We start from the raw sequence: 63,064 nt of genomic DNA, 5'->3' as shown, positions 1-63,064 counted from the left end.
ATTCCATCGCAGTCGAAATCGATTTCGACGTTTTTCCCGCCAATTTTGCCCTAAATTCATCATCCACCTTAACTTCCTCTGAATCTTCTTCACTCAATTCCTCCTCTTCGTCATCGTCGTCGCTGATAACCGCAACCACATCGGAATCCGTCAATTTCTCCTGAAACCCTAGAATTTTGACTTGATCAGTGGGTGCTGAAACGGCGCCGTTTGAGGTTGCTTCAGAAGTAGATGGGATGGATTCAATGGAGTACATTGTTATGTGGGCGTTGTTGTCGTTGGGGATTTCGCCGGGGGAGGATAATTCCGGCCAAACAAAGTCGTCGTTTCCGGCGAAGAGGGAGGGGGAGCTGCCTTCTTCTCCGGTGAAGAAATCGCTGTTGCGTTTATGTTGTTGGGAGGCTGGAACTTTGTTGTTGTTTTCGTTGTCTGTTTTCAATTTTTCTATCTCATTTTTACCATCGTTGCTCATTTTTCATCAACTACTCAACTGAATATACAACTCTCGGTTTTTTTAGTGCATCTCCTTTTAATTAAGTTAGGGGCAAGCTATCAATTAACAGTGGGTAAAGGTTAGCCAATAAAGTAATGATTAATAGTTTGAGTGTTTCGCAAAAGTAATGGTTACAATACTGTTTGTAGAATACATTTTCATTTATTTTTAAAGAGATACTCGTAACCAAAATTTGACAAGCATTACTCGTTATTTTTGAAATGCTTCTATCTTTGACGTTAAAAAAAGCTACCTAAACGTTGTCACTACCACCGATCGCTACTCGAACATTACGTTGCCAAACACTTTGATTTTCTTGTTTTGACTTGACTAAAACGCTACCCATTAACCAATACCTAAAGGCTCAAACACAACCGTCAAACAGGTCCTAAGTGTCCCATTAGTCCATTACTATATACAGAGTAGCAAGTTGTGAAAATTGAGGGGTTTATTTAGAGGAAATCCTAGTTAATCTCTAGGATAAAAAATTTGTTTATCACATGATATTTTGGTAAATAAATTAATAACGTTATCTAGACATCATCACTGTGGGACTCGCTTTTATTGAAAAAGTTGTTGATTAATTAATTTATTTATAAAAATGACATGTAATAAATAAATGGGAAATTCTCATTGGTAGCGATGTAAAATTGCACATTCTCAATGGTAACAAAATTATTTGTAAATTCTCCTAAATAGCATTACTAATCTAATTGTTCTCTATGGTAGCATTATTTTACTAATTCTGACCTAATTAACCTATAATTACTAACCAGGGTTAATCTATTTCCTTCCAAAACAATAAACACGATTTCCCTCCCAAAGTAATTAGGTTTATAAACCCTTATTTCCCTAATTTTCATGAAATTTAATTCCTTCTTCCTCTGTTATTCTCATTCCCTCCCTTTCTCTGCAATATATCTTATAAATGTCTTCCACAATAACATCAGCATTACCACTTTCAAATTGAAACTTCAACACAATTTCATCACCCATTCTATATGTATATAACAATATTAATTCACATATCTCAATACAATTTGCAACATTCAATTAAAAAACAAAAAATCAATTACCTTAAAAAATCAAAACTGCAAAGTTGGTTTCAAACACTCACATTCATTAACACTGGCAAAAGTCAAAATTAATCACATTAAAACCCTAATTTTTCAACTACATTAATCCATTAATAAAAAGGACAACCATAAACAACAATGCATAAATTTCGAAAAAAAAGTAATTCAAATTTAGGCGTAAGAAAGGATGAAGTATTTGTCGATGCTTGAAAGTTATCACCTTTTGAGAGATTTGTCGAGAACACCGATGATGGATTTTCGATCAATTTAGCGCACAAACCAATTTAGCGCACAAACCAGTTCAATGAAGAAGGAACTCAAACAGCTTCAATGAATGAACAGTAGGGGTTGGGGGCCACGGGTTTGCATTAAATTAAATAGGGGTAGTTTAGTAACTTACTCATTATTTAACCCTAGTTAGAATTTTAGGCTAATTAAGTTAGAATTAGTAAAATAATGCTATGTTAGAGAACAGTTAGATTACTAATGCTATTTAAGAGAATTTGCAAAAAGTTTTGTTACCATTAAGAATGTGCAATTTTACATGTCTACCAATGAGAATTTCCCTAAATAAATTTTGTACATCTTGGAGATTGACTCGTATTTACCCGTTTATGTGGCCCCTGAATTGCCCTGCCTCTCTTTGAGTTCTCCATTGAAGCGCGCTCAACGTCGCACTTAACGTTCTCCATTTCAAACTATTGGTTGTATTTGTTCTCAGCAGCTTTTGTGGTAAGTTGTTGATTCCTTTTGTAATCATCATATCAATTTCACAATCTAGGGTTTAATTTAATTCAATTGTCAGTGCACTAATTTTAGGGTTCGAAAATGGTTCTAATTACTAATATTATGAAATATCATAACCAGCGATTATATTGCTAGAAAAGAAAATTATGAGCCTAATTTGACAATTGAATCACACATCCCTAAAATGATGTGATTTTTCGAGCTTTATTTGATAATAATTGAATCAAATTTGATTGCTAATGTATTGCACAACCCTTTAATGTTAGGATTGAACTATGAAATTGGCCGATGTAGCTTTAGTTTTGTTGTACTTTCTAGTGTAATGCTTACAAATTATATGACTTTAGAGAATGGTAATTCTCCTGTGTTGTGTTCTTGAAAATAGAATTTGACTTGATTAAACCATTTTAGGAATTGTGATGTGAAATATCTGCTGTTATCAACTTGGCTAATTTAGGTGTAAATTATGCCGAATTGCCGACTTGATTGTTTTGAAGTTTTCAGTTAGTGAATTTGTGTGTGGTTAGCAGGCCTGATTTAATTTTTAGGCTACCATGCATAATGTCCGGGGAAGTCTCTTCTTATTACGGAGATTCCGAAGCTTGCATACAATTTCCCATGATACACCAAGTGAAACCCTAAAGAGAAAGGTAGCTGATCTTGAGAAAAAGAGGAAGGCAAGAAATCCGAAGAAAAATGAGGTTTTTGTTGAAGTTCCAGAGTCCATGTCGTTTTACGATACAGCTACCATGCCAATGATGCTTACCGCTGTTGGGGTTGCACTTTTTGCTAAACTCCTTATGATGGTAATTCTTCGTTTTCTTTTTTTTGGCAAGGTTAATTATTTTCTACTAATTGCAATGCAAGCATTTGGCTTTGGCTTTGTTTTATGCTTTTATGAGAAGATTGGAGAATGTTTTTTAAAGTAGTATATATTCTATGCTCTTCCATTGGTATTGCTTGGTATGCTTCCAAATGCAAGGGTTTGGAATTTGGACTGTTACTATGAAGCAATAAGTCTTTGAATTCCTCTTTCACATGAACCAACTAAAGTTTGAACGTTAAAAATTTCCTTACACTTTTTATGGATTACAGATTTACAGTAAATGGAGAGAAAAGGATAGGGAGGGGAATAAATTCCCTTGTTTGGTTTAGGGGTATGGGGAAGGAAGGGAGAGATTCATTTTTCCTCTTTCTTTAATAAATGCCATCGATTTGGAGGGAAAATGGAGATCCTCCCCTCCCCTTCTTCAGTTATTCTCATAGGTCTTCTATCTATGACAATTTGGAGGGATAATGGAGATCCTCCCCTCCCCTTCTTCAGTTATTCTCATAGGTCTTCTATCTATGACAACTTGGAGGGATAATGGAGATCCTCCACTTCCCTTCTACATTGCTATCCAACAAATTGTTAGTGATGACAATTTTCTCATAGGTCTTCTACCTTAACGTATCTTCAACTCTGGTAACAGTGTATTAAATGCGAGGGTCTGGAGTCTCTGGGCTTTGGACTGCCACTATGAAGCACTAATTTTTTGAATTCATATCCCACTTTAATTACTTAAATTTTGAACCATGGGAGTTGCTTTAGTGATGACAATCTTCTCGTTTGATAATAGCGTCCAAATTTCTACCTTGTATATGTACTAAAAACTTTCTTTGTTTATTGGATAATTTTAAGTCTCAAATCACCTCTTTTGGATGAGTTGGAATTATGCTTGATGAGTGTTATGTGGAGGTGCCAAACCTTTATTCCCCTCACTAAGTTATCTATGTTTGTTAGCTGGTGACCACTAGCTTTTTCAATAGTTCTTTAACATATCATGTCCATATTGCTAACATAGTAACATGAGTGTCATAATAATTTATGCTGCTCATTCAACGTCTTATGTTATTTCTTCTTTTCCTTTTATTATGTCAGTGTGTGCAAAAGATTTGAGAATTGGGACTGTTTCTGTTGGCTGGCAGTATGATGAGTCAAGATCTCAAGAATTGATTGAGCGCAAGATAAGGAATGCTCCTCCTGAACAAGGGACGGTTAGGATGCTCACCCGTGAAGAGTGGGAGGAAATTCGAGAAGTGAGGCCCAGGACACCTTTTGAATCAAAGCTTGCTCGACCTAATGCACGAATAAGGACAGGAGGTGCTGTTAGAAAGGTAAAATCATGCTGTACTTATACTGCTCGACTTTTTTTAGAAAGGTGTATTTACAATTTACTGCTATTAACTTTTCTTTTTTGAAAGAAGGGGGTCGATTTCATAACACATTCTGCTAGATAACATGATTAGGGGAGAGTATTGTGCTGTTTTTGCCGACTGTTTCCTCTGTAGTATCTTCTTTTTAAAGGGTCTCTCAAAGTTAAGGATATTTTCAGCTAGCTTGCCTGGTTGGTACCTCTCAGTGTTTGTGATGCATGGTCAAATCGACATGAATTTTGGTTGTTGAAAGGTTCGAATTCAACCGCCAAGCAACCATAATTCATGGGGTTTTCAACCTATAGTAAGTTAAGGAATTTCATGGTGGACTGATGGATTGACTTGTATTGTGATTTTAGAAGAAAGGATGTTCTGATATGGGGTGGGGAGGGGCAATGCAGGGGCAGGTTATTTAGGGATGGGTGGAGTGCGTGTGCAAGTGGGAGTTGTAGAGAGAGTACTGGCAGTTTTGGGTGTTGCGGGGTGTAGGTAATGGTGTGCGGTGAGCCGGTGATAGCTGAATCCAAGCTTATATGAAAGTGTAGGTGCCTGACTGCCTGATAAGCAGCCTTTGGTTGATAAGAGACAACCAGCTCACCCCCACTCCATGATTGGTGTGATGGTGTCCAGGCACTAGCGGGGGGAGATCAGAGAGTCAGTGAGAAAGAGAGAAGCTGCACATGTGAGGTCTTGTGTACTTATATGATCTGGTAATCTGGTATGTATGAGGGAAAGGACCACTGTTATATTCTTGTAAAAATGGCAAACTAATCTTTGGATTTTTTGCTTGTGCAGGAGGATGTGAAGGACTGGGGAATCGATGTCCTTATGGACGCTGTTACACGAGTGGAAGAAAGTGTCAAACATAATTAGAGGTGATGTTTAGGCTAAATATCAATCTCAGTTAAAGAGCGTACTACTTTCACTCTCAGCTCATTAGATTATCAAGGATTACCTCAAAGGTTTTTAACTCGCGAACAGGCTATGTTAAGTTGGCTTATTATTGAAGGAAAGAATCCTGTGTTCGTCCAATTTGGATCGTTGACTATAGCTCTTCCCTCGATATGGGATTACTGGATGATTATACTGGTATGGACTACAGAGTATTTCTTATTAGTCCTTTTTCCACAAGACATGCATGGATCATACAGAAGAATGATGGAGGATGCTTTGTTTTTACTTTTGGGGTCCCATTTTAAGTTGTGACCACTATTTTTCTTCATTTTCTTGAAAAATAAATCCGCCTTCTGTCTTTGTATCTATACTCATTTCACTCCATTAATCAATTTTATTTCCTTTCTTTTCGATAAATTTATCTATGCTCATTTCACCACGCTAAAATGCAGTTTGAATTGCAATTTTAAGAAAACCTTTTAAAAGACGAGCTTAATGGTTTTTTTTTTTTTTGGTTGAAAGCTCAAACTAGCCCAAGTAAAATAACATAAATATGAATAGGGTGTTCAGTGTTCTCTATTTAAAAAAATAAATAGGGTATTCACGGCTTAATCTGACTCGTTTACATCCCTACATTGGCACTAGGATGGATCTAATTTAATTTGACTTGAATAATTACGGGTATAAAATGTCCAATAAAACAATTAAATTTGGATCGATTGATTTTACTTACCCAACCCAAGATCAAAAGTTGGGTAGCTAAAGCAGTAAAGCGTCCACAATGGAGCAGTTTAGGTCCTAGCTTGCAAATACTAGTACATACTACATAGATGGAACTACAAGCTTCACCAATGTAGAGCAACATCACTTGTAGCTCTACGACACAAGTATGTACTTCTATAAAGCTACGTAGTTTCACGTTTAATGATGATAATAATGCAAAGTAGTTTAATTGGGATTGCATTTATTTAATGTTTTTGCTATGATAATTGACATGTGGGACCTACTAGTACTTGTAGATTTTGGGAGAGGTTGTAGCTTGGACTAGCTTGTCCTAATGGAGTTTCATTATGCATAGAGAAATGCACACAAGGGGCAAGTGTGTAATTACACGTAAATGCATATTCTGAATTTAGAGTAGTACTATTGGGTGGTTTTTACTACCATTGGATGATCAAAGAGTACCGTTGAACATTCACTGATACAATGTATGCATGTAGTGGTACTATGTATACATTCAGTGGTACTAACTATGTGTAGAAATAGTATCACTAAATAGACAATGGTATTATATAAGCTTTCAGTAGCACATTTTAAAGTGGTCCCACTTACCAATATCTCCTCCTTTTTCTCCCTTTCATGTACTTTTTAATATTTTTATATTTGTTATGCATTTGCAAATACATAGCAGAACTCCATTAGTACTTCCTCAAATACGGAGTAGTTTGATACGGAGTAATAGTGATGTGACAAAGAAAGCTATAAGGCGTTTGGTTCGCGGATTATAGGTATGAGGTATGGGTTTAGAATGACCAAAACCCATACCATATGTTTGGTTGTCAAAAATATGATTTTTAAATCCATACCTCTAACCCATGAGGTATGGGGTTTAGAAACCTTGGGGGGGGGGGGGGGGGGGAGGTGGGTTTGACTCATTCCATTCACTTAGGTAACAAATACATGAAATTAAGGGGATGATACATTTCATTCCAGAATTGAACCAAACACATAGTATTAAGTATCAAGTTCCAACCCGATACCACCTTAACCCTATTCCTGATTCCAAACCTATACCACTCTACAAACCAAACACCCCTAAAGGTTGTAGCTTCTTAATTGAATCACAATTATTTACTTACCCCACAAAGGCCACATTTAATTCAGAATCACAAGCTAATTAATCTTGGTTTTGATTAATTTCATTATCATTAGTTTTATTTCCATATTGTTTGATTTTTTTTTTGAAAGGCTTCCTTATTGTTTGATTTAGTTCCATGTTAAGTTGTTATCTGATTTGTTTCCTTATTATTTGATTCCCTTTTGCATATTTCTTTTTGGCAAACTAGCTATTTAAACTGACTCATTTACCATCTTTTCAAAATAACTTCATTATCACTATTAAAATTCGATTTAATTCAATTCCCAAAATTTAGTCATGACCTCAAAAATGTCTATACTAGTATGTTATTCTATTGCTAGCATTTTAATGGGAATTTTGTGTGGAGTACATGGATCATCATTCCATAAACCGCAGCCTGTTCTTACCATCAAGGTGTGTTTTCCAATCAAATTATTTTTACTATTATAATTTCAATTAGCTCTATTGTAAAATACGAAAATCAAATCAATGATGTTTACGGAAGATTTTAATAAGATCTTAATTTGTATCCTATGTCAAATCGTTTTTTGTTTTCCAAGAAAATATTGTTACAAGTAATACCTAAAAAAATTAGGCTATTTAATACTGAATAATTATATTTTTCCCGTTCTACAAATATTGCATCATATTCATTTTGACACTACTGACAGTCTAACATGCTCTCTGGCCTTTGACTATCTATTGCAATTTATATGTATATATGTAATGAATAATACAGTCGTGTGGATATTGTTAAAACTGTTTCAATTTGTAATTTTAAGGTATCAATTTTAATTACTCATTATTATTTATTGAGAGTTAGACATAGTAATGATCTAAAGTTCGTTGTAAGTTGGCAACGTGAAAATCAAAATGGTTCAATATTTTTAGAATGGAGGAAGATAAATCTTTTCCAGAAAAAAAATGTATAATTGTTCACATATACTTGTATTAATTTTTATGATTTTTATTTTGCAGACTGAGAAAGGCCAAGAATTTGATTGCGTGGATTTTTATAAGCAGCCAACTTTTAATAATCCATTGATGAAAAATTATATGCATGAGGCAAGTCAATGAACAATTGAATGCATGTACTTTTTTTATATTATTATTTTGTAAGTAAAGGGAAGACTATAATGGGTTGGAACCTCTTATAAGTCAAATCGATTTCAACTATTGAGCAATACCTCTATATATATGTATTCAATGTTTTGACTCTTTTGAGTTCATTATCTTCTTATTTTGTTGTGTGTGATAATGAAAATTTATTAATGTTATTAGAAAATGATTGCATACAGGTAAACATAACTTCTTTGCAAAGTCAAGAAGGGGAACCCAAGAATTTAGGGCTCAAAAATGGCTGTCCATTAGGAACTGTCCCTATTTTACGATCATTTTATGATCTAAAATCTTCAACTGTCGAGCCTAACAAAGCAAAAAATTGTGTAAGTGCCCTATTATTTCTTGTGTAGATTTCTATCGTTAATGGAGCAAATAAAATGAAACGAATGGACTAATTAAATCTTTTGTACGTAGTGGTGTAAGTGATTGAGTGAGACAATCAATTTCCCTCTAATTAATTAAAACGAATGGACTAATTAAATCTTTTACACGTAGTGGTGTATGTAATCGAGTGAGACAATCAATTTCCCTCTAATTAATTATTCTATTTGGTGTAGATTGCTTCACTTCGAACTACAGGAATTGGAGGTAGAGTATTTGCTGGAGCTAGTGGTTCAGTGGGCCTATATAAACCTGTAGTAAGTGGAACGCAATGGTCTGCTACTCGAATAAAACTTCAAAGTGGAAAGGATAGTATTGAAGCTGGTTGGATGGTTAGTTTAATTCTAGCCCCTTTTTTTTTTTTTTTTTTTTTTTTTTTTTTTTTTGGTATTTCACCCGTTTCACCCTTTGGGCTAATCCGGATTCAAGGACCAATTATGGGTGGTTAGGTTTCAGTCCCCTCCCAATTGTTGTTGCGGGGGATCAAACACGAGTCCTTCTTATCAAGTGCAGTCCCAATCACCACTGCACCAACAACCAATTGATTAATTATAGCTTAATTAATTCACGACTTTGTAAGATTTTCACCTTGAATGGTATATACTTATACTTTACGAGTATTATCTTTAGGTAAATCCACCTCTATACAGCAGCTCTGATCCCCATCTTTATGCAAAATTCAATGTAAGTACTTTTTCGTATTTTATACACATACATAATATTTGTACTTATTCATTCAAGCATCTTTTTATTACTCGATCCATTCTTAATATTAATTTATCATAGGCTGGACCAAAAGGATGCTTAAATTTACAATGTCCGGGATTTGTTCAAGTGTCCAAAAACTTTCCTTTAGGCGCTAGGCCCGATCGCTATACTCACATAGGTGATCACACAATATATTATTGGAACATCACTATTAACAAGGTACGTACATAAATGTAAACTTGTGACGTTATTAAATATTACTCTATTTACAACAAGTTTAGTCATCCAAATCATGTTAAAATAAGTATCGTTCTCTTTCTGCATATTGATTTTATTTTAAATTTCCGTGTAGCATCCTGATGACGGAAATTGGTGGTTGTCAGTTTATATAACTTCGAGTAACATTCAGGTCGGGTATTGGCCGAAAAGCTTGTTTACATCATTGGCAGATTCTGCTGCTCAAGTTGAATGGGGAGGCGAAATCAACAACCCTGGTTATAAAACTCCAGATGATCCTGAAATGGGTAGTGGTGTAAAGGCAACAGATGACCTTAAAAAAAGTGCATCGATCTTCAATATTAGAGTTGATAAAGGTGTATTAATCCCTGAAGAAACAGAATTATATGGAGAATGTACAGATTATACAGTCTATGATGCTGGAACTCGAGATTATTGGGATCGTTTAATTTTTTACGGAGGTCCAAAATGAATAATAATTGTTGAGTAATTATTGCTCCAAATATGTGGAACTTTATCTATCTTCATGTAATTTGCAGCAAACTTTATACTGGCTTGCCTTAAAGCGCTTTAATATGTCTTTTTTTTTTTTTTTTTTTAATTTATATTTAAGCGTATTATAAGTAGGTTAGGTCGTGTTCAATTTATCTTAAAAATAAAAATAAATTGTTGTGTTTAATTACTCCGCAATTAAAAGTCCAGTCATGGAACAAAAAAAGCTTGATAAAATGATATGAGTAACAACTTTTGTGAATACAAATAGTGATATATTAACAAGGTACTTGTAATAATATATCACTACAAACTTATTTATTTTTAGTACGGAGTATAAAGAAGTCAAATAATCAAAAGTAATTGCAAGAACATACATGTATATTTGAACATGATTCACATGAACGTAAGTAGGATAATGCTCAAAGAGTGGGGGATAGCTCTACTGGTTAGAGTTTCCTTCTCGATTTCAAGAGGTCCTAGAATCGATTTCAGGAGGTCCTACAATTACGAAGTATAACTTATAACTATTTCAATTACATTTACAAGAAATCAACCGTCATGCATCAAAAAAGTTATTTTTAAAATTTTCAAATCAATCAAATTAAACCATGATGAGTCATATTTATATAGAGTTTATAGGCACGTTTATGCTAGTTTATAGTTACCTTTTTAGGTCTTTTAGTCGCTTTTTAGGTTGCAAATGCATAAATTTTCCATTTTGTGCTCTATTACGCTTCGTTTGTGTTTTCTTAATGTTTCAGGTAGTTTCTATAACTATTTGGACGCTTTCGGAGTGGTTTTGGAAGAATCGGACAATGAAAGGATGAAAAGTCGATGAATGGAGGTCATTTAAAGAAGGATATGCGTTTGTGGAAGCTTAGTATGAGATTAATATGTATGAGGAATGAAAATAGCATCCACAAGGGTCGTTATGCACTTTACGGAAATGAATTTGAGTTAGAAACGAAGAAAAACGATGTTTTACAAAGTGGCAAAACTGACCTTTGTCCACTCTTTTGATCATAACTTGAGTTCTACATATCGGATTGATGCGATTCAAATTGCGTTGGAAACTAGACTTAAAGAGCTTTCCAATGATAGGTCACACGCCCCAAGAAGCCTTCTAGAACAGAAGTTATAGGCGTTTTAATCCAAGTGATGCTGTCAGCCACCCGCGGGATAATTGCTGCGCCCCTGTCCCGCGACCACTCGACACCAGCAGGTGCTGCTGCCAGGCCGCGGCCACCAGCCTGCGCCCGCAGGTCTGGTCGAGCAGCCGTGAAGCCTCGAGTAGCTTTTTCATTCACATCGTCACAAGTCTTCGGGCCACGTCATCTTCTATCGTCCACTAATAATTCAACTTATGTAATTTATATTTTCTCATTTCTTTTCTTTAATTATTTTTAGATTAGTTTTAGGATAATATAAATACTCAAGGGATAATTATTTTCCCTTATGCCTTTTTATGCTTTTTATTATTTTACGTTCGTTTAAGTTTTCTCTCTTGAACCCTAGTTTCTCATGACATCTCCATGGATTCTTCCATGGATGATTCTTGGGTTTACTATTTTAATTCATTGAGGTATTTTATTTCTATTTTCTTGCTTTTTATTATGTTTTATTCCTTAGATCTAGTTTTATTTATTTATTTCATGCTAGAGTAGTTTTATTTCTAGGGTTTGGGAATCCATGTTTCTATTATGAATCTTGATTGATAATTTTAATATTTTGATTATTCATATCTCTAATTGATAGTGTTTTTATTGATAATCTTGCAACCTGATCAATTTTATGATTAATTTATGTTAATAAGAGTTTGAATCGAAAGATCTTACTTTTAGAGGCTTCCCTACAATTAACAATTCTGATTATGTTAGCGACCGAACTACATATGTTGAATTGAGAGCGTTAAGACCCGACTGTAGGCTTAGAAATTGCTCTAGATAATTGATTGATTGAATTGTTATTGATGCTTGATAGATTTAGAACTGTTTCGGGTGAAAACAATGGGACCTTGCCGAAGGTCCAGTGAATTGGTGAAGACTGGGCTCGGTCCAAATGATGTTGGGCCGAGGATTTCCTGCACAGCAAACACACGTAAACTAGCCTCGGGGGTGTTGCCGAGGAAGGCCCCTCCGATGCTAAAGTCAGTACAATGTGTAGAGAGAAAGCTATGCAAGAGAATTAATTGCTTGAGGCTTTGTCTGAATGTAAATCCCCGTACAAATGTAATATTGATGGCTTTTATACCTTGGCATGTATAGGAGAATTGGGCCTTGGCCCAATTGACTTGCCTTGTGGACTGATCTTGACTTTAGCATAATTGGAGAGTTGAACCTTGACCTTGGGCTTTTAATTAGATCATTTAATGACTAGGCCCAATTGGACTAAATTGGACCCAAACAACTTGCCCCCCAGACCCGATTTGGAAGGATGACGGGTTGGGTTTAATTAACCAGAAAAAGGAGGGAAGTAAATGATTTAATTAATCCAAAAATTTGAATTTAAACCGCAGTTAATGAAATAACGGCGGCTGGATGGATAATTTGTGGAAGTTGGACGGATAATGGGCGGTTAATCAAGAAGAAATGTGTTTAACGGTTACTTAGTGAGGTATTTAAGAGAAATTAAAGACGCGGACTCCCAGAATTCCAATTTCTAGAGATATAAGCAAGAGAACCGCTCTCTCTCTCCTCACTTCTTCACAAACACGAACTCCGACTTGCGCAAAACCCTTGAATCCGCATCAAAACTTCCTTGAATCCCCGAGAATTAAGCTTAGAAACCGAAATTCGTCATTCCGAACTCATAGATCGGCAAACTCCGCTTCACAATAAGGTAATTTCCTTTGATTTTTGTTTAATTTTCTTCGAATTCGAACTCTTTCCCCTTTTTTTGACTTTTTCTTCGAAACTTCAACAATGGTGAGAGGAGTTAGAGGTAGGGCCCGTGCTCCAAGAAGGGCAAGGCAATTCCCCGATCCCAGGAACAGGACTGGGATCTGGAATGGACAAAGAGTGGGGTCTGACCCTGCTGAAGGGATTAGGGCGACCCCAATTTCATCGGCGCCTCCTGAAGCAACGGAGGAGCCGAGCGCTTCTGGGCGGGACGAAGAAGTTCCCGCCTATCTTTGGGATGTTCTTCCTGGGTTTCAGGAGTGGGAGGATGCTGAAGTAGCCTCAGCCATGATAAAGAACTGCCCCTACTCTTGGTGGGTAAAGCATGCCGATGTGTATCGGTTTGCTGAACAAATAGAGCTGCACTACGGCATAATGGAAGCCGATGGATATTGGTGTAGAATGCCCTTTGCATCTGATAGAATCCATCGTCCACCCCCGGGGTATGTGGGGGTGTACACAAGACAGCTTCAGTATGGGCTGAGGTTTCCTCTGGACATATTTGTCCGAGACTTGCTGATCCACTACAGGGTCTCCCTGTGCCAGCTAACTCCTGTCAGCATCCGAAGGGTGATGACGTATTTGTGGGTCTGCAAGTTTTTTAGGTACGTGCCGAACCTCCATTGCTTCAAAAAGCTTCATCGGCTAGTGCCGAACATTCAAAGTGGGCACGGAGATCACGGTCCTGGGTGGTACCGAATTGAGTCTCGGCCCCAGTACTTAACAATGTGGCCGAATGACTCCTCAGACAAGGACTGGAGGGGTCAATGGATCTGGGTTAGGGCGCCCACAGATCCTAACCACCCTTACGTCTTCAGCGCTCCCAGGTATCTATCTGAGCCTGACCCTGAAATGGGAAGCCTGGGCCCTCCCGAAGATAGAGGCCCAGATCTGCACCTTAACCAGCAAAATATTTTCGGCTGAAAGCCGAACCCTGGGGGCGCTGGGGGCCGAATGAAGTTTATCCCGGAGACTTGGCTCCCGGATAACCACTATATTTTCCAAGAGCACATGCTAGCAGCTGTCGGCCTCAGCCGAAAGTTCAGGGATGGTAAGCTTCTTCGGCTGGGGTCGAGGCCTTTATTATTTATTCTTAGCAAGAATTTTTGTTTTGCACTTTCCTGCTGAGCCGATCCAGCATTTTTTATTTTGCTGAACTGATCTTTGCTCCTCTTTTCTTGTACTCAGAGCGAGACGAGACTAACGTTGGCATCGACTACAACCGTCTCGGCGTCACCCAAGAGAGAGTTATCATCGATCGGGCCCCCTCTATCACCGATTCGAAGCACAGGGAGGTCCATCTAGATTACTCCCATCTCCAAATCGAGGCTGCTGCCCTGTATCAGAGGCAAAAGCCTTGGTGGAAGAAGAGAGATCCTTGGCTTCAACTGCTAGCTGAGGAACTTGAAGCTGCCCGTACAGCCGAGGAGGTTGCACGGGCTATTGAAGCTTGTGAAGGAGGAGAAGGGTCCTCCAGGGCTGCTGAAGAAGAAGCAGCAGCAAGGGCAGCTGAAGAAGAAGACGAGGCTTTGTTGAAGACCTCGGTGAGTTATACTTAGCTTTTCAGCTTCAAAAGTTTTTTTTTTTACTCACTTTCTTCCTGCCCCCTGTCTTTTGTAGTCTGAAGAGACCAAAAGACGAAGAGAAGAAAAAGCTCCTGTTCGTCCCGAAGATCAAGTCCGGGAGGAATCCGAAGATTCAGAAATGGACGAACAGCCCCTTCGAAAAAGGAGAAGACGGATGGCCATCATCGGCCCTCACGACTTCCAGACGAGGCAGATGTCTGTCGGCATAAGCATAAGGGAGCCTGAGGAAGGCGGTGGATCGCCGAGGGCTCCTCAGCCACCACCCCAGTCTCCACCGAAGACCCCTCCACCACCTCCTGAGATGGAGGTGGATCAGAAAACTCCCGATCCCAAGGGAGGGGTTCCATCAGAAGAGGTTCAAGAAAGTGCCGGAGGGCACAATGCTGAGAGTGCTGAGAAGCCCGTTGCTGAGGGTTTCTCAGCCGATATTGCCCGGGAGGTTGAGGCTTTCGTCCTCAGCCCTGAAGAAGAAGCAGAGGTCATAATCATTGACTCTGCTGAGAAGGAAGAGAAGGCTCCTGAAGAAGAAGATGCTGAGCCCTCTAAGGCTCCAGAAGCTCCTGAGTCTTCCTTCCCTTCATTCCAGACGCTGCACTCTGGAGAGATGGGTTTCTCGGCCCCCCGAATTCCAATTCCAGATCATATCTGGGACCTCATTTGGGGCCAGAACCGAGAAGGTGCTGCAGCCTACTTCGGCAATTTCTCTGGCTTAACCGAAGTAGATAGGGCGAGGATCTGGTCGCTAAAGGCCACTGCTGGGATGGGCGAATCCAGCAGATCAGTTCCAGACCCTGCAAGGTCGAATCAACTGCTGATGATGCAGGTAAATCCTTATCCTTGCTTTTATTTTTCAATTCAGCTCTTCAGTTCAGTTTTTTTTTTTTTTACTGAGTTGTGCCTCTGTTCCCAGTTTGTGCACAATCAGACTCTCACTGTAGAGCTGATAGACTCCCTGCAAGACAGGGTCGACGCCGCCGAACATGCAAGAAAGGTGGCAGTCGAGGAGCTGAAGCTTGCTCAGCTGAAGCAAGCAGCAGCAGAGGAGAAGCAGAAGGAGGGGGAAGAGTATGAGAAAAAGGCTGCTGAAGCCCTCCAAACCTTCTGCGCTGCAATGGAGAAGGAGGTTTTTCCCCCATTGATAGAAGGGGAAAACTTCCTTCGGGATCATCTGGGAGTGGACATCTCCAAGTTCAAGGCTGCCATTGAGAGCCGAATTCGAGAAGGAGCTGCTGCACAGGCTGAGGTGCAACAAAAATTAGAAGCTTCGGAAGCCAGTAGAATGGCTGCTGAAGAAAAGCTCCAAGCTCAAAATGTCCAACTCTCAGAGGCTGCTACTGCTGCTGAAGCTGAGAAAGCCAAGCTTTAAGAGGCTGAGGATCAGTTAAGGGTCAAAGATGATGAGCTGACCCAAGTGAAGGCTGAAGCTTCAAAGGTTCAGCAAGAGCTGAACGAGCAGAAGGATGCCTCCTTCAAGCTCGTTGAAGAGCTGAACCAATCCAAGAATGACTTGGAGGAGGTACAGAAGAAGCTAGAAGACGCTGAAGCCCTGCTCAAGGTCCGTATCTATACTCAAGAGGAGTATGATATGGGTTTCAAGAATGGGTTCAGAGTGTGCCGAAGGCTCTGTCTTCATGCTGAGCCGAAGCTGGACTGGTCCCAGTGTGCTGAATGGGTCCAGGATCCAGAAGATCCCCATATGAAGTTCCCCACTCCTGTTGAAGCTGAAATCCTTGCGGCTGAAGAAGCCGAAGAAGAAGAAGAGATGAGGGAACTTGAAGCCGAACGGCGGGAAAGGGAGGCTCAGCAGGGTGCACAGCCTGCTTCATATGCTGCTGGAGCTGAAGCCACCATGGGACCCAGCACTGCTGATCAGTCTGATTCTCGGGCTGAAGCATAGGAACTCGGACAGTCGTCTTCAGAATCTTGCGGTTCATCATGCGCTCAACTTTAGACTTGCCGCTTCTGAAATTTTTTGCCTTGTTTTTTGCTTCAGCTTGCCTTGATGTACAAACTGCTTTATCTGTTTTTGCATGTACTTCGGCAGCTGTATTTTTCCGCTTGTGGGCGGCTGCCGATATTTCATTATGTCCTTTGAACAGTCTGTACTTTGTAGCTCGTTTTCTGAGCATTTGAGCTTTATCTGATGCATTTCTCTTTAATTACTTTGCCTTATTTTGAATGCTTTACTTTTTCTCCAAAAATTTGCTAAGTACAAAGCTTTCAGCTCGAAGAATTCTGCTGAAGATAAACTTGCACTGATAGTGCTTCTTGCCCCCCTCAGTAATCTGAAGACTCAAGTCTTTGGATTACTGAGTTGGGTTTCTGTCTCCTTTTTTTTAAAAATGGATATCTGAAACACAAGGCCAACTGAAGGCAATGTTTCAGATAATGGCTCTCTGGGATACGAGGCTCAGCTAAGGCAATATCCCAGACTTCTCCATGGATTCATGTCTTTGGAGAGCAAGTCTTACTGAAGTTTAACTTCAGCTGAAAGACCAGAGTTCTTTAAAAAGACAAGCTCGTCAGCAATCTGGAACCCAGTTATCCGAAGGCGAAGGTTTCAGACGAGGCTGAAAAATTTCTAATGGTTGTCGTTATCCTTGGTTTTCTGTCTATCTTTAAAAATGGATATCTGAAACACAAGGCCAACTGAAGGCAATGTTTCAGATAATGGCTCTCTGGGATACGAGGCTCAGCTAAGGCAATATCCCAGACTTGTCCATGGACTCATGTCTTTGGAGAACAAGTCTTACTGAAGTTTAACTTCAGCTGAAAGACCAGAGTTCTTTAAAAAGACGAGTTTGTCAGCAATCTGAAACCCAGTTACCCGAAGGCGAAGGTTTCAGACGAGGCTGAATGAAAACCCTTAAAGAGTAGATAGAATGAAGAAAACTTGAAAGAATAAAAAGTTGCAAAAATAATAGGAATGGTGGCTCTGAAGCCTTTCATTAATAACTCAGAATGTACTTACAAAGATTGTTGTGCCCCGAAGGGTTTACACATGATATTTCTTAAGTACATCAGCATTCCAGTGATTTTTCAGCTCAGTTCCATCTAACTGACGAAGTCTGTATGTCCCTGGCTGAAGCTCATCATAAATTTCATAAGGTCCCTCCCATGCAGCTGAGAGTTTCCCATGGATTCGACCTTTCTGAACTGCAGCAGCATTCCGAAGGACAAGGTCTCCAATTTTGAGAGGCCTTGCATGGACCCTTCGGTTGTAAAATTTGCTGATTCTCTGCTTGTAAGCAGCCATTCTGTCTCGGGCTGAGTCTCTCACTTCGTCAAGGAAATCAAGGGATTCCTTCATAAGTTGCTCATTCTTAGCCGAGAAGTGGTGCACTCTTAAACTTTCAGAACCGATTTCCACTGGAAGAACGGCTTCGGCACCATACACCAGCTCAAAGGGTGAATAGCCCGTTGCCTCTTTTTCAGTTGTCCGAAGTGACCAGAGGGTTCCTGGAAGCTCCTCTATCCACTTAGACTTTTGATCCTCAACCCTTTTCTTCAAAGCATTGAGGATCTGTTTATTTGCAGCTTCGGCTTGGCCATTACTTTGTGGATGACAAACTGCTGAATATGCCAATTTGATGCCGAATTGGTCTGTGTACCGCCTCGGCGGTAAATTATCAAATTGCCTCCCATGATCGAAGACAAAGACCTTCGAATACCGAAGCGAGTGATAATGTTCTGCCAGATAAACTTCCTGACAGTTTGCTCTGTGATGTTCGAAGCTGCTTCAGCCTCTATCCATTTGCTGAAATAGTCTATGCCGACTATTAACCATCTTTTTTGGTAAGGTGCATCTGGAAAGGGCCCCAAAATATCCAACCCCCATTGGGCAAATGGAAGCGGATTTAGGATCGGCTGAAGGTCTCTGGCCGGCTGATGGATGACTGGTGCGAATTTTTAGCATTTTTCGCATTTTCGGACCAGCTCCTTAGCGTCTGAGATCATGGTGGGCCAGTAGTATCCGGCCCTCAATGCCTTGTGGGCTAGGGTCCTTCCCCCAATGTGGTTTCCACAGATGTCGAGGTGAATTTCCCGAAGGATGTAATCTGCATCTGTTGGTCCCACGCATTTCAGCAATGGGGCTGAGAAAGACTTTTTCAGAAGCTCTCCTCTGAAGACGATGAACCTTGAGCTAGTTCTCTTCATCTTGGAGGCCAAAATTCTATCTTTGGGAATTTCTCCCCGAAGCTTGAAAGCTAGGATGGGGTCCATCCAGCTGGGCTCTGGGTCGGCGCAGCACACTTCAGGAGCTTCGTCGACACCTCTTTCTCGGCGCACTTCCACGTATACAGATCTGTTCAGCTCGGTGAGGGTTGAACTGGCAAGTTTGGAGAGCGCTTCGGCTTGAGCATTCTGACCCCTTGGGATCAGCTGCACCTCAAAGGTTCTCAGCTTTGCAATAACTGATTTGATCTTGGCAAGATAATTTATCATGGAGGACTCTTTGGCCTCGTAGCTGCCACCGATCTGATATGCAACTAGCTGAGAGTCTGTTTTCAAACAAACATGCTCGGCTTCCAGAGAGATGCACAGTTCAAAGCCCGCGATTACTGCCTCATATTCAGCTTCGTTATTCGAAGTCTTGAAAGAAAATTTGAGTGCATACTCGAAGGATTTGCCTTCGGGAGAGGTTATCACTACCCCTGCCCCCGAACCATTTACGGTGGAGGATCCATCCGTAAAAACGGTCCAGATTTTCTTTTCATCGTCTAACGTCTCTTGGTACGAGCATTCGGCCAAGAAGTCCGCTAGAGCTTGAGCCTTGATGGCTGTTCTCGGCTGGTAGCTGATGCTGAATTCAGTGAGCTCGAAAGCCCACTTGGCCAGCCTACCAGATTTTTCAACTTTGCCGAGAACTTTTCCCAGCGGCTGATCAGTTAAGACCACTATCTGATGGCAATCAAATTAGGGCCTCAACTTCCGAGCAGCTACCACTACTGCAAAGGCAACTTTTTCGAGTAGAGGGTAACGAGTCTCGGCGTCCGTCAGAGTGTGACTGACGAAGTGGATCGGTTGCTGGATTTTATTTTCTTCCCTCAGCAGCACTGCACTGATGGTAGCCGGGCTAACAGCTACGTACAGATACAAAGTTTCCCCCTCCACTGGACTAGCCAGAGTTGGGAGCTGAGCTAGATGCTCCCGAAGCTGCTTGAAGGCCTCTTTTTGCTCTTCTTCCCAAACGAGCTCTTTTACTTTTGGGAGTTTCAAGGCTTTGAAGAAAGGTAGTCCCTTGTCCGAAGCTCTAGAAATGAACCTCGAAAGGGCTGCCATTCTTTCGATGAGCCGCTGAACGTCCCTCTTTGTTTTCGGCTCAGGAAGATCAAGAGCTGCTTTGACTTTGGAGGGATTGGCGTCAATCCCCCTCTTGCTGACCATGAATCCAAGGAATTTCCCTGACTTCACGCCGAAGACACACTTCTTCGGATTCAGCTTCATTTGATGCTTTCTTAGAGTGGCGAAGGTTTCAGCCAGGTCCTTAACATGGTCTTCAGATTTTTTGCTTTTGACGATTGAATCGTCAACATAAACTTCCATGTTTCGGCCTTTTTGATCGGCGAAAACCTAATCCACCAGCCTTTGATAAGTCGCCCCCGCATTTTTCAATCCGAAAGGCATCATTTTGTAATTGTACACCCCGGCGTTCGTGACGAATGCCGTCTTTGCTCGGTCGTCGGGGTGCATGAAGATCTGATGATACCCCGAGAATGCGTCCATGAAACTAAGCAAGGCGTGGCCACTCGTCGAGTCGACTAGCTGATCGATTCTCGGCAAGGGATAGAAATCCTTCGGACAAGCCTTATTTAGGTCCGTGAAGTCAACGCACATTCTCCAGGTACCATTGGCCTTCTGAACCATCACCACATTTGCCAGCCATTCTGGATATTGACAAGGCTCGATGAAACCTGCGTCCAGCAATTTTTTGACCTCGGCTGCGATGTCTCGGTTCTTATTTGCGGAGTAATTCCGCTTCTTTTGCTTGACTGGCCGACACGTTGGGTCGACGTTAAGCTTATGGGAGATGAGGTCTGGACTTATCCCAGGCATATCGGCTGCCGAGAAAGCAAACACATCTCTGTTGTCCCGAAGGAGTTGAATAAGTTCACAACGGGTGCTCGGATCGAGGTCCATCCCGATTGTTACACATTTCTCAGCATCTCCTTCGGTCAACTCGACCGTTTCAGTCTGCTGGTCCAGGTCCATTGTTGATGGACTGGACTCTTCACAATCTGGCCTGCTGTCTATATCAGCAGGCGTCCCAGACATTCTTTTCTTTGGCTGGCTCCCTGAGTCTTTTGGCTCAGATGAAGAACTAGCCTTTTCTTTTTCTGACCCTTTTTCTTTGGGCACAGAACCTTGGGCCGAAGCACTTAGACCTTTCGGCTTTTTTGTGCTCGGCTCTCTTTCTTTTTCTTTCTCCTCCTCATCCTCGTCGTCGTCGTCTGGGCGACTAGTGGATGGCTTGAGGTAGTTGCACCTTCGGGTTTCCTTTTGGCTGCCCTGGATCCTTTCGGGGAAGCCGGCGTCTGAAACGTAAATCATCAGCTGATGATAAGTCGAGACGACCCCTTGGATCTCGTGAATTATGGGTCTCCCCAAAATCACGTTGTACACTGAGGGAGCGTCGATGACCAAAAATTCGGTCATGACATTCCTAGCTGCTTCGTCGCAGCCGATGGTGACAGGAAGTAGAACCTTCCCATCAGGATAAGTTGAAGCCCCATTGAATCCGGATACTGGGTAGGATACCGGCGTAAGGTGCTTGGGCTTCAGCTTGATTTGATCATAGGCCTTTCGGAACAAAATGTTTGCTCCGCTACCACCGTCAACTAGAACTTTGCTGACGTCGTGGTTGGCCACCGTGGCGATGATCACCAACGGGTCCTCGTGAGGGTACGTCACCCCCCGGCAGTCAGCGGCTGTGAACGTCATGTTCGGCACCGGTGACTGGGGTGGCTGAATATCAGCATGATTCACCTGGTGAGTCAGAGCCTTGAGGTGACGCTTGTGCTCCCTCCGAGAGCATGTTCCTCCCGAGATAACATGGATTGGAGGGAATTTTCCTTCCGCAGTTTTACTATTCTTTCGGGGGAAGTCGATTTCTTGCCGAGAGTCTTTTTCGGACTTCTCAGCCTCTTTTTTCTCGCGGTGATCTGCGATATATTTTTTCAAGTATCCCTTCCGGACCATGTCCTCGATTTGGTCCTTTAGCTGGATACACTCCTCAGTGTTGTGTCCCGGTGATTCATGGAACTCACACCACTGATTCTTATTTTTTCGCTGATACCACTCGAGAAGCGGTCTCGGCTTTCTGTAACTCTGCTCCTCCTTTGTCACACTGTAGATCTTAGCGCGCGGAAGAGAGAGCGGAGTGTACGATTCATACCTGCCCGCGAAAGGAGCAGATTTTTCTTTCTTCGACTCGTTGGCCGAAGATTGTTCCGAGGCTTTCGCCTTTCCCTTTACCTTCTGGCCTTGTCCTTCAGACGAGGGTGCTTGTTTTTGTTTCCCTCCCCCAGATTGGGATTGGGTTTTTGCTTTGTTCCACTCTTCAGCTCGGATGAATTTATCCGAAGCATTCAATGCTTCCTCCAAGGTCTTGGGTGAATTCATGACCATGAAGTCAGAGAACGGCCCAGTTCTGAGACCGTGCTGAAGGGCGAAAACTGCCAGCCCTTGGTCCAGCTGAGAAACGCTGGATGACTCGTTGCTGAAGCGAGTCAGATAGTCTCGGAGGCTCTCGGCCTCACCTTGCTGCAGTCCCATGAGCTCTGCAGTAGTCTTCTCTCGGCGATTTGCCGTGGAAAACTTGCTTTTGAACTTGGAGGACAGGTCGTCCCACCCAGTAATTGAGCCTTCTTTAACTCCCTTGGAGATCCATGCTTGCGCGGCCCCCTTGAGAGCGGTTGGAAAATACTTGCACCAAGCCGCCTCGGACCTGGGGCAGAAATGCATGTGAGCCTCATATGAGGCGATATGGTCCTTCGGATCCGAAGTTCCATCATAAGTGATGTGCGACGGGATTTTAACCGTCGGCACATGAGATTCCAGTATCCATTGCTCGAATGGAGAACTGGAGGGCAGCATTACGGCCTTGCCTTTATTCCCAGCCGAAGGGACCGCGCTCCGCCCTCTCAGAGAGGTAGAAGTGGTTTTCGTCCCTGGCTGGGAGGTCTGGGCCTCGGCTACAGGACAGGAAAGGCGGGTGTGCACGCTCCGTTCCCTATCGCCGAGACGGTCGTGAACGCTTCGGCGAGCAGTTTCTGGCCGAGAGGTAGAACTGCTGCTTTTATGGGTTCTGCTCGTAGTGAGCTGAATGGAAGACTCCCTGAAGAAGTGAGAGTTCCTGTTTCTCTCCCTTTCGGTTCTCCAGGTATCCTCCTCCCATTCGCCAAGCTCCTTGAAAGAGGAGAGTTTCCCCCCCTCCTGGCCGAGGCACCTTCGCTGGTTTCTGGTTTGCGGAGGGGTTCGGTCGTGTGGAGGTGGCATGTTCTGGGCCTTCATGGCTTCCATGAGGACCGCTAAGGCTCTCGCTACCTCCTTCGAGTTGGGCCCTGTTAAGGGTGTCCTCGGCTGAGAGCGAGAGTAGGTGCGAATGCTCCGGGATTGACTCCGGGCATGAGATTGGGTCCTTTGACTGGACCAGTTGTCCTCATTTGACCGAGGCGGGCTCGGCGGATGATTGGACTGGATGATAGGAGATTCGGATCTCTCCCTAGGCTCCTCATGAGAGTCGGGTCCCGCAGAGGGGCTCCTATCTCAGGGAGGAGACAGGCTAGAAGTGGGGCGTTCCGAGGGACCCCCTCCTAGTGACTTTCGGCGCTTTCTCAGAGGAGAAGCACCGTCGTTTTTGTTCTTGCGATTCTTAGCCATTGGAACTAAGATTGAGGTAGAACGATTGAAATTGGCTTAAAGATTTTTTGAAAGTCTTCCCCACAGACGGCGCCAAATTGTTTCGGGTGAAAACAATGGGACCTTGCCGAAGGTCCAGTGAATTGGTGAAGACTGGGCTCGGTCCAAATGATGTTGGGCCGAGGATTTCCTGCACAGCAAACACACGTAAACTAGCCTCGGGGTGTTGCCGAGGAAGGCCCCTCCGATGCTAAAGTCAGTACAATGTGTAGAGAGAAAGCTATGCAAGAGAATTAATTGCTTGAGGCTTTGTCTGAATGTGAATCCCCGTACAAATGTAATATTGATGGCTTTTATACCTTGGCATGTATAGGAGAAGTGGGCCTTGGCCCAATTGACTTGCCTTGTGGACTGATCTTGACTTTAGCATAATTGGAGAGTTGAACCTTGACCTTGGGCTTTTAATTAGATCATTTAATGACTAGGCCCAATTGGACTAAATTGGACCCAAACAAGAACTATAAACATGGTGAACCTTAACCCTAGGTCTTTTTTATTAATTGTTTTATTCCTTTTTTAATTTAGACTACTTTTCAATCCCAATTTCGTGACATAGTTTAGTTTCTCCATACCTTAAAGTTAGATTGAATAGCCATCTCTCTGTGGATTCGACCCTATTTATCCTACTACATTGTTAGTTGGTTTTGTTAGGAATTTATTTTTGACAGGTGTACGACAACCTATCAAACCAACATCATTGATATTGTTTGGAACAATAATTGGTTTTAAATTAAATCTCAATAACAAAGATAATAAATAACAACAATCTACCAGTAATATCAAGATCATCATCTGATTTGGAGAAAAATGCTAATAAACGAATTAGATATCAACTCTGAATAATCAAGTTAAAGTGTTTATATTGTTATGGTTGGCTTATTACATCAGGAGTTTGATAAATTGAAGTAACATTAGTAGATACAATATCTTCATCTGGTCCATCAACAGAAGGTTTAATGACTGTAAAGAAAAGTACATTATACAATATTGTGAACAAAAAAAGAACAAATGCTGTATATCCTAAATATGATCCTGATATTTCCGGTGGCTCATCTCTCACTTGCCCCGTCAAATCGCCAATACTCGAGGCTGCATTAATTTTCAAACACATTAATTTTGTTAGTCCTATGGCGCAACATAAAAAAAGGTAACATTATCTTGTGGTGTTACTGTAATAGAAACGAAACCTTTGAAAAAAAAACCAAATTACTCTGATCAGTTTAATTTAGGTGGTGCTACTAGATTTTTACCCTATTTATGCAAATTTGTTAATCATGCACATAGTAAACAAGGTAGCATACACCATCATATAAACTAAAACGACTATTGATTAAAAACGGAGGAAGTAAATTAATTTAATACGATAAGAAAAGGAGAAAAATTAAATAATACCTCTAATTTTAGGTGGATTGACTTGTTTGGAGGAGAGAGAATCAAACTGTTGGTCAAGATCACTAAGAGCTTGTCTAGCCTTATCTTGGTCCACTTCAAAATTTGAATCATTTTCCATTGCTGATGAAATAATCCACCTTTGATGATTACTATTGCCTCTTTTGGGTAGCATAATTAGTGGATTAAATCTCCAATTAATTCCATATAAACCATGATTATTAGTAGTAGAATTATTGGGATTGAAGAAGTGAAAGAAGTTGTTTGTTGTTGTTGGTAATGGAGTTTGAGGTGACACAGAGCAAAGATGATGCATTTGAGGAGGGATAAGGTTGTGCTTTGATTTTGTATTTTTCACCGTCCACAAATATCTAAATCATTTGTTATATTATTACAATTTCATGTGGGTCCATGTGTGTGGCTTGCTCATGAGGGAGGATCTTCTTTAAGGCTCATATGAGTCTATTTCTTGTGATATATTGAGCTATAAATTAGACATAGTTTGGAACAGAGTCTCATTAACTAACCACCATGCTCATTTTAAATTTCATCCTCGAAAAGTAACAACTACCGTATGCTAAATGTAACAAGATATGCTATAGCATAATCAATGCAATATATTCTTTCCAAGTTTGAAACTCCGTATTTTTACAATCTAACTTGTCTAAGGTAATACAAACGCATAGAAAAAGAATAACGTCGAACAATAAGTTGTCAACATTTACATTGATTGAAATCAAAGTGATGGTAAGCTACTAGCTAAGTACTCTACTTGATAGAATTTGATTTACCGTTGTACTCAAATTCTAAATACAATCATATAAATGGGGAATTGACTAGTTTCAAAATATCTATTCGTAATCAGTTTTGCTTATTTACCTCTACTCATAATGAGATTTTCCAAAGTGTAAATATGTTACAAAGTACTTTTTTTACCTTTACTAATTCTTATACTTATTCAAAGTACCAACATGTTACATACTCGTACTAAATCTTACTCCGTAGGCTCTTAACCTACTAGTTAAGTCTAAGGTCATGCGTTTGTATTGTTGTTGTGGCTTAGCCGCTTAGTAAGCCAAAAAAAAAAAAAAAAAAAAAAAAAACTTACCAACCAACATGGATAATAGGCTCTGAGGTGGCACATCCAAACGCCGCCACATCAGCTCATAACCCCAAAACGACAAGTAATGACGTCGTTATGCAACACTCGAGTACAGCATAAAAAAATCAAACAGATTTTGTAAGATCATTACATAAAAACGTTTCAAATAAGTTCGTCGAAATACGTGAAACACCAACCCATTTTTTCTTTCTTCCATCACAAAAATTATCAGAGGAGAGAGAAAATATGAAGAAAGCCGGCGCCGATAAGAAGAAAGTCCGGCGATCATCCGCCGGATCTCTGCAAAGCGGCGGCAGTGATACTCCTCCTCGGGTTTCGCCTCTTTCTCTCTCCTCTTTTTCTCGCATTTTTGTCGATTTTTTTGATGTTTTTTTTGTTTGATGATTTAGGGTTTAAGTTAGTTACAGATCTTGAATTTCGTCGTTTAATTTGTCACATTTTGAATGATTAATTTCTTGATGATGTTTTTGTTTATGGAATTAAGTGTCGGTTGATGATTTTATCTGTTTGGCTGATGAATTGTTTAATTTTGGTGGTAATTTGTTGTGAATTGAGGTTTAATTGTTGTGTTGAATGAAAATTTAGTATGTTTTGCTGATTTTGATTTGAATTTTGTTTGTTTTAGGTTGTTTTTTTCGTAATTGGTTGATGTTAATAGTGTATGAGATCATGGTGTTTAAAGAAGACTAAGCAATGCTTGTCAATTTTGTAGTGATTTCTCTTCGAATATAACATACGCATAGTATAATTTGCGATGTCCGAAGAAAGTTTGTTGCATTTTCGGTAATTGTAAGTTGATTATTGCTTGGATTCCTCTTGATACGGACTTACGGAGCATTTGGAATGAATTAGGGAGAGAGAATAGGAGGGGAGTAGCAACTGTTTCGGGACGGATGGAGCATATTGGAAAGACTGGTACCAATTATGTGAATTCGTCTTTTCGGTGATTTATATGATTTGGTGGCTTGATTTTCTATTCGTTTTTGATTGGTTAGCTCTAGCAGATTGTTTACTTTGGTAATTTGAACCGATTTGAAACAACGAGTATATTACAAAAGCAAATGAGGTGGCTCTTTGATTTCTTATAGATTATTCTTTCCTTGTTATGTAGCCATTTTATCTTATGTAGTTATATTTGTGTTTTTGAGGAGGTGTGGATACATGTCTGATTTTAATTGTTGTGTTATGTTTCAGAAACAAGCTGTAGAGAAGGATGTATACCTGTTATTTGCTGAAAAGGTGAGAGATCATAAAGAATTGGAGTCAAGGTGGGCAGTTTTACAAGAGACACGCGTTGAGTACTTCAGGGGGAAGGATTTTGTGAGATTCTTAAAAAATCACCCAGAGATCAGAGATATACTGGGATCAGATAGCAATCTCGAAGCAGAAGATATTGCCGATGTACTATTGAAGAAAAACCTCATTGTACGATGTGACCGTGTTGTAAAAACTTTAAGGCCGGGTAAGAAGAAGTTGTCAACATGGCCTGCACATTTGGAGATCTTTCCTGTAAGTTTCTTTTTTGCCAGCCTAACCCAACCCCTTACGCCCTGAAATAAGCAGGAAAAGACACGTTTGGAATTAAGTTTGTATTATAAATTAGTATGGTTTGACTTTGAGATATTCATTAGGGTAATTTTTCTTTTTATAAACCTTGCCCTCTTCTGACTTTTAACTTGCCGTGCTGCCAAGTTAGTATTAGAGCTGTATATATGGGTGATCACAGTGTACACATTTGTGAGAGGAGTGTACAGCTGTACACCACTTTCCTCTCACTAAGTTGTTAATAGTATGTTGCTATGCCCTTTAGAAGGCTCGTGCTTTATGTTGCTGATCAAATATGGTTTAGACCTTATTGATTGTTTATTTGCTGGGCATGCGTTGGCTGCTAACTTTTTTTGTTTCTTGAGGCTTTGAGCTCTCATTGTTTCGATGTGGTTTGGAATTAGTAGAGATGTAAGTTTAGTATAATTGTTATTGTTCTTATTCTTAGTGTGTGGTCCACATGCTTCTAAGTGTGCCAGGTAGGATACTGTGCAGGTCTATGGTTTGGACTTTGGAGGGCATTTATTGGAGAAGAGATTTTTTGCAATTAAATTTTTGTATGGAGGGTGGCAAGTTTTAACACTGATCGTCCTTTTTATTTGTTAGACATATTAACTGCCTTTTTTTTAACAGATCTTGACTAAATTTATGAAAGGGCTTCGGTGTGTTTTCTTTGTTGGTGTACATGTTGAAGCTCTAATAACCTTATTGACACAATTTTCTCTGATTTTTTTACAACTGTTTCAAATTCAGAGATGCTTTTACTTTGTTCTGATCTTTGAGATGATTTTAGATCCCAGAATCAGTAGTAGAAAATCTGGTTTTGGTTGGATTGATATGGATTTTTCTCTCTTAATAGAAAAGGGGGTTCGTTTGTCAGGTTTGATAAGTTGTGTTTATGTGTCTCAGAACTTCTTAGTTACTTGGATTGGATTATTCTTTAAGGGATTACTCTGTGGGTAGCTTTTTAGGACTCGATAGTTGGAAATATTTCTTGTCAACTTGATTGAGAAAGAAAGCTTCTTTGGGTTGGTGTTTGTATAGCGCCCCTTTGTGTTGCTTCTCACAATTTTGGCTTCCTTAGGCCAGCATAGTATGAGAACAGCGAGGGTTTGGGGAAAGGAAGGTCTAATAAAAGGGGAAACATTTTCTTTGTTGGACGTGATTATGTAGGCCTTATTTTAGTAATTATTCATTGTCTCATTACAACGAGTAATTTTCTTGTTATAAATTCCATCTTTTGGCCTTCAACATTGGATGGTAAGGGAGCTTACAAGTTGTGTTAGAGACTCTGTTTCTGTTAATTCTGTAAAGATTCTGGCTTCTAGACCGTTATAGTTCATATTACTATAGCTCCTCTACAGCCTCTGTTGTGTCGCCATTTGCAACCAAGCTAATTACTATTGTTTGAAAACAAAACATTGTATGCAATGTCTTGGGATTTTTCTACATCACTTGCAATGATTCTTGATAATGGAGGTGATTGCTGAATATTAGTGCAAATTAAATTGCCTTTCATAGTCACTATGCTAGCCATCTTGCTATATTAGGCATGATATCCTTCCCTTTCCTGGAAACTGTGCTCAATGTTTGTCTCTTCCTTGGGTTTTCTGATGCCCTGTGGAAGACATGAGGTCCTTATATTTTGTGTTCCCAACCTTAAGTCTTAGTCTTATAGTGTTTGGGCATGGAGGTATAAAATACCTTTGATGAACCCACCAGCCTTCACAAGGTGCCCTATATGTAACGGAATATTTCTGACCTTAGGTCTAGTATTATTGTGGCTGTTGCATTTTTTTTTCCCTGGGAATAAATGAAAGAAGGCGTTAGGTGACAAGTCTGTTGACATGGAAGAGATGAATGAAATAGGCGTGGAAACTGGAAAGAGGGGTGAGCAAACGCAGCTGGCTCTCCAGGAAATGATGGTCATACTAAAAGGAGTTGAAGCTCATAATTTGCTTCCCAATCCATTTTCTTTCTGATTTTTATCGTCAATTTATTTCCCTTATTATTCAAGAGTGTATCCATGGTCTTTATCTTGGATTTGTATTGACTCTGTGCGATGCAAGGTTTTGTGAATTGTCAAGTGAAAATTTTCTACAATTTTACTGTTCCTCTATTGTTGTAAGATGCGACTCTGGACTTGTGTTTGGTCGTATTTGTGATGGTGGTTCCTCTAGTTTTCCAGGGTAGTCTGCAGATTATTTTAAATTTACATCTTAAAATGTAGGAATCTGTTTTTGGGTTTGGGTTTGGGTTGGATTTATGTTAATCATATGCTGATGTGAATGAAGTCTGTTCTCTCTGTTTTGACATTCCAACTCCGTGATGTGTTTATACTTAACATGTCTTCGGTTATGGACTTGTTAGGGTACAATCTATGACCATTCATGTCCTCCCTAATTTTGTTATTCAACTTAAAAAGCTGTGATGCTGTTCTTTCTTGTAATTTATGATGAATTAGATGTCCTGGGAATTGGGCGCTGTAGTTTTCTCGTGAATTTCTCTCTCCGAATGTTTGGGGAACGGGAATCCAGCAAGGCTGAGCTAATTCATAATGTATTTTGTCGTAGTTTACTGTTCAGTGTTAAACTGTATCTCTCTGAGTTGTCAATTTTTTTTAATTAAATGATGAACTTACTTACCATGAGGCAATTATCATAATTTTTTTTTCGTATTATTATTCTGTAGTTGATGCGATTATGATTCTTATGAATCTAGGGTAAGATATATTTGCTGTCCCTTTTGCTAAGTAACTAGTCTTTTCTAACAAAAGTCTAAAGTTTTTCTTCCCTCCTGTTGGTGTTCATTTGCTGCTTTTCTTATTATATGTTGCAGGTTCAAACCTTTTCAGATAATGATGCTTTCTTTGTATGGACATTCATAAAGCGGCATCCTTTGTGGCAGACACTTCTCTCATTCTCTTGGCCTGTTTTGACATTAGCAATCTGCTTATTTCCAGTATACCCACACACAGCCAAGCTTGTGGTACTCTACTCGTGTGCTGGGATTCTTCTACTTATACTTTGCGTTCTAATGTGTATGTTTCTCTTGTCTTAATATTTTTTTTGTTGCCAGCAGTAGTTTGTTCCTTGTTATCCTCTTTTTTTCTGAATTTATCCTTATTATCCTGTCCTATACTTGTTATCACTTTCATTTACTGTACTTGTTATCACTGTATGGAGTTGTTGCTGAATCACTAGATCCCTCCACCCCACCTCAAATCTATATTCATCAACTGTCTTCTTTGGTGCAATCTTATTGCATATTCTGCACTGGTAGCTTTCAATCTTATTGAAGATTGCCAGACTTCATCTGATAATATTGCATTAGTATTAATTTGCATTCTATATTCTGTCTGTCTTTAATTTATATATCACTGATTTTGGTGGTTTCAATTACAGTGAGAGCCACAATTTTTGGTGCTCTTTGGATTTTCCTTGGAAAGCGTGTGTGGATTTTCCCCAATATTCTTGCAGAAGAAGCAACATTAAGCGAGTTGTTCCGTTTTTGGCCTAAAAAAGATGAGGAGGACCCACCAAAGTGGACTAGCCGGCTTTTCTATGCTGTAACTTCTGTTGTTGTCATATTGATTTTGAGACATCATGCTCCTGATGAAGCTGCTCGAGCTAGGTTAGTGTCATTATTCAAATTTATTTTTGTTTAGCCCTGTACTTACTGGTGTCTGCCTTTCTGAATTCGCATTTGATTTATATTTTCAAAAATCATTTTTAGTGTTGTGGTGCAATTGCCTAACCAATATTCCCTCCGTTTCGTATTAGTTGCAACACTACTATATTTGAAAAGGACCCACCATTATTTTATAATTTCTCTCTCCCACCAATCCTACTTTCACAAATATTTTATTATTTCTCTTTTCTACCAATCTCACCGACACTACTTTTTTTTTTTTATTATTACTTCTATCTCTTACTAACAATACTTTATAGCCTAGTCTATAATTTTCTTAAACTATGAGCCAAGCCTACTGTTGCAACTAATGCGAAACGGAGGGAGTAATACCCATGTTGGATACTGGACACTTTGAAATGGCCATTGATATTTCAAATTGTGCCAAAATAATGCAGACTTCCTTGGAGATGAGACTATGACAGGCCCCATCATATAGTTTGGTTTTAATTTTGTTTTGCGACCATGTTCTTCTAACAGAAGTGATAACCCAATAGGAGATCCTTGCTTTTATCATCTAAGGTCTAGTTACGGAACCACACACAATACGTTTAAATAATATCAGAATCAGATTTTGTATATCCTGTACAATAGAATGAAAAACATTAAGAATTTCAGTGTGGATGGAGCCTTAGCAAGATGATTTACTCAGATTGGGAAAGGTGCTACAAATTCCACTGGTAATTGGAGTGTAGAGTTAAACACCCTTAGACTTATAGTTGCATATAGATTTTTTTTTTTTTATATTTTATATTTACGGAGTACAACCCATAAAAAAAGCTGTGTTGGACAACTGTCGCAAGGAGGTCAACAAGAGTATGAAGTAGAGAGAGAAGATAGTAGGTGTTGAGGCCCCATTTACCTGAGTTTTTTTTCATGGTTAGAAAAAATTTGAAAAAAAATGTTTTGTATGCTTTTTAACTAAAATGGGACTGTGGCAAGTATGAATTTCTTATTTAAAATACTTTGTTGAATCTAACTGAGAAAGGAATCTAGGACCCCGGTGATAGGTTTAAGTTGAAGGGAATAGAGTCTAATGGCCAAAGTTTATGTTTTCAGGTACCAGAGGAGGGTTTCTAACATCATCGATGATGTCCTGGAGTGGTCCCCGAAACTGGCTATCTCAGGAATAATGAAGCAACAACCTGAGGGATTCAATGTGACTGACTTTCAAAATGAGTCTGCAAGTGATATTGGATCAAACTTTGAGGTGCCACCACCACCAAGTAGCGTAGATGTTGATATTGATGTTGGTGATGAGCCTGTGGAAGAAACTGTAGAGGATATCGAGGATGACAAGGGGCAGTCACAACAACATCATGGAGGTGAATAATCGGTGGTGTTAATTTTGTCCTACTTAAAAACTCAGTTTTATGGCTACCATTTTTGTTACAATTCTCTCCCTTTACAGTGTAAAACCATGTATTTATCGTGTGAGAGAAACCTAGGGGATCCTTTCATCTGATTTTATTTGAATTGAACTTATTAGACCTTATTGGACTTTAATCTTGGTTTCGCCTTTTTTTACAACTAAATTTGCTTAGACATTTGTTCATAATATTTATATATATATATATATATATAGACAAAGAGCTGTCAAAAACTGACCCAACCCGAGAACCAGATCTGAACCGGCAATAACTTGAACCCAACCTGTACCTGGACAATGGGGTGAAACTAGTGACCTGTAACCCGACCTGAACCTGAACCTGAACCTGATGTTAACTAACAACCGATTTGATCCAATATTTGTTGACTTGAACCCGAATCTGCTCCCGACTTGAGAGTAACCGTCAACCTACCGATTCAATCCAACCCAACAACAATCTGAACCTGAGCTAGTGCTCGACTCAACTAAAACCTGTACCCGAGTCATGGAAGGTTTAATAAAATTTATATGCCTTTTGTTCAACTTATATAGTGGTACAAAACTATAAACCCACAATCCGATTCAACTTGTATACCTTTTGTTCTTTATTACTCATGTATAGGTTTAATAAAATCTTGATAATGCTGATCAAATTATGGAAGGTGTAATTATATAGGTTTAACTTGAACACATCGATATTTATTGGAATTGAACTTGAACCAAAACCCAATTCAACACTAACTCGAACTCGAAGGTACCATCTATTAACCAAGTCAAACCTGAGTCACACACAAGCCGAACCTGAAATTGAATCCGATCTGAATTGGCTCGAATTGAACTCGACATATATCCGAAAAGATGAACGACCCAGAGTAACCTCAACTGAATTGATCCAACCGGAACTTGAACCTGATTTGAGGCAAGATTGACCCGACATAACCTGATCCTAATTTATTCCGAGACATGATTTGACCCATCCCAAACCCGACTTGGATACCCGAATCGACAGCTCTACTAATCGGAGCGAGTTAGGAGGTGTCAGGAGTTGGTGTTTGAATTCATGGAACACTACGAGATGAATCCCGGGATCATATAATATTGTGTAAACCCATATATGACCATTATCTGGGAACGTAAAGGCCCCGTGAGAGCTTATAGACAACACAAGAGGAATGTACGAAAACAAGTAAAATCACCATTTAAAGGCAAATTGGATGGTTCCAACTACCCAATTAAACACTCGGAGAGTATTCGGGACCATGGTAAACATCTTGACAATTTTTATTTACTAGCGAAAAAAAGTCAAAAAATTACAAAATTAAAGGCTATATAATGATCATATACGGTTTCAAACGGCATTATATGAGCCCAAGATGTATCCCTTAGGATCTCAAGGCTTTTCGCCACCGGGCCTCGAAACCTCAAAATTTCCTTAAAAAACGTGGATTATTAGCCTTCAATTTTGTAATTTTTTGACCTTTTTTGGCCCGAAAATAAAAATTAACGAGATTTTGACCATGGTCACTAACACCCTCTAGAAGTCAAATAGGGTCGGTGGAATCATCCAATATGCCCTTAAACGGTCATTTTAGCTGTTCACAGCTTGTAGTGATTTCGTAAACTCAAGCCTACATAGACGTTTATGACAATATATAATGATCATATATGGCTTCAAACGGCATTATATGAACCAGAGATTTATCCCTTATGGGTCTCAAGAATTTTCGTCAACGGGCCCCGAAACCTCAAAATTTCCTTAAAAAGCGTAGATTATAGCCTTCAATTTTGTAATTTTTTGATTTTTTTTCGCCCGGAAATAAAAATTAACGAGATTTTGACCAAGGTACCTAATACCCTCCGGGAGTCAAATTGGGTCGGTGGAACCATCCAATATGCCCTTAAACAGTCATTTTACCAGTTCACAACTTATAGTGATTTCGTAAACTGTGATCGTCTGTAGGCATATCAACCAGTTCACAACTTATAGTGATTTCGTAAACTGTGATCGTCTGCAGGCATATCAACCAATATTGCGGGTTACAATACCAATTTATATAATAGAATTTATGAACTAACCAACAAAGTAAACCAATATTATGACATAATCCACCTTTTTCCCTTGGATGACAAGTGTCCTGCATGCTAAAACAAAGTGTGTGAAAGTGGTTATATAGGTGAACAAAAAACAAATGGTTAGTTGGGATTGAAGAAGTGCACCGCTAGCTAAAAGCGGGTAAAATCGCGATTGAAGAAGTGCACCGCTAGCTAAGTTACCCTCACATTCATTTCACCTCACGTATCCTTGTCAAAAACTAAACACTGACAAGATCAGCAAAAAGAATACTTTTAATCTAATCTATACACTCAATTAAACAAACAAATTGTTCAGTATATAATTTCAAATTCTCTAAAATCAAAATCCCCAAAATCACAAAGTTCACAATCCCCCTCAATGAATGAAAGAGTGCACCCACTTGTCACATTACTCAAGCTCATCATTTCCCTAACTTTAAATTGCACTTTGTGTTTTCGTAAACTCAAGCCTACCACAGAAATTTATGACAATATATAATGATCATATATGGTTTCAAATGGCATTATATGATCCCGAGATGTATCCCATAGGGTCTCAAGGCTTTTTTCCACTAGGCCCTTTAACCCCAAAATTTCCTCAAAAAACGTGGATTATAGCCTTTAATTTTGTAATTTTTTAACCATCTTTTGCCAGAAAATAAAAACTGCCGAGATGTTTATCATGGTCTCTAATACCCTCCGGAGTCCAATTGGGTCGGTGAAACCACACAATATGCCCTTAAACGGTCATTTAACTCGTTCACAACTTGCAGTGTTTTCGTAAACTCAAGCCTACCACGTACGTTTATGACAACATATAAGGATCATATATGGTTTAAAACGACATTATATGACACCGAGATATATTCTTTAAGGTCTCAACACTTTACGCCACTGTGCCCCAAAGCCTCAAAATTTTCTAAAAAAGCGTGGATTATAGCCTTCAATATTTTAATTTTTTGACTTTTTTCGGCCGGAAATAAAAATTGCTGAGATGTTTACCATGGTTCCTTATACCCTCCAGGAGTCCAATTGGGTCGGTGGAACCACCCAATATGCCCTTAAACAACAGTCATTTTACCCGTTTGCAACTTGCACCGATTTTGTAAACTCAAGCCTACCACGACAATTATGACAACATATAATGATCATATATGGTTTCAAACGGCATTATATGACCCCGAGATGTATCCCTGAGGGTCTCAAGGCTTTTCGCCACCGGATCCTGAAACCTCAAAAATTTCTTTTAAAAGCGTGGATTATAGCCTACAAATTTGTAATATTTTGACCTTTTTCGCCTGAAAATAAAAATCAACGAGATTTTGACCATGGTCCTTAATATCCACCGGAAGTCCAATTGGGTCAGTGGAACCACTCAATATGCCTTTAAACGGTCATTTTACCGGTTCACAACTTGTACTCATTTCGTACACTCAAGCCTACCACGTACGTTTATGACAACATATAATGATCATATATGTTTTCAAACGGCATTATATGACACCGAGATATATTCCTTAAGGTCTCAATACTTTTCGCCACCGTGCCCCAAAACCTCAAAATTTTCTAAAAAAGCGTGGATTATAGCCTTCAATATTTTTTTATTTTTTAACGTTTTTTCGTCCGGAAATAAAAATTGTTGAGATAAGGTTCCTAATACCCTCTAGGAGTCCAATTGGGTCGGTGGAACCACCCAATATGCCCTAAAACAACGGTCATTTTAGCCGTTCACAACTTTTTCCGATTTTGTAAACTCAAGCCTACCACCACAATTATGACACATATAATGATCATATATGGTTTCAAACGGACTTATATGACCCCGAGATGTATCCCTTAGGGTCTTAAGGCTTTTAGCCACCGAACCCCGAAACATCAAAATTTCCATAAAAACCGTGAATTATAGCCTACAATTTTGTAATTTTTTGACGTTTTTTCGCCCTGAAATAAAAATTAACGAGATTTTGGCCCTAATACCCTCTGGAAGTCAAATTGGGTCGGTGGAACCATCCAATATGCCCTTAAACGGTCATTTTACCTGTTCACAAAGTGATTTCGTTAAACTCAAGTCTACCACGGATGTGTATGACAATATAAATGATCATATATGGTTTCAAACGGCATTATATGACCCCGAGATGTATCCCTTAGCTAGGGTCTCAAAGCTTTTCTCTACCGGGCCCTTAAACCTCAAAATTTCCTCAAAAACGTGGATTATAGCCTTCAATTTTGTTATTTTGTAACCTTTTTTCGCCCAAAAATAAAAAATGCCCGAGATGTTTATCATGGTCCCTAATACCCTCCGGAAGTCCACTTGGGTCGGTGGAACCAACCAATATTCCCTTAAACGGTCATTTTACCCGTTCACAACTTGCAGTGATTTCGTAAACGCAAGCCTACCACGTACATTTATGACAACGTATAATGATCATAAATGGTTTCAAACGGCATTATATGACACCAAGATATATTCCTTTAGCTCTCAACACTTTTTCGCCCCTGTGCCCCAAAACCTCGAAATTTCCTAAAAAAGCGTGGATTATAGCCTTCAATAATGTCATTTTTTGACGTTTTTTCAACCGGAAATAAAAATTGTTGAAATGTTTACCGTGGTTTCTAATACCCTCCAAGAGTGTAGTTGGGTTGGTGGAACCACCCAATATGCCCTTAAACAATGGTCATTTTACCCGTTCGCAACTTGCACCATTTTTGTAAACTCAAGCCTACCACGACAATTATGACAACATATAATGATCATATATGGTTTCAAACGGCAATATATGACCCCGAGATGTATCCCTTAGGGTCTCAAGGCTTTTCACCACCGGGCCCTAAAACCTCAAAATTTCCTTAAAAAGCGTGGATTATAGCCTACGATTTTGTAATTTTTTGACCTTTTTTCTCCCGGAAACAAAAATTAACGAGATTTTTACCATGATCCCTAATACTCTCCGGGAGTCAAATTGGGTCGGTGAAACCATCCAATATGCTCTTAAACGGTCATTTTACCCGTTCACAACTTGTAGTGATTTCATAAATTCAAGCCTACCACGGACGTTTATGACAATATATAATGATCATATATGGTTTCAAACAGCATTATATGTCCCCGAAAGGTATCCCTTAGGGTCCCAAGGCTTTTCTCCACCTGGCTCCTAATCCTCAAAATTTCCTCAAAAAACGTGGATTATAGCCTTCAATTTTGTAATTTTGCAACCTTTTTTCGCCCGAAAATAAAAATTGCCGATGTTTATCATGGTCCCTAATAGCCTCCGGAAGTCCAATTGGGTCGGTGGAACCACCCAATATGCCCTAAAACAACGGTCATTTTACCCGGTCACAACTTATAGTGATTTCGTAAACTCAAGCCTACCACGTACGTTTATGACAACATATAATGATCATATATGGTTTCAAACGGCATTATATGACACCGAGATATATTCCTTAAGGTCTCACCACCTTTGCCACTGTGCCCTAAAACCTTAAAATTTCCTAAAAACGGGTGGATTATAGCCTTCAATATTGTAATATTTTGACGTTTTTTTGCCCGGAGATAAAAATTGCTGAGATGTTTACCATGGTTCCTAATACCCTCCAGGGGTCCAATTGGGTCGGTGGAACCACCCAATATGCCTTTAAACAACGGTCATTTTTACCCGTTCGCAACTTGCACTGATTTTGAAAAGTCAAGCCTACCACGACAGTTATTACAACATATAATAATCATATATGATTTCAAACGGCATTATATGACTCTGAGATGTATCCCTTAGGGTCTCAAGGCTTTTCTCCATCGTGCCCCGAAACCTCAAAAATTTCATTAAAAAGCTTGGATTATAGCCTTCAATTTTGTAATTTTTTGACCTTTTTTCGCCTGGAAATAAAAATTAACGCGATTTTGAGCATGGTCCCTAATACCCTCCGGAAGTCAAATTAGGTCAGCGGAACCATCTAATATGCCCTTAAACGGTCATTTCACACGTTCACAACTTGCACCGTTTTCGTAAACTCAAGCCTACCACAGATGTTATGACATTATATAATGATTATATATGGTTTCAAACGGCATTATATGACCCTGAGATGTATCCCTTAGGGTCTCAAGGCTTTTCGCCAACGGGTTGTAACCTCAAAATTTCCTTAAAAAGCGTGAAGTATAGCCTACAATTTCGTAATTTTTTGACCTTTATTTCGCCCGGAAAATTAACGAGATTTTTACCATTGCCCTAATACCCTCCGGGGGTCAAATTGGGTTGGTGGAACCATCCAATATGCCCTTAAACGGTCATTTTACCCGTTCACAACTTGTAGTGATTTTGTAAACTCAAGCCTACCAAGGACGTTTATGAAAATATATAATGATCATATATGGTTTCAAACGGCATTATATGACCCCGAAATGTATCCCTTAGGGTCTCAAAGAATTTCTCCACCGGGCCCTCAAACCTAAAAATTTCCTCAAAAAACGTGGATTATAGCCTTCAATTTTGTAATTTTGTAACCTTTTTTCGCCCAAAAATAAAAATTGTCGAGATATTTATCATTGTCCCTAATACCCTCCGAAAGTCCAATTGGGTCGGTGGAACCACCCAATATGCCCTAAAACAACGGTCATTTTACCCGTTCGCAACTTGCACCGATTTTGTAAACTCAAGCCATCACCACAATTATGACAACATATGACGATCATATATGGTTTCAAACGGCATTATATGACCCCGAGGTGTATTCCTTAGGGTCTTAAGGCTTTTCGCCACCGGGCCCCGAAACCTCAAAACTTCCTTAAAAATCGTGGATTATAGCCTACAATTTTATAATTTTTTGACGTTTTTTTCGCCTGAAAATAAAAATTAACGAGATTTTGACCATGGTCCCTAATACCTTCCGGAAGTCAAATTAGGTCGGTGGAACCATCCAATAGGCCCTTAAATGGTCATTTTACCCGTTCACAACTTGTATTGATTAAATTCAATCCTACAACGGATGTTTATGACAATATATAATGATCATATATGGTTTCAAATGGCATTATATGACCCCGAGATGTATCCTTTAGGGTCTCAAGGCTTTTTTCCACCGGGCCCTTAAACCTCAAAATTTCCTCAAAAATCGTGGATTATAGCCTTTAATTTTGTAATTTTGTAACCTTTTTTAGCCCGAAAATACAAATTGCCAAGATGTTTATCATGGTCCCTAATACCCTTTGGAAGTCCAATTGGGTCGGTGGAACCACACAATATGCCCTTACGACGTTCATTTTACCCATTCACAACTTGCAGTGTTTTCATAAACTTAAGCCTACCACGTACGTCTATGACAACATATAATGATCATATATGGTTTCAAAAGGCATTATATGACACCGAGATATATTTTTCAAGGTCTCAACACTTTTCGCCACTGTGCCCCAAAACCTCAAAATTTCCTAAAAAAAACGTGGATTATAGCCTTCAATATTGTAATTTTTTGACGTTTTTTCGCTCGAAAATAAAAATTGCTGAGATGTTTACCATGGTTCCTAATGCCCTCCAGGAGTCCAATAAGGACAATGGAACCACCCAATGTGCCCTTAAACAACGGTTATTTTACCCGTTCAGAACTTGTAGTGATTTCGTAAATTCAAGCCTACCACGTACGTTTATGACAACATATAATGATCATATATGGTTTCAACCGGCATTATATGACCCCGAGATATATCCCCTAGGGTCTCAAAAAATTTTTCCGCCGGGCCCCGAAACCTCAAAATTTCCTCAAAAAAGTGTGGATTATAGCTTGAGTTGTCAAAAACTGACCCGACCCGAGAACCTAACCTTAACCGACAATGATCTGAACCCAGTTGTACTCGGGCAATGAGGTGAATCTAGTGACCTGTAACCTGACCTAAACCTGACCTGATCTTAACCAAAAATCGATTTGATCGAATACTTGATGACCTGAAACCGAACTCGAACTTGCATCCGACCTGATAATAACCGTCAACCGATTAAATCCGACCCGAAAACAATCCAAACCCAAACTAGTACCCGGTCCAATTAAAATCAGAACCCAAGTCATGGAAGGTTTAATAAGATTTTATATATCTTTTATTTAGCTTATATACTGGTATAATTTTGTAAATCCTCAATCCGATTTAATAAAATCTTTTGTTCAGCTTATATACCTTTCGTTATCTATTACTGGTATATAGGTTTAATAAAATCTTGATGATGCTTGATCAAATTATGGAAGGCGTAATTATATAGTTCAACTTGGCCACATCGATATTTATTATATCCGAAAGGTGAACGACCCGTTATAACTTGAACTGAAATTGATCCGACCTGAACTTGAACCTGATCTGAAGCTAGATTAACCCGACATAACCTGATACTGATTTAACCCGAGACCTAATTTAACCTAACCTAAACCCGACTTGAATACCCGAATTAACAGCTCTACTTAGACATGCCCAACTTATAAAAATAAATAGAGGTGAAGTGAAAAGTGATTGCACACACTCTATATCCAAATCATTTCAACATGTTTAATCTCATTTAGTATACTTCCTCCGTTTCTATTTAGTTGACGCGTGTGATTTAGGCACATATATTAAGGAGAGGAGAGAGAGTGATAGAAAATGAAAAAGCAAGTGGGGTAACTTATAAATGCAAGGTAAAAAATTTACCCAAAAACGAAACGTGTCAACTAAAAAGAAACTTCCTAAAAAGGAATATGTGACAATTAAAAAGAAACGGAAGTACTATAAATTAGAAAGGAGTAAAACAAAAAATATGAAAGGCACCTTTTTTTTTTTTTTCCCCTCGTGTACATACATTGCACTTACAACATTGTTTACAGTTTTACTTATGCTTGTGTCACCCTCGTGGAAAATTGAACAAAAACGTTGAAGATGCCCCCTAGCATTGTCAACTCTCCAATTTCGTTGATTATATGATTGAACAGTCTAGTGCCCATGAATCTACCAAAAATCAAAGTAGCTTCTTATACGTATTTTCCTACTCCAATTGTCACCCTGAGCAGAGCAAAACAAACCAGCAGAAGCTCACTATTCAGCAAAACCGCGTAAATGCCAGTAAAACATGCAGAGTTAGTCTAAAGTAGAATTGTTAAACACAAAATCTCGGTAAACCTATTTGTTCCAAACACTTTATGAGCTGCAGCCAGCCAAGAGTATAGTAATATCTCAAATACGAACCTAATAGCACCATAAACCTACCAACTATACAAAGTACTAAAATGAAGTAAAAGTCATCAAGATAGAACATACAAGCTACCAAATGATGATATCTTAGCCTCATTATCCTTCCTCACTAACCTAAAGCTCTGAACTACTGAAAAATAAAAACTACAAACTGTACATAATCCAGAGGGTATGCCGATAAACACAAAGGCCATCAAACTGCTAATTTGCTATCCAACTTTATCCTACTCTCCCTGACACCCACAAGCACTATTAACCAGCCAAGAATGATTTGCCGCTTGGCCATTTAAGGCCAAGAGAAGATCCAATCTGCCATAAAAAGATAAAGAGAAATAGGACATATACATCTTCTATCCAGGTAGTTGAATTCTCGACTCCCTTGTTATGCTCAAACTATCAGATGGCTAGTGCACATTGCGGAGCCTGGTCACTGGACATGCTGCTACCCCATTGCTGGTTCGACTGACCTTCCCCAGTTCTAGTTCCTCCTGAACCGTTGGAGATGTCAGCACGTTCTTCATGGGCCTCATGCAAATGGGACCCTCCTGCATCTGATTGTATATAAAAATCCAGAGGTAAAAAGAGAATAAAGGCAACATCCTGAAAATATCCAATGAAAGATCAGAAGGGTAAATCAAAACCTGATGATTTATTTTTCTCATCAGCCGAGTGGCCAGAACCTTCAGCTTCACCCTTCTTCGCAAAACGTCCTCCTGTACCTCTAGCCCTTCTCAAAGCATGTTGGTGGCGAGACTCGTGTAGGTATGGCTACAGAAAAGAAGAGGGAAAATAAAAAAACACATTAAGGATGCAAAGCATTCAAAGATCACAAAAGACAATTAGATACAAAGTCTACATGGATCAAGCATGCAATTACCTTTCTGATTTTGATAAGTTTCCTCTCCAGCTCAGCTTTAGCACGAACCTGCCTCCGCCTCAAGATTCCATGATACTGCTTAGCATTGACATAAACAGGTTCTTGTGCCATCTCAAGAGGTAGAGGCATCCTGGGTTGATGCATCCCATAAAACTGGGGAGGAACCTAGTCATATCATACATTCAAGGAAAGATTTAGTCACACAGGCACACAGCATTACCCAACTTGAGCCTAAAAACAAACAGCATATCTTATTCTTAAAATTAAGGCCAAACAGATAACAATGTTTTGGACGAGTCTGAAAGCACTTGATGTTGACAGATGAAAGAGATCTCTTAACGTGGGAAACCTGTAAAATTGTAAATACAATCGCAAACACAACTGTCCTAGCTAGCTTTATAAAAATTATACAACTGTATAACATTCAATCCACGTCAATTAGAAGTCAATTCCCCCCTCCCCTGCAAAACAATTACTACTGTAATAAAAGATGGGAGAGCTGTCTCGGGTTGAAGGTGGATAAAGCACATCACCATAGATAAAACTCATCCAAGATCATCAATTGGGAAGATAATACTACACTCATATTTCCCTGAAAATAGAATCCTTTATAAATCCTAAAACTTCCAATTTTCACAAGTTGCAAGATTGAGGCATTTATCATAAACCTTAGGCTAACCACAAGCACTAAGACAAAAGTGATGCTAGGACAGAACCTTAAGACATAAATCCAATCAGTAGTCTGGAGAACGCCACAACCCTGATAATCTTGTCAATAGAGCCTTTCCAATAGCAGAATAAGCTATTTTATGCTTAAGTCTGCCAGCAAATAGTCATTTCAAAAAATTGATTTAGACAGGTTAAATTACAGACTTATTGCTTAAAGAAAAATAATGCATACGTGTGCCTAAGCCTGGAGACTGTCAGTTTGAAGTTCATTTATTTTCTTTATTAAAGGCAATTGACATTTTAAAAGTGACTGCTTGTCATATATGAAGTAGAATGGAGGTCTATCATGACCATCAATAAAAAATATATATGAGAGGTGACTTCCAAGAGTGGGAAAAACGGAGTCAGACAATTTTAAATCCTACTTACTCAGTGGTAATTATGCCTCTGCGAACATGTTAAGTAGGATATGTATTGAGTCTCCTATTTCAGTATTTCTGCTCCTATGCATAAATGACAGAAATCTGCAAGCATTCTTTTCTTTAAAGGTTCCAAGTTCAAATCTGTACAGAGCTAATTGCAGTTATGTCACTGTATGTAGCCGTGTGGTTCTAAATGAGCTTATGAGACTGCTAGAGAGTGGAAAGTGGTTTCAGAAAGGACTACGTACTGCTTGCAGTGAGAATGTCATTACGCTAAATGCAGAATTATTCTAGCTGAAGAACTGCAATTGAAGAAGTTTCTCATGCACAGAGAACAGATGCAGAAGAGCAGCAGTCATTTCAGAAAGTGAATTCCTAGTAGCAAAAGCCCTTTTCATATCAAGTAAACTAGATGGCCTGGATCTAAGTTATGAAGAAGAGGGTGGTCAGTGTCACTACTCTAGGGATCATCTGTGTAGCTGCTAGTTCTTGGGGGCATAATGAGATGTTGGAAAGAGAATAATGTGGTAAGATGGTAATTTAATGAGCTTTAGAACAAATTGATCTAATAAGAAGGGGAAAAGGTGATACTTCCACATCATAAAGGATCACATGGGAAAAACAAACATACACTGGACAATAGGCAAACACAACCAGACAACAACAAATTAAATCAACAACACAGCTTTTAATTTATTTCACTACATCCCTTTTTCTTTGAAAATTATCTTGCCCTCAAAGAAAATCACAAATTATAAATTAAGAATCATAGGTTACTAAGAACATGTAAAACTCCTAGTGCACTCCCCACTTCCCCTATGACAAGAATTCTCCAGTTACGAATATATAAAGTGACCTACCAAGGGCTGAGATCCATAGGCAGCCATCATTCCTCCATAGTAGAGATCAGGATAAGGAGCTGACGCGCAGGCCTGCATATAGCAGTATAGCATTACAAAAATAGTTGGTTGTAGTATATTCATAATAGCACTAATCATCATTTGTCAAATCTAGCAGAGTCAGCAAAAAATGACATGTATCACTTACAATTGAGTGACCAACAAGTTCTAGCTGTGGATGCTGTGAATAGTAATCTGCACTTCCAAGAGACATACTAGACTCACCATATTGCGATTTCTGAAGTTCGTGCCCACAGCTACTGTCTGAGGCAGGAAAAATAAACTGATTAGCATAGTGAAGAGAATCACATATTGGTTCCTTAATCAAGCAAAAAAGCAAATTAGATTCCTACTTCACATTCTAGGACAAGTCCAGCAAGTCTGCAACTCATGTACAAACCTTAAAATCTATCAATGATTTCCTGTTTACATACTACATACAGCCACATGCCCATAAACACACACACACACACACACCCATCCCAGCCACCAAAAAATAAGGAGGGAAAATCAGAAAGCAAATAGAGTATGAGATACTTCTTCCAATCATAGAGCACTACTTTATGAACATGACATTATGTTGGTTGGTATAATGATACCCCCTCCATTTCTAAATAATAAGCCACATGTAATTGAAGGTGCAGCTAAGGAATTGGATAGAACTATCATAATCATCCTTATTGAAAAAATTTGCATTTTTACCACGCCATAGTACCCACAAAGTATTCTTTTATTTAAGTTATCATCAGTTAAGACTAATATGGACAAGTTGTAAGCTTTGATCGACAAAATTTAAAATGTGGACTAGTAATAAAAAACGATCCAAAATAGAAATGTGGCCTAATATCTAAAAGAGGGAGAAACATATATGTGGAACAATACCTCGAGGGGTAGAAGTAGAACCTGTAGTTTCTGAGTCTTTGCTGGTCTCTTCTTCATCATCCCCTGCATTGGACAGTGACTGGTCATCTTTAGATTCCGACATCTCAACTGGATGGTTAGGCAACGTTGGTTTAGGAACACTTCCAACTGCATCAGTTAAAGGCAATGGACCATATCCAGCCGCTCGCCACCACTGATCAGAACAAGCTGCTGATGGTGGAGTATTAGTGTGGGAAACAGGCTCGGGTTGGCTTGCCAAAATAGATTTTGATGGCATGCTTCAGTTACACACTTAAAATGGCATCAATCTCAGATATTCAACTTTGAACCTGCAATGGGTTAAACCTAAATCAGCCTAGAGATTCTGCAAAAATAGCATCACAGAACCAATCATGTGATTCTAACATTGGAAAAATACAAGTCAAATCCCTAAGCAAAATTTTGAGCAAAGATCCTGTTTTCCAACTTTGCATCCAGTTACTGAAGTAATTCTCTAATTATCGTTTTTTTAATACTTGTCTTGACATTAGTCATCTCCTCTTTATAAAATTTTCCTGACATAACCTATCCACCAATCAAGAACAAGATCTCATACTCTCGGAGATATAAGAATACTAATGACTATTTCTCAGAAACATGGTTTGTTACTTCCCCCTATCTTATCCTTATCCATTCCTATCACCTTTGGCATTAAATTATCAGAACTAATGAATTCACCAACTTCAAGTACTCTGGAGAGGCTTAAACCAGCTTCACAATCTATAAGCTCCCTTCGAGCTTGACATAGGAATCAGCCGAGTTCCAAACCAATTTGGAGTCATCAAATACTATAGATCCCCAAGTGATAAAAAACATATATCATCATCCCCTTCCAACACTTCCTGGGCACCAAAGTATGACGGGACGATTCGTTATCTACTAGATCAATTGTCACATATCTAAGCAATCGCCTGTCTTAACCCCTTTCTAAGAAAAATTGACAAAGATTTATATCACCTTCGACACTATCTATATCACGATAACTCAATCACTGTATATGATCGGAGACTTTCTTCAATCAATATCTCTCTAGGTTGGTAAGTATTCAGGTAACTTAACATGCAGAATGCCCCAGAATTTGGCAACCTTCAACACTTTGCAGCTGAGAGACCATAATTCACTCATAATTTCAGGCAAAATAAATGCAACATTTATCAAACTATAAGACCTATTAAAATTATAATCACAATTTCAATATTCAACCCAAATCAATTTAACCAAAATCTCAATGTAAATCCCAACAACCATTGACAAAGTAAAACCCGCCAAAATTCCCCAAATTATCATAATCCAGTCCTCCAGCTCAATCAACGATGAAAATCAAACAAACAGAATCACAAACAATTAATACGGAATTCTCAGAACAATCAAAATTTATAGATATCGACATGCAGAAACCCTAACAACTCAAAATAAAATTACCCAAAAAAAAATCGAAAAAAGCCAAAATTCGCATCGAATTATAAACACAAACACCAATTAAAACCTCAAAAAAGACGGTCGAAACTCAACAAATTCAAATCAGACCAATCGGAATGCAAAAAAGATACTTACTTGGAAGAAAAATTCTCGCTTGGTGAAACAAAAGGGAATTAACAATAAGAACCCTAAAATTTTGAGAATTTCAAAAAATTGGGGGAAATTAAACTTTCAATTGAATATATCAAAATTAATTTGAAATTCCACCCAAAAATCAAATTGTAAAAATTTAATTTTGGGTACTTTTTTGTTTTTTTAATTTTCTCTCTCTAAATTTTAATTTTTTTTCTCCTCCAATCTTGTGAAGAAGGAAGTCGTAGCAAAGTCTTTTCGTTGGGTAGTCTTTTTTTTTTTTTGTTTTTTGTTTTTTTTGAAAATAAATAAATAAATAATAAAAAAATTGAGAGGAGGAAAATAAACGGGATGACAGCGCAACAGAAGAAGAATGGTATAAGGACGACACGTTGAAGTGTTCCAGTGCTCTCGTGTTACTTCACTATACCTCTTCACTCTTACTACTCTCCCCTTTAGCCGCCACTAGTTTTCACTCTCTTTTTTTTAAAAAAAAAAAAAAAAAAAAAAAAAAAAAAAATTGATTAATTTTTTATGCAAAATTGAAATTACCTTACATTTGTCAATTTTTGAAATTTGGTTAAACAAAAGTTACTAAAACATACATGTGTTAATGATAGACTTGGTATTAGAGTAATAGGTGGGTTAGGGATATGGTTGGTTAAAGGCCCTATTCTTTTGAGCTGCTTTGCTGAAATCTAATTTGCTTTGTTAAAATCTACTGACTCAATCTGGTCTGCTAAAATTTGCTTTGTTTGCCTAGCAGCTTAAAAGAATAGGGTCTAAGTATGCCAACAAAGAGGAGAGTCATTTCATTGGATCAAAGTGGATCGGGTCAATGTAGTCATTTAGAATGTACATGTGTTAATGCTAGTCTGCTAAACCCGATATAATGTATTAGGTGGATTCATTTATGCTTGGTAAGGACGTAAGGTCATTGACTAGCAAGTAAGATCATAAAAGGACTATATTTAAATGGGTTAAAGTGGTTCGGGTCAATGTGGATTTGAGTCTATAACAGATTTGATGATTGACTACTAATAAAAAGATTGAGCAAATAAAAATTGTAACAGAGGTAGATAAATAAAACTAAGTACTTGTAAATACTAAACTATGCATACATGTAATTTATTTTTAATTTGAACTATTTTCCAAACCCTTTTGCCTTGACCCAAACTCTATACCAATTGCATCACCATGTTCTAACTAGACCTAGTTAATGTAAGAGGCTCTTATTGTGAAATTTGAGTATTTAAGTTTTGGAGAACGGTATGTAGCACATAGATTATTGAAAACAAGTTTGCTTAGTGTTTAACATGATCCCAAAGGCTAAAGGCATTAGACTAATATTAGAACAATATTGACTTATACTTGTATCATATATGTCAACATATGATTAAAACTCAAAACTCGAAATATGTGAAATGATTGTATTTGCATAAGTTGTAAGTGATAATATTTCTTTGTCAAAAAAAAAAAAGTGATAATATTTCATATATTAGTATTCTGATAATTTTAAGAACAACCCTTTATTTTATGGTGAGATCACAATATTGTTGACCAAAATTAGAGTTGAAAGTTTGAAAAGTAAACAAACCAATACAAATATACAATTTTTATGACAAGCAATAATGATAGCTCCAAGAAATTGATGTATTGTATTATTCAAGTCCCTAAAGTAACCCTATTCAATGTCACCAAAAATTGCAGCACAATTTAGATGCAATAATAAGAAAAATGGTCAAATTCAGCTATTTTAAATTAGTAGATTGATGAATTATATTGACTCAATCCACTGCTAAAGATCAAAGATTTTGTTTATAAATGACAACAGTTCTCAACAATTGACCAAAAATATAAAAATGGATATAAAATCCTTGAATTAATAGTAGTATATACAAACTTTTTTCTCAAACCTTAAAAACCTAACATCAGGAATATTTGCATAGGGCTTCTAGAGTTCTAGGAAAATGTGTTGGTATGTAAGAGTAAGAGCAGCTTTTGGGAGTCCAAGAAGATACCAAGTCCAATATTTAAGGCCCATTTACCAATACACATTGTCTGCAAGCATAGGACTTGATATGCTCGTTCACTTGGGATAATGCTATAAACAATTTTTATGTACAATAGTCAATCTAAGACACATTCAAAAAAAAAATAAAAAAAAAAAAAATCTAAGACACAAATCTTTGTTTAATCTTCATTCTTCAATTGATCACTTCTTTAAGAAGTGATATGTTGAAGGGTTCAAACAAGATGGAACCGTGGTACACGTACTCGTAATACGCAATATGTGATAATAACACTTGATATATGTAGGAATTATAGGTAAAATTAGTATTGTAAAGTACAATACAATACCTCATCGTTAATGATCTTGATCCTTGGATTCGGTGTTTACAACGACATAATATCGAGGGTTTGAATCCTTAGTCTAGTTTCAAACTCAATTAATTTGCTTTATTGATTTATTATATGAAGTGGAAGGTTTTTTTTTTTTTTTTTTGAAACCATACGAAGTGGAAGGTTTGCTTAATTATTAATCCTTTTCTTTTTTTGTTAGGAAATTAATAATCCTTTTAAATTAATTTGCTCTACTAATTAATTTTACGTAGTAGTAAGTAAGATGGTTTGGCTTTGTGAGATATCTATGCTAGCTAGCTAGAAACAAAAACAGAAGATAATATGAGTTGAAAATTCAAAGAGAGGTATTTTGTTTTTTTTTTTTTAATGAACGTATATTACTATACATATATTATATCACATGAACTCATTAAATACATCATATGTATAATGGCATCTAATTGTTATTTACTAATAACTCACAAAAAAGAAAAAAAAACCTTAAAATAAAATACAAAATAATAAACTTGAATACATCATAAAAGCTAGGCAGATGGATTATTACATGACAACTTGTATTGTGTTGTGTTGTTACTCCTTTTATTTCAAAATAAAAAAATAAAAAATTTCTAATTTGATGGGCATATTTGCCAATACGGAATGTTGCTCTGACCAAAAACCTCTTCAATTATCAACATGATTGAATTATAAACCAATAAACGGTTGATATTTATAAACCATACACTAAAACGATTATGACAATTCAGTGTCCACATGCATGCTTATATTCTCCATATATTTAATCTTATGTATCAATATTAACGAGATCAAGGCAGAGTATGTGAATGGTGTAAAACTTTAAATTGAAACATTTGTTTTGAAATAACTAATGTTTTCCCTCGGTGCGTATGTGTGATTAACTTTTGCCAGCCCTAATAAGAGCAGACAAATACCCCAAAAGAAAAAACACATTGAAGGAGGGAAAACTGAATAAGTGCTGCCCAAACTTTAATTACAACAGTAGTTAAGCTAGTAATGGTGTTTTGACTCAAAAGCCAAAGTATTACTGGAAGGAGCAAAGAGAACCTCGGATTCTAGAAAAGCTCTGATGAGTTTCCTATGACACATACTTCATTTAATTAACTCATATTTTTTTTTTTAAAAAAAAGAAGCATTTGCTTTGATATTATACATACTTATATATTTTCACGTACATTATATCATTGGAATTATAAAAGGAATTCATCAACTTTAGCAAAAAGACACCAATCCAAATGCAATTTTATTTTTTTAATTGATTCCTTCCTATGAACACATTTTGTCAACCCTCATTCCGAGAAGCCACTTACATTTTTTTCAACTTAATTTATGTCTATTTGTGACAATCAAGTGTACTATTACACGAAATAACAGTAATCAATATGTATGTAATTACTTCACGTAAACTTCCTTGATTTGATTATGAAAAAAAGGATTCCCAACTTTTATATATGTTGTGTATCTCTTATCTACTTGATAGTAGTTCAAAGTCTTGGTTTATTTACATACCATGCACACTCAAGTATTATATAGACTAAGAAATTGCATCTTATTCCTTATATCACTTAAATTAGTATCTAGCATTGACAAGTATTTGTGCATAACGATAGTTCGTTAATCGTCAAAACCCTATAATTGTTCATGTGTGAATCGTGTCATATTAGAGAAGATATAAATTAATGACGTTACTGATTGAGTCTGATCTATAGCGGGTTCAGTAGAGGAGGGTTATTCATCCTTTGCTGATAAGTTTTGGGGAACATAATTTGTTTAATTTGTAATGGGACCAATTGTGCCCCCTCCTTCTTGGGTTGTTTACCTACACCAATTCATGTTTCCCTTTTTAAAAAAATTTCAATACCTCCATTTGTTGATAAAAAAAAAAAATCATGTTGTAAACATAATCGAACCAAAAAATATGAAACTCGGTCTTTTGGGCATTTCTATGCCGCAAATAATTTGCTAATGGTAAGCATAAAACCCTAATTAGGGCCTGTTCTCATACATTGAAATTCAGTTCAGTTCAGTTCAGTTGAGCTCAATTCAGTTTAGTTCAGCTCCTAATTTCCTTCTCTAATAAAATATTCATTTCAGTTCAGTTCAGTTCAGTTTAGTTCAGTTCAATTCAGTTTAGTTTAGTTCAGTTCAGTTCAGTCAATGAAAACAGGCCCTTAGTATTAATTATATACGTTGTAATGGATAAATGAAGACTTATGGTGGTGTATGTTCCTGACAATTGCTAGTGAAAGTGATCAATATACATATTTAAATTAAAGAATCAAAGTGAAACTTTAGCTAATCTTTTGAACTCTTAATATCGAGGACTAAAACATACAAGGCCAAAATTAGTACTTGTAAATTAATTATCTTTAGTAAGTCACGTTACATTATCGGCCCTAACTTTGAGAATGATTGTGATCTTGGCCTTGGTAATTTGATTTCAAAAGGAAAACAAAAGCAAAAGATGAACTACAAAGATATGTCATTTCCGTACAATAAACCATTTTAGTCTCATTTATGCACTCTTTATTAGTAGACATAAATGTAACTAAAAGCATGAGAGAACCCCATTACATAGTTTTAAAAAGAAAAATCTTTTCTAGTAGAGGACATCAAAGATATAAATCTAAGAAAAGAAATTAATTGTCTTACATATCACAAAGCATTGAAGCTCGTCAATCAAGGCATATTTGGCCAGGTTTATGAAATGGTTAGGACTACTTGTTTTATCTAACCTACTCCAACTTATATTGTAGTAGACAAAATAAGTTAAGCTAAGTCTAGACAAAATAAGTTAAGCAAAGTCTAGACCAAATGAGTTACACTTCATGTATAGATATAAAAGTAGAATAATGAACTAAGTTGAGTCGAACTACATTGAATTAAACTGAAGTAGAATAATACTAAGGACATATTCTCATTGACTGAACTCAGCTGAGCTGAACATAACTTATTAGAACTGAACTGAACTGAAATGAATATTTTATAAGAGAAGGAAATTAGGAGCTGAACTGAACTGAAAATAATCGTATGAGAACATGCCCTAAGCTAAGCCAAGCTTAAATAATTTAAAATTTAGTCCAAAAGTGTGGGACCTTGTATATTGATCTCATATAATAATACTAAGTCGAGCTTCACTTGATGTCTGATCCACGAACCCTCATTACGAAAAACTAAACTAAAGCCATGCTTGTATATCGACATAATCGTATGAGGAATTCTAAAGCTAAGGATATTGTTATGTATGTGTATGTGTTGGTACATAATAACAAGGGTATAATGGTAAGTTAGTATAACAATAAAAGGTAATGAGACCACATTTTGTCACTTTAATTTTCAAATTTTAGTATACCATTATAGTCATTTTAGTACCATTACAACTTCACAACCATTTATAATATCATTACACTACTAAAGCCACAATTTTATAACCGATTCGTATATATACTAGTAGCTTCAAAATATACCATTGTAGCAATCTTTAGTACTCCGTATCATTATAATCATTTATAAACTATAGTATTATTCCACTATCAATTGTACATTTTACAATTCAATGATACTAATGTTAACTTTTAGATTAAATATTTACAAATTTGCCTTAACAACAAATACATAACTTCTGGTATACTACGTATTACATTACTACTTCCACACGATTGGACAAACAAAAGAGGAAATACAAGTACTCCATATTTACACAAGTACCAGAATTGGCAGGCAACTGCCTAGTTAAAAGGAATCTAAGGCAAGGAAACTCATGTCATAATCAAAAAGTTATTAAGTCACTTGATCAGTGAACATTGCCTCCCCTTAAAAACACAAGTTAATTTTCTGAGCATATGCAAAGAATACAACCCCAAATTTATTGCCAGTCAATGTCACTCTGCTGCTTACCCTGCATACAATCAGGAAATTCACCCCCTTATCTTCAACACATAACCATATAAAAGTATATTTACATAAATAATAATTAAAACATAAAAAATAAAAACAAAGTAATATGAAGTCTAGATAAAAAAAAAAACAGCGTGTCTTATGTGTACAAAAGTAAAGTAACCCTTAAAACAGCGACCGAGTAACCCTTGTAGCATTGATCGAGTAACCCCTATAACATTAACGGAATAACCTTATAATACTAACAAAATAATCCTTGAACACTTACGACTTTACTGGGTAATTCCTATAACACTTATGAAATAACTCTCACAATAGCTGGTCATACAATGTGACCTGCCCCATACGTTTAACAATTTGTGTAAAACAAATAAAACGAAAATAAACAGAAATAAAATTGGTTGATTTGAGTGGAAAAAGGAGGGTATTTCTTGAGATTCCCTACTAACAAGGACAATGATCACAACCCGCACGAGCCACTCTCTTCCTTGGATTCCCTTCTAATTGATGGCTATCTCTGACTCAGACACCACCCTATACTACTTATTTATTATAAAATCAAACCATATTATATAATTGTGATACATATAAAAACTTTATATTATATATTTATATCACAATATCTTTATGTATTATGTATTGTACTATATCTAATTATGGAGTGGAGTAGTTCATAATAACAAGACCAATTATTCGTGTCTATTATGTTTATGTCCCACGCGTTAATTGAAGTATAATGGAATTATTCTAATTTCCTCCCTTTTCCTTCCTCCAAGTCTCCAACCACCCCCATAAAAATAAAAATACATAATCTTCACAAATCATGTTGTTTTTTTTGGGTAATTTGAAATATCCTTGTATGATTATATCTTTATGGATGTATATCACACACGTAGTATGTGTCTAATTTAATATTCCCTCGTCGAGGTATGAATCAACGTGATACCTACACATGTTAACATAAACTATAGTTCTCTCAAATGCGAATGATAATTTACTGCGAATTGACAGTCACCATCAAATCTAAACTTAACTTTTTAAATTGTTGATTAATTAACCATGAAAGAAATGGTTGGTTCATTAGTTGAGTCATTAGTCTTTCTCGTGGACCATTTTTAAACCTTCTATAGATAAAAAAATAAAAAATGCAATCAACTCGTGTGGGGATCGACTTAAAACTGTGAAATGAAATTGATACGTATGTGCAGATGTGCTGATGAATTGAGCACACAAAAGTGGAATTCTTGACTTGAATAGGTCACTTTTTGTGGAATGTGGAAGCCTTTTTTATTGATCAAAAAAGACAATAGAATTAGCATAGAATATAGAATATTGAACCATTCATGATAGAATTCATATATTGCATGGTAGACCAATTTACATTCACAATTTTGCCAATTTATCATCATTTCCTTTGTATTTGAACTTGACTAATCATTTCAAAATAATAATAATTATCGGATTTTATATGTGCACATCATATTTTTGACATGATAATAAAATTTAATTTTAAAATAAGTTCACCTGATTTTTATAGAACTGAACTGTTTACTACTCAAATAAAAAGACTATAAAATGCTTAATTTGTTACCAAAAAATAGCCTAATTACGAGTCATACACAGAGATAATAGAGGTTATTAAGGGATAATTACGACCATTGATTGGTATGTTTGTGGTAGTATCTTTTTAATGAATTAGCATTATTTGGTACCAAAGTTAGCTTTATTATTGCCCAATATAATCAAAAATAATATTCCACCAATCAAATTGGACTGCTATATTAAAGTAAAGTAGGAAAATAAAAAAGGAAATACATAATAAGATTTTAATTAATTAGAAGCATACACATTAATAAAACGCGTATGGGCGGCACAAAGAAAATTCAAAAGCATTTTGCTTTCTTTGATTTGACCACATCGTATATCAATTAACTAAAAAAACACGAAAAATTAATTAAAATATATATATATATATATATATATATATATATATATATATATATATATATATATATATATATATATATATATATATATATATATACAATTTCACACCATAAAAATTAAAAATTTATACAGTAATATAAAGATTCCTTCTTTTCATCACCAGGAAAATAATTCTACTAAAAACCAAAATATGATTACCAAACAAACCTCATGCTTGATTTATCATTTGGTCAGTGAGATTGAGACCTCTTTCACCCATAATTTATATTTCAAAAAAAAAAAAAAAAAAAAGAGCTAACTATAAAATGTTAATAAAAACTTCCCAATATTTTTTTTTAATTTAAAAAAAAAAAACCCTTTACCTAAAAGGGTTTTTACTAAAAACCTCATTCACACTATTACTCTTCAAAAAAAAAAAAAAAAAAAAGAAAAGAAAAAAAAAAGAGGCCTATTAACTAATTAATTAAAAATAAAACACGCTAAATATGCTATTAGTTATAATTAATTTTTTTTGAAAATTTTTTGATTTTGAAAAAAAAGGGGGAAAATTCAAACCTTGATATCTCTGATAGGAGTAGCAAACATGAAGAATTTGTCTAAATCAGGATGAGCAAAAAAAGTGATTGGCCTCCTTTTTTGAAATAAACAAATACTATTTCTTGGCTTCTTTGGTGCTGGTGGACATGTTGTTATCTCTGGTATCTTATACTTCTCTGATTTTGGTGTTGTGCACAAATCACCACTACCACCATTTGATGAGCTATTATTATTACTACTTTTGTTGCTGTTGTTGATTCTTTGATTGTGTTGGAGATGATCATCTTCATCGTTGTCGAAACACGAAACCGATTCAACACGATTATTTTCCTTTGATTTCTTGGGTGGTTTTTGGCTATGTAGCAATAGTTGCTCCTTCTTGTATATGCTCCTTGTGATAATCTTCCTTGTTGTTGGTGTTGATTTTTGGGTTCTTCTTCTACTTGTTGTTGGTGCCATTATTTCTGAATAGGTTTTTGTTTTTGAGAGAGACTGAAATGAATTATAAAATCAAATGATTTATTCAATAACATAAATAACAAAGTAAAAGAAGAAAAAAATAATTACTTTAAATTTTTTCTTAAAAATGATTTTTAATAGAAATGACATTTTCTTGAAAGATGAGAAATAGGACTAGTTCTTTAGGGGACATACCTTTTTGTTGTAAACTAAAATTCGATTATTTCTGAGAAAATTCTTGATGATGAAGACTTAACATCACTTGTAGAAGCAAAGATACATTAAAGAAGGGTTTTATGATCAGGACTTTTGTAAGGAGGAGAGAGAAAGTGTGTGTGTATGAGAGAGAAATTAAAGAGGAGGCAATAGGCTAGGAGAGAAAAAGGAGGAAGTGCCAAGAGAGGATTTAGGTTTATACTTACTAGAGTACTAATTTGTCCCTATATTTATCTCTTTATATTTATAAAAGAAATTTTTTTTTGGGTAATTATCAAATTTGATTTTACCACTTGTACTTTTTAAACCTTGTACTCCGTATTTACTTGTTTAGAGATATTTTTGTCAATAAAGCTCGATAAATTTATGTGAAACAATGTCATTGTGAACTTGTTTTTTTTTTTTAACACATAACTAGAAACATATATTAATTAATTAAAGCTTTACAATGTCATTGTGAACTTGTTATTTGTAGAATTGTGACGCTTTTTATTTTTTATCCAACTTAATTAATTCTTTTTTTTTTTCTTGAAAACAAGCTAATTTATTCATTTTTTTCATATTCGTTGTTATTTTAAGAATAGCTTCTAATTTTGTCAAAAAAAAAAAAAGATTAGCTTCTAATAAGTGGTAAACTAATCCTACCTCAAAGTAGAGTTACCTAATTAGTTCAGTAATAAGTGGTAAACACTCAACTTAATTTATCGATCGTTACATTGATAGTTCTTCTCTACCTGCTAGTTCGCTACTAATTGACAACTACTCGCTACTCTAACGATTACCCGTTATTTAGTAGCCAAAAGATACCCGCTACCGGCCAACTAGTTTTGTCGAATAATTAAGGCCATTACGGCGGGGATAATGTTCAGTGGTGGAGGTAGCTAGATTATATTGAAAATAGTATAATTATCTGCTTTTGATAATTAAAGGTAGTCACAAGTTTTTTTCCCCCGCATATAGATATTTTACCAAATGCTTTTAGGGGCTGTTTTCATTGACTGAACTCAGATGAACTGAACTGAACTGAGCTGAACTGAATTGAGCTGAACTAAACTGAATTTCAACGTATGAGAACAGGCCCTTACTTGATCATTCATCTTCATAACAACTACGACCACAACTTACAAATACCTATACAGCTACATTTCATCGAACATGGCCTAACCTAAGGGTCTGTTCAGCTCTAATCAGTTAAGCTCAGCTCCAATCAATTCCCAATTTTATTCTCTCATAAAATATTCATTTTAGCTCTATTCAATTCACTTTAGTTTAGTTCGAGCTCAGCTCAGCTCAGTAAATGTGAATAGGCCCTAAGTTATACATAAGTTATAATTTGACCCAATAATACAGTTTTACATAAAACTAAATAAATCTTTCATAATTTTTATAAAAATTGGCTAAAAAAACTTCACTTGCGATAAGGGAGATTTTTATTGCCTTATTCGTGAAGTGATCAACTTTGATGCGGGATAGAAAATAGAATCAAAGATTAAGTAGCTTGATTTCAAAAATATCTTGAATGAAAGTTGGGTTGTATATCAAATTGGATCTTTTAGAACATATAAATAATCGTTAGAGGTTAGTTCATTTCTTCCAAGCTTGGATTCAAGCTCAATTTGCAGTGAATTCTACTCAGTTTTAGAGAGGTACATGCATACTAGTAATCTTCATTCTTTTAATTCTTTTTCTTTTTTATTTCTCATAACCGACTTGTTTTTTGTATAATAATTTTGTACCTCACACTAGCCAGACCCTATTCTTTTTGGTTTAATTCATGTTCAAATTGACCTTGTAATACTAATCAAGTTCTCTTTTTAACATTAATGTTTTTTTTTTTGGGTGTTCTACCCGGTTCACCCTTTGAAATAACAGTGAACTGCTTAACTTTATACTCTAACTAGGTTAAATCCCGTGTAATGCACGGTTGTTAAATATTTTTGACAATTTTATTATAAATTTTTTGATATAATGAATTGAATATTAAAAATTATAGAGTATATAAAACATAAAAGCATGTGAGAGAAAATATTTAAAATACATATTTGGATAGTTTAATCTTTTAGAAAAAGATTTATATTTAATACTCCCTCCGTCCCTAAATTACATTCCTGTTTGGAAATTTACACGGGAATTAAGGAGAGAAGAATAAGACAAATAACAATAATTAGATAATGCAATGGGAAGTATAAAGATAGAATATTTATTACTCATGACATGTCATCAATCCTTTGCAAAAAAAAAGGACCAATCACATGCTCCTAATTGAAAATTTTTAACCAATCATATTCATTGTAGTTTGGCACAAGGATTATGAGTGAGATTAGGTAAGGATGAGTGAGAAAGCATTAAATATAAAACAAAAAAAGAGAGTTGATTTACTAAAAAAACTTACCAAAGATAGAAAGGAGGAATGTAATTTTGGAATACCAAAAATAGAAAGGAGGAATGTAATTTAGGGACGGAGGGAGTATAAAACAAATTATGTCATGATTTGGATATAATTTATTTTTTCCTTACATAACAATAATTTTTTTAGAAGGTACTTTTGGCGGGAAATTTTTTATAATATATTGACAAGTGTGTCTTTAGATTCGCTTTTAGTAGTATTTAATTGATTGATTGATGGATGGAGGAATTTTCCCAATTAATGTCATAAAGTCATGTACTGCCACCTTTTTTGATTAAAAAATAATATAAAAAAATTAGCATGATTATAAACGGCATAATATACGGATTTTACGCATCCCCCTAATGAGGAAGAAATGACCTTTTTTTTTCATTTTTTTTTTGGTCAAAAGTAACCAAAATCAGGAGTAATTGACTAATTAGGACATCATTCTTGTTTGAAGCTCTGATCAAACAAGAAAGAGTAAAACATCATTTGGTTTAGTAATTGATAACAATATACTTCACATCTAATAAAGTGAAGATCAGAACGAAAATTCTTGCAATTAATAGCCTAAAATAACCAATACTATGTACAAAAGCATGCATCTACAAAAAGCACCATAGTATTGTTCATCTTAATCTTTCGATGAAGACTTCAGGACACACTGAACAAGGCAGCCGAAAAGTAGTGAGAAATAGATATCCTCGAATGCAAGTTAACCAATCTTTTCCGTGTTTGTGTCATCTGAAGGCCATATAATGGTCTCCAATAGCCTTTCCCGCATCAACTCCAAGTTTTCATCTGATATGAATTGATATATTTCACCATGGTCACATTTCTGCATCAAAATGTCAGGAGGATTATGGGGTTAGATTAAAAATCCAAACAATTTTACTTGGACTTGCAGGTAAATTGATACTGAGGAAGAGAGGAGATGAGCTGCTAGCACACCTTAATCCATTTTCCATACAAATGAAGGCGTGTTACCAACTTACCATTATTCTTTCTGCAAGTTCTTGTTTTTCCTGTCAATTACAAGAGTTAGTATGTTGAGTTATCCCTTGGTTATTGGTCCCTTATTTTGGGAGGGATGGGTTTGAAGCTCGGGATTCACAATTGAATGTAAAAGCATATGGCTTCAGAAACTTACTTTCCCTAGGTTACGGATGAACACCTTCCCATCTCCAGGTTTGTTAGCAACGAGAAAACTGCATTGACAAAACCCAAGTTCATGAAGCTGAAATACCGCAGTTCATTCAATTCATGCAACCAAGAATAAATTTTAAAACTTGGAGCATTTATCAGATGCTCGGTTGAAATGGTGCACATGATATACATTTGATAGGAGCTATCTGTCATCAATCTAGAACATTAACAGGATTCACAGAATGTAAATAACTAAATACAGAGCATAAATAAAGCTTACAAAGAGTCATCATATTTTTAGCTCTATGACCACTCTAAAGTTTGAACTTATACTTGATTTTAATCCAACGACATACATAATCAAACAGGAGCCCCATTATGTTTTGAGCTCTAAAATTTAAACTCCTCATGCTTGATTTTCCAAGCTTTCATAACGTTTGTCGTCACAAGTGTTGTTTTTCAGGTCACAAAAGAGGTAGATATGTCATGAAGACTCTAAAACACTAACATGTAAAATAGGCCACTAGAAGTTAACAGTTTTGAGCCAGCCAAGTTAATTCTTACTTCTCCAGAGAAATAGTATTTAGTGAGAAAAAGAAGATGTGCAAGGTATACAAATAAGTAAAAACTGTAAAAGATAATCAATTGCCTACTTACTTATACAGCCACGTATATTGAGTGGGATTCATTTCGTAAAGCTGGTTTAAAACAGTCCTTGTAGCTTTGTAAGTAAAATAGTTGAGTAATTGCTGCAAGCAAAATTGAGCAAGATATCTTCATCAAATAAACGTTGACGTAGAAGAAGAGACAATATCATTAGTCATCAACATAAAAAAGTTTTGTAGAGTTCTCTAGTTTAACAGGACTACAAAAGTAGTATGTTGTATAATGAAATTTACGTAAAGCAGATAAAAAAATATGATCAAATAAAGTCATCAATGTTTACTGCCCATCATGAAGCCAATAAATTGATCAAATAGTTCTTCACTTTCATTGTGTAGTACAAAATAGTAAATAGCTCCATGGCTGTATCCACATACATTAATGTTTAATTTAGAGACACGGCTCCATGAGAATGGTTTATGTAAATTTAAGTACTTGTTTCTAATCCAAGCGCTACCTCCTCCATTTGAAACAGGAGTTAAGGAAAATCCAAATGTCGATGAGACAGACTTAGGAAACAAGTTTACAACATCAGGTAGCAAATTTTCCCCTAGCAACATGACTTTAAAATAAGATTCCCTAAACATTCGTGACAGCGTATTAAAAAAACAAATTTACAACCTGCTAAGATAAGTTACAGAGAATAGCATGAACCTATGGAAGCATGCACATATATCACATTCCTAAGAACTACAGCCAGCACTACAGGTCCACGATGATAATGCTTTCACTCAAAAAACTAGGAAACAGAGAAATTTTGCATAGCAAACTTTTATTTATTTTTTCAATTAATATATTGCATTAGCTCTCAATGCAACAAGATCTTAACATAGTCGAAGAACAAACCACAATTAATCCTGGAATTCACCAAGATCTGTAAACTCTATTGTTACCAATGCATACACCAGTACAACTAAGTAACTAACTTATTATCAAATAACTGAAGATATAGTCCACTTTGCAGAGTTGACGACCATAATTTAATTCAATATGATTATTAACAAACTAAAACAATTCATTAGTCATATAACTGATTATATAAATCCAATTTGCAGCAAAATTCAATACAATATGATTCAACAAGATTAAAAAATTCATTAAACTAAATCCACTTGGTAGCTTTAATGATGAAATCTAAAATAATATGAACATAAACTAACTTAATTCAATATAATCAACGATAAATTCCCAAATAAAGATGTTACCGTCTTGACGTCCTCGAAATTGTCATCATATTGTCCTCCAAGTTCACTGACAATCACAGGGCTTCTGACTTTCCTTTGTTTTGTTGAGCTCCTCTTATTCACAATACCCAAAAATTCTTTCCCTGAATCAACAAAAGAGCTACTCAGCTCCAATGACCCAATCTGCCTATTCTTTGATTGCTTTCTACCCATCGATTTCCTGCCTAACCCGACATCTCCACCACTCTTGAGATTCATACTAGATGAATTCATGGTTTCCAAACAAATACAAGGGCAAGTATGCGAAGAATCAATAACAGGGGAAGTCAGTAAAGAGAAAGATCCCACCATTATTCTCACAAACAAAACCCAACCCACCTAAAAACACACGAAAATAACAACACCCAGATAATCAAACCCTCAAAATATCAATGAAATGACAAATGAGATTCTCTGGGAAATTTTAACAAACAGTTGGTGGGGGTTTATAAATTTCAGAACTTTAAACGGAAAGAAGCATGAACTAGGACTTAAAGGGGGTTTGGAAATGAAGAAACGTGCTTGAAGATGGAAGATTTGGAAGAGAATTGAATGTACAGGAAGCAAAGATGTGATTTTTTTTTGTGAAAATTCAAACAAAAGTGACGACCAGAGAATATTATGAGGTCCAAATCTTTCCAAAGATGTAGGGTTTTTACTTATTATAGAAGACCAAAGAAAAAAAGGTTGATGTTAGTTAAGCAGTTTTCCCACACTTACAATTTGCGTTCACCTGGACGGTTAAGAGGATTCCAACGTTGTGGGGGTTGTTTTGGGGTAAAGCAACGTGTAAGTATTGAGTTTTTGGGTTCAAAGGTACTTACATTTTACGTGTTAAAACTGTTCTAAAATTTACTT

The 63,064-nt window shown here is 37.1% G+C and overlaps 3 protein-coding genes, 1 long non-coding RNA gene and 1 pseudogene across 7 annotated transcripts; 2 read left to right on the top strand and 3 right to left on the bottom strand.

Annotated features, from left to right (window-relative positions):
- Positions 1-2,154: 2,154 nt before the first annotated feature.
- LOC145605718 (uncharacterized) lies at positions 2,155-5,628 on the top strand. Its single transcript, XM_081661791.1, has 4 exons — positions 2,155-2,301; positions 2,847-3,122; positions 4,285-4,473; positions 5,308-5,628. Exons 2-4 carry the CDS (start codon positions 2,871-2,873, stop codon positions 5,383-5,385), a joined length of 519 nt encoding a protein of 172 aa, XP_081517917.1. The 5' UTR covers positions 2,155-2,301; positions 2,847-2,870; the 3' UTR covers positions 5,386-5,628.
- Positions 5,629-24,448: 18,820 nt separating this feature from the next.
- Positions 24,449-25,350, bottom strand: LOC145606028 (uncharacterized). Its single transcript, XR_014105197.1, has 2 exons — positions 25,005-25,350; positions 24,449-24,701 (listed from the first exon to the last, which is right to left on the bottom strand). It is a non-coding gene; the product is annotated as an uncharacterized LOC145606028 (long non-coding RNA).
- Positions 25,351-26,252: 902 nt separating this feature from the next.
- Positions 26,253-32,854, top strand: LOC145605355 (translocation protein SEC62-like). The gene is made up of 5 exons (XM_081661394.1): positions 26,253-26,436; positions 27,319-27,633; positions 30,508-30,709; positions 31,074-31,302; positions 32,419-32,854. Exons 1-5 carry the CDS (start codon positions 26,350-26,352, stop codon positions 32,690-32,692), a joined length of 1,107 nt encoding a protein of 368 aa, XP_081517520.1. The 5' UTR covers positions 26,253-26,349; the 3' UTR covers positions 32,693-32,854.
- Positions 32,855-41,927: 9,073 nt separating this feature from the next.
- LOC145605157 (nuclear transcription factor Y subunit A-1-like) lies at positions 41,928-47,608 on the bottom strand. 3 transcript variants are annotated; one of them, XM_081661184.1, is made up of 7 exons: positions 47,351-47,608; positions 45,758-46,086; positions 45,024-45,139; positions 44,837-44,908; positions 42,886-43,050; positions 42,650-42,776; positions 41,928-42,559 (listed from the first exon to the last, which is right to left on the bottom strand). In XM_081661184.1, the coding sequence occupies exons 2-7, from the start codon at positions 46,032-46,034 to the stop codon at positions 42,405-42,407; spliced, it is 912 nt and encodes a 303-aa protein (XP_081517310.1). In that variant the 5' UTR covers positions 46,035-46,086; positions 47,351-47,608; the 3' UTR covers positions 41,928-42,404. The 3 variants fall into 3 exon arrangements, with proteins under 3 accessions (XP_081517310.1, XP_081517311.1, XP_081517312.1); XM_081661185.1 differs by having other exon boundaries at positions 41,928-42,553; XM_081661186.1 differs by having other exon boundaries at positions 45,779-46,086.
- Positions 47,609-59,665: 12,057 nt separating this feature from the next.
- Positions 59,666-62,860, bottom strand: LOC145605706 (chaperonin-like RbcX protein 2, chloroplastic; annotated as a pseudogene). The gene is made up of 5 exons (XR_014105135.1): positions 62,189-62,860; positions 60,978-61,069; positions 60,325-60,382; positions 60,126-60,199; positions 59,666-60,012 (listed from the first exon to the last, which is right to left on the bottom strand). The product of XR_014105135.1 is annotated as a chaperonin-like RbcX protein 2, chloroplastic (transcript).
- Positions 62,861-63,064: the final 204 nt, after the last annotated feature.

Source organism: Chenopodium album, chromosome 22 (genome assembly GCF_948465745.1).
Source record: "Chenopodium album chromosome 22, dcCheAlbu1.1, whole genome shotgun sequence".
Lineage (NCBI taxonomy): Eukaryota > Viridiplantae > Streptophyta > Magnoliopsida > Caryophyllales > Amaranthaceae > Chenopodium > Chenopodium album.
This window is presented reverse-complemented; position numbering and strand designations above follow the sequence as displayed.

Excerpts from the sequence above, each read along its gene's own strand:
- LOC145605355 (XM_081661394.1), top strand. The coding sequence starts at position 26,350 with ATGAAGAAAGCCGGCGCCGATAAGAAGAAAGTCCGGCGATCATCCGCC. Across the intron at positions 27,634-30,507 it reads CACATTTGGAGATCTTTCCT|GTTCAAACCTTTTCAGATAA; the intron begins GTAAGTTTCTTT and ends TATATGTTGCAG. Across the intron at positions 30,710-31,073 it reads TATACTTTGCGTTCTAATGT|TGAGAGCCACAATTTTTGGT; the intron begins GTATGTTTCTCT and ends TTTCAATTACAG.
- LOC145605718 (XM_081661791.1), top strand. The coding sequence starts at position 2,871 with ATGCATAATGTCCGGGGAAGTCTCTTCTTATTACGGAGATTCCGAAGC. Across the intron at positions 3,123-4,284 it reads TTGCTAAACTCCTTATGATG|TATGATGAGTCAAGATCTCA; the intron begins GTAATTCTTCGT and ends GTTGGCTGGCAG. Across the intron at positions 4,474-5,307 it reads CAGGAGGTGCTGTTAGAAAG|GAGGATGTGAAGGACTGGGG; the intron begins GTAAAATCATGC and ends TTGCTTGTGCAG.
- LOC145605157 (XM_081661184.1), bottom strand. The coding sequence starts at position 46,034 with ATGCCATCAAAATCTATTTTGGCAAGCCAACCCGAGCCTGTTTCCCAC. Across the intron at positions 43,051-44,836 it reads CCTATGGATCTCAGCCCTTG|GTTCCTCCCCAGTTTTATGG; the intron begins GTAGGTCACTTT and ends TGATATGACTAG. Across the intron at positions 42,777-42,885 it reads AACTTATCAAAATCAGAAAG|CCATACCTACACGAGTCTCG; the intron begins GTAATTGCATGC and ends TCTTTTCTGTAG.